This window comes from Vipera ursinii (assembly GCF_947247035.1).
Source record: "Vipera ursinii genome assembly, chromosome: 1".
Lineage (NCBI taxonomy): Eukaryota > Metazoa > Chordata > Lepidosauria > Squamata > Viperidae > Vipera > Vipera ursinii.
The window spans coordinates 120,715,733-120,787,483 of NC_139512.1; the positions used below are offsets into that span (position 1 = coordinate 120,715,733).

Sequence of the window (71,751 nt, forward strand, 5' to 3'; positions counted from 1 at the left end):
TGAGATTTAGTAAATGTGTTTTTTTTTATTATTGTCCATGGATGTAATCCAAAAATTGGCCATTGGACAGTGACAACAGCACCAGTAAAGAAAGAATATATCCAGGTAATGGTATTCCGTACCCCACCATCCAGTCAGAGCTGAAGAAGCTTCTTGGATGAGAAGCGAAACATCTTCAAAGAAAAACAAGAAAGTCCAGTTGCCTCCTGAAAAAGTACCTTTTCAACAGCTAATGGGATTATTTCTACTTAATCAACAGTTGAAATGGGAAGACATAATTATACTAATTTAAAATGCCCTGTTTGTTTGTTTGTTTTTTTCTGGGCTTGAAAATTAAGCTTGAATCTGGTTAGCATTTGGATGAAAATCTCAGAGTTGCTGCCTACTACAGTGAGGAACTGAAAAATCTAGAGGACAGCAAGAACAAACCTCTTCTGTGCTCTGGCAATGAAAGCTGCATGATTATCTTTGTCGTAGCTTCTGATTTTTCTCCAAGCAATTCAGTGTCCTGCACATAATCCTAGAGAGGCTCCCTTTATCTTCTCAATCTCCACAGGAAGGAAGTTAGGTTGAGAGCCAGGGTACCTGGCCCACAGTGACCTAGGGAATTTTATGGTCATGTGGACAGTTGAACCTGGCACTTATTTATTTATTTATTTATTAATGGGATTTATATCCCGCCCTATCTCCCGAAGGACTCAGGGTGGCTAACAACAAAACATATAATAAGTACAGAAATTAAGATAAAAAATAAAATTAAAATCATCTGTGCAGTAAATTAAAATTAAAAACTAAAAATAAATTAAAAATTGTAAATATAATTAATTAAAATGCCTGTCAGTCCAAGTCAGCCTGGTGGAATAGGAGTGTTTTGAGGCCGCGGCGAAAGGATTGGAGATTTTGGGCCATCCGAAGCTCAGGGGGGAGCTGATTCCATAGGACTGGCACTCCCACAGAGAAGGCCCTCCCCCTGGGGGTCGCCAGCCGACATTGCCTAGCTGACGGTACCCTGAGGAGGCCTTCTCTGTGTGAGCGTACTGGGCGATGGGAATTCGTTCCCGGCTTTCTTATACATGCCACATTTTAATTTATTAAGGATAATGGCCATGGGATTTGAGGTTCTCTTTTAAATATACATTTTAATTGCATCAAGTCCATTACAAATGTGTGAATAGACTGAAACGATGTATTTACAAGGCTGTGCTGAAAGCGACATAAGTGGCTGATTACCTAGAAGAGAAGTTTGTGGCATTTATCCAATTCATACGTGATGTCTCTACATTCTCATGGATTATTCTAAATCCTGCAAGTTGCTGGACTCTTAGGTAAGATGCTGCTGTCTGGCATTTTTGCCTGTGTGCATAGAATCAATATAAGTATATCCAAAGCTCATGGAAATGCATCACTTAGCTTTGAAACAGGCACTCTGGAGGGGAATTTGAAGCTGACAGGAGAAGGTAGAGGTGAAAATCAGAGAATAACAGTAAAGGATGACAAAATCCATGGATCTTACACCTGTTTTACTCTAATTCTTTACAACAGTATTTGTGTGTGTGTGTATGCAAATATATAACATTTATTATTATTTTTCTTATACTCTTCTCTCTCTAGAGTGTCCCTAAAGCTGGAATCAGTATGGATAACTGTCTTTATCCAGAACTGCCTCCATTTATCCTACCCTGGGATATCCTTTTGCACCATTAAAGATTAAACACTGTTACTCTCTAGGGACCTACATTTTACCTCAAATAGGCTGTGCTTGTTATATTAGACTAGCCATTCCAGAGACCTGGATAATAGCCCTTGCCCCAGAGATTTTCTGTATTTTTGGTTTAGTAGGGGGGACCTTTACAGAAAGACACAGGGAGACATTTAAAAATATGGCATTTATTTTTTTAAAAAAAATGATGTTTTGTGCATTTCTTTAAAGCTTCTCATTATATCCCTTTCCTCCTATTAGCACCTTACTCCCCTGAGGTCCTCAAAATCTTCCCTTTTTCCTGCAATATCACTTTCCACTTACACAGCCAGGTGTCACAGGCAAATGTGCCCAGAAAGACAAACTAGGCTTCTAACAAATGTGGGGATTGGAGATGCCTCTTTCTATTCCATCTCCCCTGCCCTAAAACAATCATTTGTTTGCTTTATTGCTTCCTTTGCTATGGAGTAAGATGAACCCCACCCTGCCTCCAGTCTGCAGTAGTTAATTGTAATAGGGCGGGAACTTCATTAGGAATTCCTTTCTGAAAATTGTGAATAAAGCATGCACCACATGGCTGGGGGAGCGCCTGCTTTCTGATTGGCTGGATTTTGCTGCAGTCTATTCCAAGCTGTCATTTACTGACTGAAACATGCATCATACTCGGTGCCTCGGCTGAGTCAAAGACTAATGGATAATGGAAAAGAGCCACTGCCACATGTTAACTATGGGCTACTGCTACTGAGAAAAACATATGCATTATTGTATATGTGTACAGAAGTAAACTAGTGTCCACATATTTGTTCAAAGCTGTGCTTATTCAGCCTAACAATGATTAGGATTCTTTAACTAAAGCATTCTTGGTTCCTATGGTAACATCACCATGGTATCATTTCCCAGCATCACTGTTTAATTGGGTATCTCCTTGGCTTCTATCACTGAAATGCACGAGTGTCTCCTGGGTGCTTCTAATACAAACAGACCATACAGTTCAGTTGTTCCACATACCCAAGAAGCAAAAACTAACTAGCTTGTAGGTATTCTGAGAGCTGCAGTTCATGTGTATTTAGGGTGAAAAGATGGGCATTACAAGATAGATTTCATATCCAGTTCTGAGAAATCTTCTCTTTGTAGGCAGTCTTGTTCTCAAAAATAATCTAAGTAGTTATTTCTAGAATGACAAAACAAAAGACACAATTCTAGTGCTCAGGTTTATAATTCTAAACGCTAGACCAGGGGTAGGCAACCTTGGCTCTTTTATGACTTGTGGACTTCAATACCCAGGATTCCTGAACCAGACGTGTTGACATAGGAATTCTGGGATTTGAAGTCTACCAGTCATAAAAGAGCCAAGGTTGCCTACCCCTGCACTAGACACTCACAGATAAAGGCTCTTAAATGGGCAGATAATTTTATTCATGCAGTGAATGCTTTTCCTGGTTCATGGTTTACATATGCAGGGGCTTAACAGACCTAATAAAACACCAAGTACCTTTGTACCCTCTGCCTGATACTAAAGAGAAAAGACTTTTAGCAGAGTCTGTCTCTGCTTCTTCCAGTTGTCCAGATGACCCTTTTTTACCCTACTACATCCTCTTTACTCTGAGAACTGGCAGACACCAGCTGAGGGAGTGTCATTCAGTCTTGGATAAAGGCACATGTGCAGGCCACGTGGACACACGGATAAGATTTTCAGGAGCTGCAATCTAAACAAGCTTCTGTCCATGGTGCTGACGTCCCGTGTGACCCATATCACTTAAGCTCTGGACATATTTCCATCACGAAAGCATTTCCTCCCTGGCCAAAAACACCCACAGAAGAATTGCTGGCGTCTTTTTAAAAACAGTTGAAATGGGTAAAAGAAATAAAATGATGCTTATATTGAAATGCTAATCTGTATCAGACACACCCTAAGCCTGTCTCAGACTGCTTAAAATGGTTTTAAAAGAGCTGAGAGGTTTGGTTTATTTTTAAGGGATTGTGCTCAAAATGTTTTATTATCATCTTCAGAATTTTCTGATTTCTACAGAGCTTCACCTCTGACCTAACTGATGCTCTCAATATGTTTTATTGTTGATTTAATGGTTTGGAATTATTTTATTTTTATGCTTTTAGGCTGTTCTTGCTTTTGAATCAATATATATTGGTTTGATCTCTCTTTGAATTAAGGGATTACAATGTCACAAAAGGGGAGTTTTTATGGTTTCTTAACATACCTATGTCATTAGCTTTTTTTTAAAAAAAATAAAGATAATAAATCACGATCCTGTTTTTATGAATTATATTAACTACTTCAGGCTCTCAATTTATAAACATCTCAGGGGGGGAGTGTACATTTAAATGTGTTATTAGCAATAATAATCAAACCCCAGCAAAACAGCTCAGACACAACTTATGTAGATTGTCCAGAATAAAAATTCAGGAAGCAATTGCTTCTTTCTTTTTAATGTTGAGAAACTCATCCAGACCTGGTTCCTGAAACTCTGAATGAATGTGGTTTGACAAGACATCCCCAGACTCAAACTGTAGAGTGCCAGATACCTTCAGGAGTCACCCCATTTGCATCAAACGTATGTTCCCTCATAGCAAAGACAAGGGTCAAGATTATGCCAAGAAGAAATAGGGCAGCCAAACAGGAAGCCCAGGTTAGAGGGCTGCCCCTTTTAGCTTTTTTCATTCTTCAAGAACAAAGCAGAACTTGGAGCATGTAATCCATTCCTCCACCACCCCCACCCCCATCTTTACTATTGTTCAGGGGTTGTGGTTGTTGTTTGCAAAAACATACCAGTCTGGAGCTATCTAAAGCCCCAGGAACTTTATGCTGCCAGTTCCAGATACCTGGGAAACCTTGAGCATGCCTGCTTATGATTAGGATAGTGAAGGCAGGAAGGAGATGAGTTTCAACCGAGTATTGCAGAATGTTAGATTGTTTAGCAGAGGCCAAATCATGCTGTGATTTCTAAAAACCTAGTTCCACTTTAATAGTTCTCCCCCTCCAACCCACAACCACACCTTTTAGCAAACAGAGGACTTTAGCGATAGCTTTCACAGTGTTACTTGATTTCTCCTATCAGAGAAGGACACAATCAAATCTCAAAGAAAACAAACCTATTGAAGTTAAAGAAAAACATTTATTGACTTTAGAGAAATCAAAAAAGAATCTGTCTGTCAGTAAACCTCCCAGCATTCTGTGTCATCACACTATCTTATGAGAAATGCATTTCCTTCATCGATTACTCAGGACTGTGTTTGGATTTTTCACATGCAATTGCAACATATTCAAGTTGCTCTGGTTCTTCACTGGTTTTCCTAAATATAAGCTCAGTAATCTGAAAAGAAAATAATATATAACGAAAATATACACAGTAGGGTAACAAAAGATAGAAAATACTGTATAAATTAGTAATTAAAATGATCTGATTTTGTTTTCCATTTCATTGAATAGGAGTTGTTGGGGGGGGAGTACTGTTGCAATTGTTTGACTATAACTCCCATCAAAAATAGTATTTTCTTCATGCTGAATGGGAAGGCTGGAATTAGAATTTTGAAGATCTAGACTGCCAGATTTTCTTCACTTCTTCGTTAGAAAATTTATTCTAGTTTTACTTTCATTTTTTTCCCTTTAGGAATAAAGGGGAGAGTCTGCCCTGCAGATTATGTAAAAGAGAGAAGACACTGGGAAGCTCTTTATGTTCAGGGTCATATATGTTAATAATTAGCAATATACATGTAGCACCAAAATTGGAATTTGCTTCCCCCTAAAGGAGAGAGTGATCTGCAATGCATCCCCACTTCCTGATTCAAGTACATGCACCGTCTGTTTGAAAAACATCATGAACTGGATTGTGTTGCTATAAAAACAAAAAAATGTGCTGGAAAATAAATTGAAATGTGCTGGGTAGTTTGCAAAAGCCAAAAGGCAGCAGATAGCTAAAAGATTTTAAGGGTGGTAGAACATTTGAATGGGGTAAATAAGGTGAATGAAATAAGGTAAATAAGGTAGGACAGGATCTGGTTCCTGTCCAGATTTTAACACCAAGCTAAAACACCAAGATCCTGAAAGGAAAAAAAGGGAGAGGGGAGGAGGGGGGAGAAATAGGAGGAGGAGGAGGAACCATATATGTATGTCAATTTCAATTGTTAGTGCTATTAGGGATGATAAGTAAAGAGAAAAATATTCAATAATAGGATTATATCAACCCGAGGCAAAATTACCAATCAAAAAGCTGTTGAAAATAAGGGTGTGATACAGGAGAAGATGGTGGACTGACTGACTGATTTATTTATTTATTTGTTTGTTTGTTTATGCTAAACAGTCTTTGTGCTTCCCTTAATAATGACTGAGCCATAAATAAAGTTTTTATGGAAATGATGAATGGTTGGAGTTATGTAAGGGAGCTACTGCGTATTACAAATCACCAGTGCCAGTTGCTAAGTGATGGAGATTGTTCCCTATGTGCCATGTATGCACTCAGAGGAAATAGAAAAAAATAGGCCATTCTCCTGGCTAAACGCTGTCGAATTAGCCAAATGGAGAGGTTATAAAGAGCCTTGGTGGAGCAGTGGGCTAATGCCTCCTTAAGTAACACCAGCTGCCTGCAATTAGTGCAGGTTCGAGTCCCACCAGGCTCAAGGTTGACTCAGCCTTCCATCCTTCCAAGGTAGGTAAAATGAGGACCCAGATTGTTGGGGGCAATAAGCTGACTTTGTAATAATGCCGCTTGGGGGGGGGGCAAAAGCCCTAATAAGCAGGCATATACACAGAATGAAGGCTATTGCTAAGCACATTTGATTTGTGCTTAGATTGTAAGCCGCCCTGAGTCTTTGGAGAAGGGCAGGATATAAATGGGATTAAAATAAATAAATAAATAAAATTTTTTATCACTCACGGTAGTATCAGTAAAACTCCAGTCTGTCTGGGAGCCCAAGAAGATCTTACTGGAAATTAAGAACTGTGTTCTCTCTCCTGGTAAAATATAATTATTGATGACACACCAAGCTGCAAAAGACTTCAGCTAAAAGGGGTGTGTGTGGTTTATTGCCTAAGTTATATACCTGTGTACTATGTAATCTGTTAGGTAATATTTATTCACTGGTTTCAGATTATTCAGAATGCCTCCAGATGTTGCCAAACCTATTGTTACTGGCTTAATTGGGAATGGGAAGGGTCTATGGAGGATATTATGGACTTCATGGGCATTTAGAAGTTGTGAATATTGCTATCTGACCACATGGCACATGCACACACCAATTACATATTAAATCTAGTCCCACTGCTAAATAAATAAAGACTCTAGCTAATTGGCTGCCCTCCAATATGTACACTCTGCTAACACAGCCAGTTGTTCTACAGCCATTATGTTCACATTAACAAATCAGGCCAAAAGTGACCAAACTGTATGATAATTCTGCACCAAATTCCAGATTAGTAAGAAAGAATAAGCAACCAGATATTTAATTGTTATATTTTCCACCTTGAGAGCCCTGGTTCACACAATGCAGGAAAGCTGAAGGAAAGATCATAAGCACAACCATGTTTTCACTCATATATTTTCAAGTTTAGCTGCTTCGTTTAATAACTGAGTTATTGAGATTGCTAAATGAGGACCCCAAGTGTCTCCAAGTAGTAAGATAACCAAATAGAAATATTAAAACAAAACAAAAGAACACCATAAATTAATAATGGTATAAGCACCATTTATTAGAATAAATATAAATATTAGATAGAATATTAGTATAAATACAGGTATTAGATAGAAAGGTGGCAAGGGGGAAAAGTCGTAAATTTCAGGGTAGGCCTGGGTAAAGGAATTCACTTCAGAAAAGGAATATCTTCTAAAAGCTGCCTAAAAAAAAGTCAGTGAGCTTTCAGAAACAGAGAAGCCTCAATGCTGGTTAGAACTCAGGTCCCATGTCAGATTTCATTCAAGAAACTGGTTTATGAGCACTCTGTCCTGATTTCTTTGTCTTAGATCCAGTTTCTAAGGGATCAATAAATTTTAAGATCTACCAGTTCATGCCAAAGTTGGAGAGACAGCAAGGAGTGCTTGACCAGCTTAGCAGATAGCACATCTGTCCCCGAGTAATGGCAGGCTTGATGCGCTGATGGTCTCGTGATTCTGGGTATTATTATTTATCACATTTAGAGACTACTTATCTAACTCACAGAACAACTCTGGGTGGTGTACAGTCAAATATTACATCTCAGTAAAAGAAAACAGTTTACTAATGAGAGGATAATTAAAGTTAAAAAAGGCAGGCGGAAGGCCTTCCAGATGTAACCAACTCCAAGGTTGCAGGCTCCTCTACTAACCCCAGGCAAGTCAGCAGAGTCAGGTCTTCAAACTTCTGAAAAACCGGAGGGTGGGGTGCCTCACATTGGTGGGGCAGGCAAAGGTATTTTAAAAAGTGAAGGTGATGGCAGACAAGGCTGAACTCTGCCAGTTGAAATTCTTTAATTGACAGTGTCCATAACATTCCTCCTGTGCCTGGCCAGTACAGGCCAATGTAATGGGGAGAAGACAGTTTTGCAGGTAACCTGGCCCATGCCATGATGGACATTAAAGGTCATAGCGTGAATTGGAGCCAGAAGCAAACCAATATCCAATGCAGCTCACACAGCACAGATGTGACATGCGCCATATTTGGAGCATCCAAATTTGCTCATGCAACTGCAGTCTGTACCAGCTGAAGCTTCCTGATATTTTTCATGGGTAGCCCCACACAGAGCGCATTGCAGTACTCCAGCCATGAAGGATAGCCAATGCTTGTCTCTGGTAAGGGAGTACAACCAACTGGCTCTTTGGGAGGCTGTTCCAATTGTTGCATTCCGGTTCTAAGTAAAGGGACAGCAATAAGCTGACTTTGTAATAATGCCGCTGGGGGGGGGGCTGAAAGCCCTAATAAAGCAGGCATATACATAGAATGAAGGCTATTGCTAAGCACATTGGTTTGTGCTTAAATTGTAAGCCGCCTTGAGTCTTCGGAGAAGGGCGGGATATAAATGGGATTAAAAAAAAATGTCTCCGCTCTTTCTCTCTCTTGCAGAATGATCTGAGCAACCAGCAGCTTTTGGCTGAAAGCCCTAGGGAGTCAATGCATCTGGCAGGGGGCCAATTACCAAAGTCACACGAGAAATTATGTCAGCTCCGAGAAATCTAGGGAGGAGCTCCATGTCATGATCCAGGCAACAAGCTAGAGTGGACCCAGGGAAGAGGAAAGACAGTGACTTTTGCTCAGGGAGGATCTAGGAAGAACAGAAAATGCAAACTCTGAGCCCTGAAAAAGGCTGGCTTGCATTTGCCTCCCATTTATTTGCCAATGTGTACAGCTGAATTCTATCACAATTAATGATACTCTATTGCAGGATCCAATCTGGGTCAGCCACTGGGATCAGGGTTTGTTTTTTTCCTTCAGAGCTTTTGGACTCATGCTGGAGCCCGTCCTCAGGGAACTTCTCTCTAGCAGAGTGTGGGCTGTTCCGTGTGTGGTATTTGTTTATTGTTGGATGAGCAGGCACAAAAACAGCCAGGGAAGTGATTGAAGCCTGAGAAACAGGCCCCTCCTCAGTCAACAAGAGTGCTGATTTACCACCAGCCTATCAAGTACTTAAAAGCCAGCCATCACCCACCCCAATCAACATCTAAAAAGCCACATACAACAGGCACCATAAATACCACACACAGACCAGCCCATGTTCTGCTAGAGAGAAGTTCCCTGAAGAAGGGCTTCCTCCCACAAGCTCAGAAGATAAAACCTTTGGTCCTTGTGATTGATCCAGATTGGATCCTGCAACATTATCCTGGGACACATGCAGTATATTGGCCTTCATTTTGTAAAGAATTAGTCACTTACGAGTCAGTCCGTGTATGCTTCTTCTGGCATCAGAAAATGCATGTTTGACAACGATATCAAGTTTTACCCACTTGTGGTCTTCCACTTATCTATTTTGATGGCTGAAACTGGCAGATTTACAAAAGAAGAAAACTGAAAGGCATTTGCAGGAGTGATTTTAACAGAGGCCTGAGATGCTAAAGCAGAGGATTGAAGTAAAGACTCACAGCCTTCTATGATACAAAATGGGGTCAGGAAACTAAAGAAAAGATGGGAAAGCAGGCTCTGTGGAAACACGCCAGGCAATTTGGTGAAACTGAAAGGTAGAGTTTCAAAGCAGAATGGGATAAATGGCATAGTCTGCACTTAGACAGATAGAAAACAGAATGAGACGAGGTGAATTCCCTCATACCCAGACGCTATTACGTTATGAGAGTGTGGGAGCACAGATTGAATGCACAGGCCCTATTGTTTGGTTTCGCCCTCATCAATAACAAATCCTTTCTGAATTTATGATGCTCTGATAGTGGGACATCGTGTGGTAAGATCTTGTATCACACCTGCATCACTCAGAGGATATTATAGCCACAGCTGGGAGGCAATTTCTGATCAAGATATGTTGTGTCTCATGTGAAGAGAAGTGCTGCTTCCTTGCCTTTGCTGCTGTTTTGACTGAAATGTTTTCTGTTTTACCACATTCATTCTACTTGCACGGTTATTAAAAAGTGCCCCATTGTTTCCATTCATAACAGCAACAGAGAGAAATTAAAATATAAAACATGAGAAAAGATTGTAGCAGCCTGCCTCTCTGTACATATTTACCTTAGAGTTCTTCAGTCTCAGAAAGCTCTACATCAAAATAGAGATCACAAGTGGTAGAGACTGTTCAGTCTCCATTCCAGGAAAACTTGATCAATGCAATGGTCCAGAAATGGAAAGTGCCTTGCTGTATTTATCATTTTTGTGTGTGTGTGGAATTAGCCTTCTTTGAGGCTGGTTAGCGATTGGATGCTTCTTGGGCTGTTACCCCAAGATTACTGTTCAAAGAACTTTGAAATATGTAATTTGAAACTCATGTTGGTAATGTGCATTGTGTGTTGTTAATCTGTACTTCACAATATGCCACTCCCTTATAAATTGTAAATGATAATTTTCCTCAGTTTAGTTTAAACGAGTTGCGTTAATTTGTGAGGTAGTTGGATTTTATATGTACAGCACCACTTTTAATCCTTATGGAATGTCAGAAAAAAGCAATACACTGTTGTTGTTTTCCCCCTAATTAGACAAAGCTTTTATAGGGTAATGCTCTACTTAAAACAGAGAATTTTGTGTGGAACTCAGAGAATAGGGCATCCCAGGAATGTCATTTTTTATTTCTAATTCTGATTCAACACATACCTACAGGGAAAAAATCATTTAGGACTAAAACTAGAGTCATCTTTGGATAGTATTATAGCAGCCATCCATCTGTAGGCCCATAGAATCATACTATAATGGTTTATTATGAGAATAAGCTGGAGGAAGAGGAAGAACAGAATTTATTTATTTGATTGATTGATTGATTTCTATTTGAGAGAGCATCTCAGACCTGACCATCCATAGTTCTCTTTAGGATAGAGGCAGGGAGAGGTGAGGCACATTCAGACTTGCAAGAGTGACGTCAACTCTTTGATGCAGACCAGAGTTGGACATCAAAATCATGAGTACTAAAACTACATTTATTACAGGATTACAGTATCAGAATCTTGCAACTATGGATGTACCCCTCCCCTCCCTGCCTGGGTCCCAAAGAGAACCAGGAAGGGTCAACTCTGAGATGCTTCCTCAAATGCCATTCTTCCTCTCCCAGCCCATTACGCGCACTCAGATTGGATCGTTTTAATCTTTAAATAGTCTTCATTCCTGCTGACCCACCAGGTTTATATTTATTGATAGATTCGCATTCTTTAACTTTTTTTTTAGATGATGCAGAGATGCTACTGTCTGGAATTTGTCAGAATTTAATAATATCTTGGTTGGGGTGGGGGGGAAGAAAGCGAGGAGGATAGCAATGTGGCATTACTGCTCCCTGCTGGAGAATCGAAATGTTTGGCAATACACAAGCCATTCTGAACCCAAGTAGACCTACCGTACCTAAGCAGATGCATGACAAACTTCAACAAACATTTAAAAATAGAGGGGAAGCAGTTTAAGGTGTTGGTGGTGGCAAGCTAAAGAAGGAGCAGGTGAAATACATGGTTTAATTGTTCTTGCTTCCAAGCATGCGTAAACCCGCCCCAACATTGCTTCCCTAGAAGAATGCCTTCTGGTTGAGAGCAACTGGAACCTGTATGAAAACATTAAAAAAAAACAACGGTCCAGGCTGCTTGCCAGTTTTGAACCCAAAAATTCTGAGTTAGATGGGTTTCTGCATTGCCTTCCAGGGATTGACAGAAAGGAAGGAGATTCCAAGTCCCAATCCCCAGTGTGACTGTGGAAAAGTGTCCACGGGAGAAGTTATCAAACATGCTGGAAGCCACGGCGTGGTAAGTGAAGAGAGAATACCATGGTAAATCCAAGGCACCATCACTACGGAGTCGCATCTGGGGAATCCTCCAGAGGAGATGATGGGCAAACAAGGAGCAGCAAGGAAGGGTCAGACAAGTTGCAAGGGATCCAAATGGGTCCAAGCGAGGTTAGGTAAGCAGTAGATGAATCCCACCATATGGTATGAAACAAGGCTCATTCAAAGGGTTGTGAAATTGACTCTGGCACTTGATTATTTACCAATAATCAGGAGACATGGTATCCTATATTTTGGATAGGCATGTAGAAGAGAATGGCAAGCTACCTAAGCCTGCAGGAATGTCTTCTTTTAATCTACTTAACCATTAAAGTTCTAAGAACACCATCTTCTTTCAAAAACAGGGCTTCTTACTCTGGGACTTCGGAAGGAAATTCCTTCTTGGGAATGGAGACAGAAGTCAGATTCTGACACCCTTGAAAGGCACCCCTGACTCTGCCTGAGCTGAAAAGCCTAGGAAGGAGCTCTTAACTTGCTAATGGTAATGAGAAAAGCGCTCAAGAGTACAAGCTAACTGGTAATGCAGTTAAGAGATGCTGTTGAGCCTGTGGAGGGAATCATTTCAGCTGTGAAAAAGATGAAAGCCTCTACCATGTGCTTTGGAGGCCAGTAAGCAGGGTTTGACATTGTCTAGTAATCAAGGGACGCGGTGGCTCAGTGGGTTAGGATGCTGAGCTTGTCGATTAGAAGGTCGGCAGTTTGGCGGGTCGAATCCCGAGTGCCATGTAACAGAGTGAGCGCCTGTTACTCGACCCAGCTTCTGCCAACCTAGCAGTTCGAAAGCACGTAAAAATGCAAGTAGAAAAATAGCGACCACTACGGTGGGAAGGTAACAGCGTTCCGTGCGCCTTTGGCATCTAGTCATGCCGGCCACATAACCACGGAGACGTCCTCGGTCAAGCGCTAGCTCTTCGGCTTTGAAACAGAGATGAGCACCCGCCCCTAGAGTCGGAAACGACTAGCACGCATGTGCGGGGGAACCTTTACCTTAGTAATCAACAAGGGCCAGCGTTAATTCCCAAAGGCTCCTGGTCCCAGTTTCCTTTCTCCTTTCAGCCCATTCCCTGGCCTGCTATAAAAAGCAAGAGGACTCTTCCTTGGCTTTCTTAGCATATGCCCAATGACCTCAAAGGGAAGCCCCATGGCAGAAGTAAGGAAGTAGCCCTTTGAAGGCACTTGCCCAGCTGCTTCTCTGTCCTGATCCTGCAGGTGGCACAGTAGGATCAAGCAAAACCAAAGCAGAAATAAATGTAATTTCATTCATGGGAGTGGGACTTACATCCCGTACTATTTTGCCCTGGGGAATGGTGGGTGGGGGCAGGCATTCACAAAGAGAATTCTTCTGTTCTCTTGACCTGCATTTAATATCACACTGGTGTTATTTATATATACTGTATAAAAAATAATCACTAGCGTTCTGCCTGTTTAGAATTGAGTGGTGTGTTTTTTTAAAGGAATGACAGGTACTGTGTAAATTCATGGGTATGGTTGCAATTTAATCTCCAAATGATTCAGAGTAGATCTTTTAATGTAATTTCTCCTCAACCATCCAACACATAAATATATATATATACACACACAGAGAGAGAAACCTGGAACAGTGTTTTTATCTTACATCAACAGTGTGAATATGTAAATGCCCATCAAACTAAGAATGGAAGCAGTGGAGATGGTGTTATGAAGGGGAAGGTCATAATCCAAAGCCAGAAGGCAAAAAAGCAACAGCAAGATCACAGTTTGAATAATAATGTCCAAGGAACCGGATCAATTTAGGGGGGGGGGAAATCATATCTCTAGCGTTTTTTAAAAAATGAACATGTGATGAACCGGGAGCCTTAATTTGACTTTTTGGGATCTGATAGGAAATTGCCAACCACCAACCTTTCCATACTTGAAGCTGTCTAACCCTTTCAAATTTCTGACTGAGATTCATTTAGGACAAAAAGCAAAGGCAAGATGTTTATAATGCAAATGGACATTCTTGCCAATGTAGGAGTATTTTTTTTATTAAATAAACTCCCATGAAGTCCCACGTGGGAAAGCACCCTGTTTAATAGGACAACTTTTGTTTGTTTGTTGAGCAGGAAGGTAGATCATTCTAGTTATAACCACGTAGGGCACAGGTGTCAAAACTCGCCACATCACATGATGTGTCACAACATATCGCGACGTTTTTTGCATTGCCGGAGCTGGGGTGGGCACGGCCTCTGCATGATGCAACCGGCAGTTTGGCACCCCTGATGTAGGGCATGTTCTTCCATTCTACACAGCTGCAGGCCCTAGAGAACCGGTTAATGTTTAGAATTTGAGCTGGGTTGAGAAAATCAAAAAAATTCATCTAATTTGAATTTTGTAAGAAGATCTTGACCTCCAGACCGATGTTTGGTAGATCTCTTGCTCTGATTCAGTTGAAAGCCATGTTATGGTATATGCTCGACTGAGAGTAAGTACTGTGTATTATCTGTGTGGATTATAGCATGTTAAGAGATAGCTTTGCCCATTTTACCCAGGCTAAATAGATATCACTGTCACCAACCTGTCTCAGAGTAAAGTACCTTGCTGGTACTAATGCTTCTCCATCAGTCTCTTAGGATGTGTGATCACATGTATGTAACAAGGAGGGAGGGGCTGTACAAATTTTCACAGTTCCAAAAGTTCCAAGTACAAGACAGTTTCAGAATCATTCCAATGTATTGTGGGTTTTAGTAAATGGAAAAAATAGGGAAATTACTTAAATGTTCCCTGGAAAATATGGATTCATTTGGGGTGAGACTCCATTCCAAAATGGCTCTGGATGGACCCAGTTCCTGTGCTAAGATCCAGCCTGTCTCAATAAAGTTTCTCTTTCCACTTTACAAAATAGCTAGATCCAGCCCTCCGCCTAACCCATGGCCTGTTTCGCTGTAGTTATTGACTGGGTTGGAGTGGCTGGATTGATACACTGTGCTATGGCACAAACCATAACTAGCTGGTTTCATGTATTACATGAAACCAAAATCAGACAAACCACCTTGTGTTTTAGCACAGTGGGTAGAACCTGATAAATATTCCTTTCTCTGCACTGCAAATATCTTAGGCTGAAATTTAGGGGTCAAACTTTATTCTCCCAGTTCCTCACCATACCCCATGCAACCACATGAAGTCTAGTGGTAATGGCTGTTCATATTGTTGATGTGAGATGTTGCCATGGTGCTGAAGGGCGTTGAAGCCTGCAAACCATGGCTGGGGTACAGGGCAGGGGCAGAGCCTGGCCAGTAAGAGAAACTGGCTGGGGTCACTCCTGAAGCCATGAAGTTGAGTTTGGAGATGCCAGAGAAGGGAAGGGGTGCCTGGAATTTGTACAAGGTGTGGTCAGGTGTGGCTGGCTGGCAGACCTGGGCCAAGCCTTGGAAGTCAAACTTGTAGGCGTAGCGCTTGCCATGAACCTTGGTCATGATGTTCTTGTCGTAATAGTAGCGCAGGGCCCTGCTCAACTTGTCATAGTTCATGTTAGGTTTGCTCTTGCGCTCGCCCCAGCGCCGAGCCACCTCATCAGGATCAAGCAGTTTGAATTCGCCGTTGGTGCCCTCCCAGGCAATGCAGTTGAGGTTGGCCCGGTCCGAAAGCAGCTCCAGGAGGAATTGCCATAGCTGGATTTGCCCACTGCCTGTAAAGCCAACAGAGGAGAGGGTTAGAGAAGCTCCAACTCCCCCTTTGCCCTTCCCACACTCCCCAATGAATACAAGAACCAAATAGAGTCTGACCACTTTGCTGCACGTCTGGCTTATCGAGGTTGACAGCCAGAACAAGACATGGGGGCACTTACTGGCGAAAGCAACAAATTCTAGAACCCATCTCCATTTGTGGTGTCCTCATGGGTGCAAAAGCTCAGGGCGAACCTGTCAGCACCTTTTCTGACCTACAAGTTCCATGAAAAGGCATCAGCTTTCCTGAGCTGCAGTTGCTCATGTAAACTTTGCTACCATACTTTGCTAACCTGGTTCTCCTCCTACAGTGTCTGTTCATTTATGCATTTTATTTATTGCCTATCTATGGCTGCCCTCTCAGACAAGCGACTCTGGACAGTGAACCATCAGAAAATCAACTTAAACTAAATACAAACACACTACACCACCACCACCCCTCAAAAAGCAAACTGGGAAACAAGGCCAGTGGTGGGATTCGGCCAGTTCACACCAGTTTGGGAAAACCGGTAGCTAATTTTTTGTTGCCCAAGGCCAGAATGGACTTCCGGAAGCGGCATCCATGCAGAGAACTGGTTGTTCATATATTTGAATCCCACCACTGAACAAGGCTATTAATATACTCAGGATCCCATGCCTGGGTACATAACCAGGTCTTCAGGGCCTTATGGATGGCCATCAGGGTGACAACCAATTAATCTCAGGAGGAAGGATATTCCAAGGGGAAGAAGCAATAGCAGGAAGGGCATAACTCCAGTTCCTTGCCAGCTGACCTTCCTTGGCTGATAGGATCCAAGCATGCCCATCCTAGTGGACCAGACTGGATGAAAAGAAACCTGGGAGACGATAATATCTCAGATAACTCAGTTCCAAGTCACAAAGGGCTTTAAAGGTGACAACCAACATTTAAATTGCACTCAGAAACACACTGACAACCAATGCAGCTCATGAAGCAGTGGTGTTACATGTGTGGAACAACAGACACCATTTACTACCTGTGCTATTCTGCACCAGTTGAAGTTCCCAAATATTCTTCAAGGGCAACCCCATGTAGAGTGCATTGCAGTAATCTAGATGGGGGGGGGCATAAGTGACTGTGAGCAGGCCAGGAATGAGTGCAACTGATGCACGATACAAAGGTGCACAAAGGATACCCTAGCCACAACTCCCACCTGCTAATACAGGGGTCCCCAAAGTGTTGGCCACAGCACATCCCCACTCACTGTAGTGCCACAATTGTGGCACGCAAAAACAGGCTGCCACCACACTGCGGGGTGCAAAAATAGGATGCCGTTGCACCTGGAGGGGGAGAGAAATGGGATGCTGCCACTGCGCTGCGGGCCCAAAAATGGGACACTGCCTTGCCACGGGACACTGCCATGCTGGAGGGCATGAAAATGGGACACTGCTGCATTTCGGGAGGAACAGGACACCGACACCATGCTAGGGGCGCAAAAATGGACAGCGCTGTGGCAGGCAAGAACAGGACCGAGCTAGTGAGTATCAAGCAAGTGCTAGCCCCACCCCGTTTGCATCACGTGCATGCTCGTGGCCCTGTATGCACATATAAACTGCTTCCCTTTCCTTCCGGTCCACCAACCGAGAAAGGTTGATGACCTCTGTGCTAATATATATGTTTGCATGTGTAAACTTCTACTCTCCCTTTGGATTCCCAAAATCAGGTTTCCCCATTATAGCTTTGAGATTATTTTAATATGGGAATTAAGTATCTGATTTTCATTCAGCACACTCACATATTACACCAACCTCTGCACACTGCACTTTTATTACATACAATACTGTACTGCAATACTACAATACTGTGCTAATACATAAGACTCCTGGCAGACCTCTGTCTGAAAACCAACAGATAGCACAGACTTCTCCCAACAATGTTGAGATTTGAACCTGAGACTTTCTGTATGCAAAGCACGTGATTTCTGCTGAACTGCACTAAATTAATTTAAAATAATTTATTCTAATTTCAGTGGGCATTGTAGGATTAAGGCAGTGCTATGTTCCAACAGGCTACGATGATTAAACATCTAACTAGGATTTAATTTGATTATTCTAATTTCTACCTCACATTTTGAATAGGATTATTCCATTTGTTTATAATTTTTATTTTTGATGTCTTGAAATGGCACCCAACTTTTTACAAAGCATTAACAGTTTCACAGAAGGAATTATGCTATAATTTATTATTTAACAGTTTAATTTATATCCTTTCTTACTATTTTGGCAAATTTTTAAGGCAGCTAATAGTAGCTTTAAAAGATTTTAATATTAGGACATAGATTGCAATTATCATGAAATTAGATACGCCAGTCATTTCACAGTGAAGAGCAGGTGAAAGAGATGCAACGCGACTAACAGGAGGGTGGGGAGATGCCAGCAAATTCACTCCAGAGCTAAAAGCAATGAAACACATGGCCCTCTATGGAGGCATTGTTTTTTAAAAGCTTCCCTGAGAGTTCTTATCATTGGATGCATTCTGCCGGTTTCAGTAAACCCATTGTTCAGAGTTTTTCTTCCTTGTAATGATTTTTTTTTAAATCCCATTTATATCCCGCCCTTCTCCGAAGACTCAGGGCGGCTTACAATCTAAGAAGCACAAGTCAATGGGCTTAGCAATAGCCTTCATTCTAAGTATATGCCTGCTTATTAGGGCTTTCGCCCCCCCCCAAGCGGCATTATTACAAAGTCAGCTTATTGCCCCCAACAATCTGGGTCCTCATTTTACCTACCTCGGAAGGATGGAAGGCTGAGTCAACCTTGAGCCTGGTGGGATGCGAACCTGCACTAATTGCAGGCAGCTGGTGTTACTTAAGGAGGCATTAGCCCACTGCTCCACCAAGGCTCATTTGCTGCAATAAACATGGTTTCTCATCCTCACATGGGTTTTGCTCTGTTCTTCTGGATTTTCCACAACAGTTATTCCAAAACTCAAGTGGAGAGTGACTCTCTATTCTAGTTCGGCTGCTGACATTTTATTAACATAAGACGGAACTATACGAGGGCCAGAACCGCATTACCAGGGAAGATGATTATTCTTGTAGCCTTCAGCTCTGCTATCCTGATTAGCAGCAATAGTACAAGGGGTTCATATCCTGCACTCTTTTTCATGCAGTCCATGCAACCTAGAGGAGTTCTCCACTGGAATTGGGAATTCCCTCTCCCCTTTTCCTATTGGAACATCTACTTTTTAAAAAGGCGTGCAGCCTCACCACACATGGAAGATGTGGAGAAGGTTAAGTTGATTAGTAACAGTCTGGTTTTGAAACCTGGGTCTGTCTAACATTTTTCTGGTTTTGCTACAATCACATGTTTTTTTTCTTCTCAGAAGAAGCATCACTTCAGAAGCGTTCCTTAATGGCGAGAGAAACGGCTGACACAAAATGTACAAAGGTACTGACAAAATGTACAAAGCTACTGACACAAAATGTACAAAGGTACATTTTGTTGTACCTTTTGAGGGTGGAAATAATCACCAAGTAGTTTGCTATTACTATGTGGGGTTTCTGGGGAGTTTTCTTCCTAATCTACCTTCCAGCATTGAGTCTTGATAGGATTGATCCTGCTTAGCTTTACATGAGATAACTAGGGACTGAACATGGTGACATATGATGTGAATATATATTTATGGTCTGTCTGTCTGTCTATCTCTATATATCTCTATCCATCTATCTATCTATCTATCTATCTATCTATCTATCTATCTATCTATCTATCTATCTATCTATCTATCCATCCATCCATCCATCCATCCATCCATCCATCCATCCATCCATCTATCTATCTATCTATCTATCTATCTATCTATCTATCTATCTATCTATCTATCTATCTATCTACAATAAGAACATGGTTTACAATTATCTGCTTCCAGGATTTTTCTTTCTCTAACTTATAGGCCCAGTCCCATTTAGCTGTGATATTCAGCAAGTAGGAGGTGACCTGCTCAAATAATGGGAATTACAATATTTTTTGGATGCAATCTCCAAACATTAAGACCCATTTGTAGGTGGGAGGCACTGACAATTGTAAGCATTTGCAAAATAAAAACCAGAGTAGGTTCTGTTCTTCTCCTTCATGTTGGATACTTGAGGGGATGCCAGTTCTTAGCAAAATTATTCAGTTAGAAATTGTTTGATAAAGTTCTGTTTTCTTTCTAGGACTGGAATACTAATAATTTGTATTACGGTCACAAACCAGCATTTCTAGGATTAGAATATTTGCTGTAAGAGGTCAAAGGAGAATAGGAGTTTACAACAATACCAGGGAGCCTTATCATGCTGTTCCTAAAATGAACTGTGCCAGTCTGTGAGATCTCTCTCTCTCTCTCTCTCTCTCTCTCTCTCTCTCTCTCTCTCTCTCTCTCTCTCTGTGTGTGTGTGTGTGTGTCTGTCTGTCTGTCTATATATATGCAACAAGCTGAATTCTTGATAATGCAGCATTATGCCATTACCTTGCCTATCTAGGAAATATTTTTTTTACCTAAATATATAAAACTGTTCTATAGTTAGAAATAGCCTAGTAATTTATTATTGCTGCCCTATACACTTTTATTCAAAACAGTGTCTACTTATTTTCAGATAAATTAATGTTCCAAATAACTAAGAAGTAAAACCAGTGTCTCACTAGCACTGCTCAGAAGCACGTTCCATTGAGTTCCTTCTGAAGAAATATATGAGAATATTAGATGTAAGTCATTAATACAAATAACTAATAACATTCATTGTTAAATGAGAAATGTTAAGGCTTATCCCGAGTAAGGATAAAAACAAAAATCCCATCAAATCAAGCCAAAATCTTGTTAACCAAACTAAATAATCAATATTTTTTTTTACCCCAGCCATGGAAGAAAAGGAGTTTAGGTACCAAGGGAAAGAAAATGAAAGAGCTCACTGCCAAGAGGCATTGGGGAAGCTAAGTATTTATAAATGTGATTAATCCAATCCTGCTGGTGTCTAAGTATGGAAGTTGGATTGCCTTTTGGCTTAATTTTTCTAGGGCTGGATTACAGATCACTTGAAACTTCATTGCCACAGCTTATAGGAGTAAGGGGTGATGGTGGGTTAACTCACCCTTTAAACCAGCAATTTTCACCAGGAGTGTTTTGAAATGGTGTGAATTTTAATGGAGGGCATTTATTTATTTATTTATTTATTTATTTATTTATTTATTTATTTATTTATTTATTTTCTATACCGCCCTTCTCCCAAAGGACTTACGGTTTCCATTCTTAATTCAAATCTAAACAAGGATGTTTGGGGCCTGAGGCTTGATGTGAGGAGATGGGATTTCACAGTGGATGGTAAAAGAGACAATGGCCTTTACCATCTGAGGGGATGGGCATCTTTTAAACTTCCTTGTACCAATAACAATAATGGAAGTACTACATCAGGATGAGCCACCTTTTCACTTCTGATCTGTGGGTTAGTTGCATACAACTCTTCGCCATAAATAAATAAAAGAGAGGAATGTTGGATGGGACCTCTGCTGCAAACCCCTCATTTGCTTGTGCAAACCAACCCTAAGATGTAGGAAGGAAAGAGCTGCCCTTTCAGAATGACTACCTCTCCTCTACTTTTGAAGAACAACCAGCTCTCTTGAGGAACCAATGCAGTCACCAGACTTTTTCCAAGCCGGGGTCTCCCTGATGCATTGGACTACAAATCCCATCCTTCTCATGTAGTGGGCCATTGCTTTCTTTGGCTTGTTGGGACAAGGGGCCTTCAGTGTGGCTTATCTCAAAGTGCCACTGGCTAGGAAAAGATCCCTCCGGAGCCTTCCCCATTTAAAGTTGGTTAAGTGAAAGTTGGGGTGGAAAAGGCTGGGCCCAACACCTTGTTCTGTTCAGGGAGGGAGGCAGCCTGCATCTTCGGGACAGCCGCAGTTGTCATTGTCACAGCCCTTTGGGGAAAATGCTGGTGTGGAACAGTTGCAGCAGCTCCATCTGCAGCCCCCAAGTCTGCTGGAAGAAGCCTTGGAAAGACCTCCTTCTCTTGAAGCTGGCTGAAATCTTAGCTTGTTCTGGGCTAAGTCACTATTTCAATGAATTTAAACAAGTCCTACCATTTTATCTATATAAAAAGCGTTGCACCTCTTCTGCTTTCCATTACTTGTAGGTAGGCATTGTTCCTATTTAGAGGCGACATAATCTTCAGCTTTGACTTTGCTTCAAAAATACAGTAAAGTAACAGACAGGTCCCACAGGAGTCTTCTCAAAAGCCAGCTGGCTGCATTCCAGGGACTTAAACCTTAAGAGAGGTTCAGGTGTTGAAATACTTGGGCTGGTTTCCTTAGCCCAGGGGTCTGCAACCTTGACAACTTTAAGACTTCTGGACGACGGGTGACATGATAGCAGTCTTCCAATACCTCAGGGGTGGCCACAAAGAAGAGGGAGTTGAACTAAGGAGAAATTTCCTGACAGTTAGAGCAATTAATCAGTGGAACATCCTGCCTCCAGAAGAGACTGGACAGCCACTTGTCTGAAATGGTATAGAGTTTCCTGCCTGAGCAGGGGGTTGGACTGGATGACCTCCAAGGTCCCTTCCATCATCATCATCATCATCATCATCATCATCATTATTATTATTATTATTATTATTATTATTATTATTATTATTATTATTATTATTATTATTATTATTATTATTGCTACTGCTACTGCTACTACAAGTCTTAAAGTTGTCAAGGTTGCAGACCCCTGCCTTAGCCAAGCGTGTGTTTGTTAGTCCACTCAAGGGTGCTGTGTGCTTCCTCTTTCCTCACTTAAAAGAGAGAAAGAAAAAAACCCAGATCTAGCCAAAGGAGTCCTGAGCCTCGAATCAGCCCAGATCCAGGCGCCCCTTGATGAACAAAGCAACCTGCCCGTTCACGGGTTCGGACATCAACTAGATCAGGGGTAGGCAACCTCGGCTCTTTTATGACTCATGGACTTCAACTCCCAGAATTCCTGAGCCAGCTGGCTCAGGAATTCTGGGAGTTGAAGTCCATGAGTCATAAAAGAGCCGAGGTTGCCTACCCTTGAGCTAGATCAAGAAGGAAAAAGACGGCAGCGCGTCGCGAGCCCAAGCGCATTATTCAGAGCGTAGGTCTCTTTTCCACCCTGTTGTGAGCTTCTGTCGGGATATTGGCGGTAGTTCTAGCGGGGCTGTCCGTTTCCTCTCTTCCAGGTCTTCGGACTCGAAGGATTCCTGAGGGTCAGCCAGGTGTTAGCTTGGAGGAGGCCTTGTCCCTGGAGGAGCCAGTAAAACAAAAGCAAATTTCAACTTTCTCCCAGCAGTCGCCTGGCACTTTCCGGGTGTCGCCTCCTCCCCACTTCCCGAGGCCAAAAAAAAAAAAAAAAATTCCCAGGCTAGCTGGATGCGTGGGAATCCGTCCCGCTGGAAGCTGCGGGGCCTTCTTCCTCGGCGAGAGAGGGGCTGGCCCGTTCACACGAAGCTTTTTCCTCGGCATCACGAGCCGACCAGCCTTGGCGCCACTAAATCTTCCTCTTTTTTTATTTTAATTCCATTTATATCCCGCCCTTCTCCGAAGACTCAGGGCGGCTTACAAGCTTAGCAGTAGCCTTCATTCTATGTATATGCCTGCTTATTAGGGCTTTCACACACACCCCAAGCGGCATTATTACAAAGTCAGCTTAATTGCCCCCAACAATCTGGGTCCTCATTTTACCTCCCTCGGAAGGATGGAAGGCTGAGTCAACCTTGAGCCTGGTGGGATGCGAACCTGCACTAATTGCTTTCGCGGTTAGGGGGAAATCGTTTCGGCCGATTTTGGGAATGTGTATAAAACATCTACAAACGGAAAAAGTCGCGTTCGATGCAGGACACCCCCCCCCCCCCGCGAAAGGAACTTGCTTGCTGCTTCTTCGGATGCAAAAGACGCATGGTTGCCGGCGGCTCGGGGGAGCTATTTCGGTCAGGGATGAGTAAAGGCAGGGAGCAAAGCCATCCAAGCGGGGATGCTGGCTGGGGCTGGTCTGGTTCCTGCGCCAGCGCTTGACCCGGGTGCATTTGCTCCGCGATTCGGTAGGAAACCCGCGAAACGAAGGGGAGGAGTTTTCGACGCCCTTTCATACTTTTGCGGGGCCGTCGCTTGCGATCTGGCCTCGTCGGCAGCTCACGAAGGAAACCCGGGATAGCCTTAGAGAGTCTTGGGGCACTTTAAAATTCAGCCCATGTATCTTTGCAGGAGCGCTCGAGGTTCACAGCGCAAGGAAGTAAAGATCCTCGCCCATTCCAAATACAGACCCCGGTTTCCTATCTTCTGTCCAGTTTAGCAGTTCAATGGCTGGGTCACGCCCAGTGGCGGATGACTCTCTCAGCAATCCTTTCCCCATTATTCTCCTCTTCCTGTCCATCCCTCACCCCATCCCCCATGCGTAATATTGTCCTCTCCGAAATGTATTCCCCTGATGAGAAAGGTGAGCAAGAGCACGAGATGTCTTTGAGAAGCCACAAGAATCTTCGCTGGGTACATAGCCCACCCACTCTTAGGCAGACAAGTTAAAAAGGCATTTAGTCCCCCAGAGGGGGGGGGGGAGGGAGGCGTTCCAAGAGAAGCTGATTTTTCTCAACCCCCTTAAGGGAATTTATATTTCCAAGTGAATACTGTAGTCTGTTGTAAGCGCTAATGCGAAGCACCGGACCCGTTGAATCAGAGACTCCCGTTAAGGAACCTCATCAAAGCAGAAGACGTGGTTTTGGGAACCCCGAGCGTTTTTATTTATTTATTTGTAAGCAATCCGATCTCCCCCAAACTGGCATTATTTTCAGAGAGAGAGATGTTCCCCCCTCTAGCAAGAAAATAGCCTTTCGAAAAGTCACCAGAGTTACTGTGGTGCAAATTTCCAAGGACTACATTAAAAATAAAACGAAAGCTGAAAGTACATCAGCATTAAGTGCTCTGGCTCGATTAGATGAGATTGTTCCTTTGCTTTGCGTCAAGGTGGGAGTAATGCAGGTAAATGTATGGGTGTGGGCACGCCAGCGCAGAAAACGATAGGGACACAAATAAAGTCAAGTTAGTTTGGTGTTCCGCTGGATACAATCTCTCTTCAAAGGAACGGCCATGTCCGTATTGCTGTGACTTTTTGAAATAGTCATCCTTGCATTGCAATATTCAAAACTATTTTTAAAAAAACCATTTCTCCTAATTCCAGATTGCGTTCGTATTTCAGTCCCAGGCGGCTTTCATAATTCATTGAACTGCATATTATTATGTCTAGGACTATTTAAAATTCAGCCCTAATTTCATCCAATCAGAATGGGTTAGAAATATTTTCCACCTTGGCTGTATCTACCAGTTCAGGTAAAGGATATGGGTGGGTGTCCTACACCCTTCCATAATTAGGGTAGGGGAAGAAGCCTCCAAATATAATGTAGGAAGGGAGGGGAAGGGAGGAAAGACGTGCTCCTATAAAGAAGGGGGGGCATCTTTTGTTCTTGGAAAATAAATTAACCAGTCGGCCAACGCAACCCCATCCCCAGTCAAATTTGTCCAAACACCTTTGCACCACTTGCAAAGAAGATTACGGACCTGCGAACCTCGTGTGGGGGGACAGGTTTGCAAAGCGCCCCTAAAGTTTGGAGCTTAAGGGAAAAGGGAGACAAAAGCCCCCTTGCAAGCATTCACCGGCCTGGCACCATCTCTTTTAGGCTTCAGCTGTGCTGTTCTGTTTCACGTCCTACCCAAAGGCATAAGATGAGCGGGCGGGTTTTCTCTCTGGAGGACGCTTCCTTGCTTGCCCCTGCGAGCGCAGCAGCAGAGGCTTCAGGACAGGGTGGACGATGAATGTGCTTTTCTGCATCCAAAACAAAGAGTTAGAGAAGCGAAGGATACCAAGTAGTGAACTTCTGAGCAAAGTGGAAGCAGTTTCCCTTCAAACAGAGGCAGCTTCTCTCCAAAGCAGCTCTTTGGAGCGAAAACCTGGGTGCGGTCTTTATAGTATTAGAGGAGGAGGACAATGGGCACTTTATGCATAAAAACGTCGGCAATCCAAAGTACGGCTCAGAATTTAAGGCAATCCGATAGATGGATACTCTCACTTAAAACGGTAAAATTAATCAGCTAACAAAAGAACCCCAAGACTTCGTCCACAAGCCTGGTTTGCTTCTTAGTTCCATTTATTGGATCATTGACTCCACCGACAAACTATATATCTCTCATGCAGCGATAAGGGGTGGTTCAGAGGAATCACATCCTCTTTCAAAGGCGAGGGGTGACCGAAAAAAAGCCTATCAGGTTCAAGCATCAGCATCTAAAGGGAGGATTAAGACAGACTCTGCCAGTCCGCCTGCAGATGGGTTCTCACAATACACTTTACCCGACGGGTTAGAGACTTCGCGGCTGCAGGAAGAAGAACGCTGAGCTTGATCAGTGTTGGACCTGGTTTGTTTGTTTTGGGAGAACAGGCTATTGAAAGTAGGTTAATTCAATAACTCGAGTATTCAACATAGGGGTTAGATGGCTCAAATCTGTAACGGAGTCGGAGGCGCTTTCGGAGCCGGGCTTAGGTTAAAACAAATAAACGCCAGCCTTGCGAGCAGGGAGGGCGTTAGAAGTCAGATAGTTCCAACTCATTGGGGTTTCGCGTCGGGAATAGTTAACCGCGGACGTGGAACTCGTTGTAGCTCCAACGCGTCTCTTGTTAAGAATCAGACCTTCTCTCTCCCGGATCAGACTTCGCCATTGGCGCGTTTTGGCTTAGCTGCCCTTCGCGACCGGTGCAGCTGACCCCTTTCGCATCTCCATGCCCCTTCCGATGACCACCGAAAGCGAAATAAACTGCCTCCGCGGACCAAGGGAGAAAGCTGCCCGATGCGCCTCTTTCACCCCTGAGAAGCGCTGCTCCCTCACAACCCCGCAAAGTGGGACTCCGGCCAACGGGGACAACCGAGACCTATCGTTTAGAGCGGGCATCTACCCTTAAAACGAAGCCCTTGGGGATCAGCCAGTTCTTAAAGCCCGATTTCCGCCCTGCTCCGGGTCACCCGGGCTTACCTTTCTGAACTCCTGGCCCCAGCGAGCCCCACGTCTGGTTTTTGCCTTCTTTGAACAAAGTTTCCCCAACCGGATCTGCAGGAAAAGAGGAAGAGGTCGGGGAGAGGCGAGGAGCGCAAAACCCCAAATCGGAGCCGATTCCCCCGCCCGCAGCTTCGGCACAGCTCACCCTTTTGTCGGGAGAGAAAAAAAACAAAAACACGCCGTTCCCCGAAGGAGCCTCGCCTTCTTCCTCGTCCCCCCCGCCGCCCGCCTCTGCCGCTCCCCCGCCTCCTCGCCTAGCCGCTCGGAAGCCAGGAAACGCGTCCAGGAAAAAGGAAATCCGACTTCCGACGGCAGCCGTCGGGGCCGCTTTAAAGAGGGAAGGCAGCGCCTCCCGGGTAGCAAAGAGACAATCTGGGGCAGGGGGAAGAGAAAAGGGGTCCGATTCCCTCGGCAGCAAAGCAGCCAAGCCAGGCCCGGGAAGAGGTTGGAGCGGCTGGGCGGCCGAGCCCGCGTCTGCCCTACCTGGCAGGTACATGTTGAGCAGCAGGGTCCGGGCCGCGCCGCGTCTCATGGCAGCTCTGCGCGCACCCCGCGCCCGAGGGGGGTATTATGGCCTTCGGCCGGCAAGAGGGTGGCTGCGGCTGCGGTTGTTATTATTATGGATTGCCGTCGCCGCCACCCGCGGAGGCCGAGCGCAGGTTCGGGAGGGGGGGGAGAGGAGAGGAGGGGCCAGATGGGGCGGTGGGGGGGGGGTGGAAGCGGTAGCCTGGCAACGCGCGAGGGGCGCGCGCCTGCAATTTCCTCTGCGCTTTAATTAAAAGGCGCGGCGCGGGCGCTTATCGGCCCATCAGACTTTAATAAAGTTTTCCTCCCCCCCCCCCCCCCCGTTAAAGATCGCCGTTTCTATGGAGAGAGGCAGCCGCGGCCGCCGCGTTTTCCGCCTCCTTAACTCTTTGCAAACAGGCCGCGCCTGCCTGCCTGCCTGCCTGCCTGACCTGGCGAGGCCCGCTCGGCTCCGGCGGTGCTTCTGCTCCAGCGCCTCTCAGCCAACAAGCGCGCTAATCTCGGCTGAGGGACTGGGATCCGGCGGCTCCACGCGGGCCGAGAGAAGAGATGCAGCTTGGGCGGTCGTGGAGAGGGCGGCAAGGGGGCGGGATGGTGGTGGTGGTTGGTGGTGGTGGAAACCAGGCCGAAGACTCCAACAGTGGCACCAGCCGGCTGGAGAATCGAGCCTCTCGGCCTGAACTTTTTCATTCAACAATTTTTCTACATTTTGCCTTGTAAACCGCCCTGAGTCCTTTGGGAGTAGGGCGGTATATAAACCAACCAACCAACAAACCAACCAACCAACCAACCAAATAAATAAATAAATAAATAACCAAATAACCAAATAACCAAATAAATAAATAAATAAATAAATAAATAAATAAATAACCAAATAACCAAATAAATAAATAAATAAATAAATAAATAAATAAATAAATAACCAAATAAATAAATAAATAAATAACCAAATAAATAAATAAATAACCAAATAAATAAATAAATAAATAAATAAGGTTCTAAAACGGTGTAATTGTCATTCAAAGCCTAGTGAGAAATGGCAATAATAAGAGTAGCTCAGCTGAGCACTGTAGAGATTTTTCTTCTTCTTCGGCTCCAGGCTATCTGGAGAAGCCTCTGCAGTTTTCTTAACAAGGTTTTTCAGAAGCGGTTTGCCAACTGTAGCATAGCATTGTTCCTGACTCATAATAGTGGGTTACTGTGAGTTCCATTTGATGTCCTACTGGAAACAGATGTAGAAGGATAGCATTGTGTTAATTTGCACAGTGTTTTTTCAGAACATTTTTATGAAAAAGAAGCTTTTTGAAATGCAAGGATTATTTTATAAACTAAGCCTGTGTTATTCTGTGATCTCGCCCATACTTACAATAAACTGCAATTTTTGCCAATGATGCAATAGCATTTATTTAGATCCACAAACTGATTCCATAGGTTTCACCTAATCCCTGTGTTAAAACACAGACAAGAGAGTGGATTTAAAAAAATATTTAAAAATATATTATTAAAACTTTATCCTACCTCCCACCCCCCCTAGGTGCTTGGATCACCTCATCTTGTTCACCAAACTTTGATTATTTTAAATTTGCATCTCTACACAGCAGAGACATCTAGTGGCTGCTTGTGGGAAAAGTGAGGTACATTTTGTGATCAAGAGAGCAGGTGGCAGCAGTAGAAAAGGATGGGTTTCGGGAGGGGAGGGGAGGGGAAGGAGGGGAGCAGAGGGGAGCGGAGGGGAGTGGCACTTCAGGGGTGGCCAAAAATCTGATGCTTTCCTCTTCTCCCCTTATCCCTGTGGGTTGTGTTTATGACACCTGGTAAATAAGATGACTGCATGATTTACAGTAATTATGGATGCACTTCCTTTACTGATAATATGGATCAATGGCTTTGTTCAGCTGGGTGCTCACACAGGCTTCCAAATCCTGCAACATAGACTGCTGATAAGAGGGATTCAAGGGATTTCTCTTCCCTGTAAATATGCAGAAAATGCTTTATGTATGTATGTATGTATGTATGTATGTATGTATTTATTACATTCATATGGCCACCCATTTCATATGATATGACTCTGGATGCATATAAACAAACCAAAAACCAATTTTAAAAACATTCAGGAAATACAAAAATTAATATTACTATAAAAAGCTAAGAGAGCTTTAGATTACAGTACAAACAATGTGGACACCCCATAAGATACCCCATCTCTCTCTCTCTCTCCCTCCCTCCCTCCCCCCCTCTCTCTCAAAAACACACACACATACAAATACCAATCCTCAGAATTGGTCCAGAAGAATATCATGATTGATGGTATCAAAGGCCAATGAGAGGTCAAACAGAGCTAGGATGAATACACTATCTCCATTGTGCTCTTGCCAATACCGATAAGAAGCACAACCAATACTGATTCTATCCATCACCCAAGCCTGAAACTTGAGTGAAAGGGGTCCAAATAATCTACTTCATCCTGGCACCTCTGAAGCTATTGCACAATCACCTTTTCTACCATCTTGTCTAAAAAGGGGAGGTTAAATACTTCATGAAAATTGTCCAGTCTGGTGGGCCCAGTGATGTTTTCTTGAGGAAAGTGCAAACCAACACTTCTTTGAGAGGCAAAGGAATGGCCCCCTCACCCAAGGCAGAATTTACCACTGCTAGAACCAACTCACATGACATCCCTTGCTTCCCATACAACTTTAATTAGCCAGGAGGGGCATGAATCTAAAGAGCACCCTGACCACTTCCTTAGGCCCAACAGGTTCATTCCCCCATAACAGGGCAAGACTCTACCCTGGGAACTACAACATGGCCAGCATCCAACAGTGAATGAATTGTAGCCATTTTGATCAACAAATGCATAGCAAATTCTTCTGCATGAGTCTCCAGAGGGGTCTCTGAGGTACCTCTACCCAAGAGGGCACAGATTATTTAAAACAGGGTGGTGAAATAACTATCTACGGATGCAATAAGGGTGGAGAAGTATTGTGACTTCACTGCCCTCACTGCCATGCGGTAGCGTCTCTAACCCGTGTTTAATTGAGTTTGTTCTACACTGAACCGCAGCAACATTCTAGATGTCTCTTCCCCTGTTTCATCTCCCTCAGTGCTTCAGTAAATCAAGAAGAGTGATGGGATCCACGAGAGGGGGGAGGTCACATAGGCGCGATCCAATCCAAAGCCTCGTCAAGATCCCAAATGGAGTGTACAGCAGAGTGAACAGTCCCCAATTCCCTCTGAAACCCATCAGAGAAGATGATCTAATAGGTCCAGCCTTCCTGTGGTGGAAAGTGGTGCTAGAGAATCCAGGGTAATCAGGACATGATCTGACCAGGATTAGGAGGACACAAGACATTTCTCAATTCCAGATCACACTGTCAGTGCTTTGCCAGGAAAACAGATCAGGTGTGTGATCACGGTTTCGTGTTGAGCTCTGGATAACCTGGCTAGGCTCCTGGCTGTCGTGGTAGTCATGAACTCCTGAGCTTCATCTGACCCAATTCCCAGAGAAGGCAGATTGACATCTTCCAGAACCATAATCTGGAGAGCTAATGCAGCAATGCAGACAAGCAGCTCAGGCAGGGAGGTTGCTGTGCAGTAGGGAAGCTGCTACAAGAGTAAAAAGCTGACCAGTCCATAGAGCCGAACTTAATGAACAGAGTCTCACACCTAGCAATCTGTGGAGCAGTACCTCTGAAAACCTTAAGGGACTTTTGGTTGACAATCACACCTCCATGCCTGGCCTGGAGCCTCATCTGATGCCACACCAGAAACCCAGCTGGGCACATTTAAGAAAAGGCCATCCCTTTTTTCTGGACACAGCCAGGTAGTAGTAATACATGCCAGGCTGGTCCATTCACCTGTGACTGAATCACAAATGAAGGAGACATTATAGGCTGGCTTGGCATTTAGCAATAGCAGCCAAAAGCCAGAGACACTGAAGATCAGCTGACCAGCACTGAGTTGAGTTCAGGGAGTTGGACCTGGAATGGGACACTGGGCCTGCATCTTGAGAACAGCCTGTTCCCCCCATTCCTTCCTTATGGTTCTTCCTTCTTAAAAATAGCAAGAAAGAACAAAGCGAGACTAGAGACTGGATTTCCAGGAGAAAGGGCCCTCAACCTTGGCAACTTTAAGACTGGTGGACTTCAACTCCCAGAATTCCTCAGCCAGCTTTGAAGTCCACCAGTCTTAAAGTTGCCAAGGTTGGAGACCCCTGTTCTAAGGTAAATAAATAAATAGGCTGTACTTTTCTTGCAAACACAGTTTACAGTGAGCTTTAGTAGAAAAATAAACACTTGGGAGCGTCTGGGGTTAAGTGTTGAAACCCAGTTGGTTTTCATATCATTAGTGCCCTTGCTGTATCACTCAGCCTTTGGCACTTTGCCTCTGGCACTTTCTAAATATCAAGATTAGGACTGATGGGGGGATGGTTTGGAAGAGAAGCTCTCTGCTTCCTGAACTCTTTCTTTTTTTAACCATCTTACAAAACCAAACTGGCTATTTCCTTTCAGCCTTGAAAGGAAGACTTGCCTGAGGCAGTACCTACTAAATAATAATAATAATAATAATAATAATAATAATAATAATAATAATAATAATAATAATAATAATAATAATAATTTTATTTATATACCGCCCTTCTCCCGAGGGACTCAGGGCGGTGAACAGGGCAAATATAAAAAATACAAAAATACAAAAGTTAAAAGAAAATTAAACATATGCCCGACTAAAAACAGTAAATACAAATATTAAAAATGACCGTAAAACCCAACCCATCCCCCATCAGGCCAGGCCGGCTTGTTCAAATAAGAATGTCTTCAGATCGCGACGGAAGGAGCGAAGGTCGGGCACCATCCGGAGCTCAACCGGCAGCCGATTCCATAGCTCCGGGGCGCCCACAGAGAAGGACCTCCCCCTGGGGGCCACCAATCGACATTCTCTGACCGGTGGCACCCTGAGGAGGCCCTCTCTGTGGGAACGCACAGGGCGGAGGGAAGTTGATGCCGGCAGCAGGTGATCCCTAAGGTACTCCGGACCCCTGCCATGTAGGGCCTTAAACACCATTAACCAAACTCCCAAAAGCTGAAGGAAATGGGATAACTCCCGAAGTCCAGTATAAGAAGTGGGAACATTTACTGAAGAAATGTCGAATATCCTTTTTTTTTTGCGGCTGTCACTATTGCAGAGTGCTTCTGATCTGTCCCAGCGTTTGGAAGGCTTCTCCTTATACTTAACAAGTGGCAGGTGCACTTCTGCTGATTCACCTTTCATGCCCCGGACTTGCTTTAGCTGCCTGGGTTCTAGTAGCCAGCCGCAGGCAACTGAAAACAAGCCCAGCACAGGCAGGCCTACGGCACAGAGCAGTCGTGATCAGAAAGAGCTTTTGCTCCCCGAAGCTTCCTGTGTGGTCTCTGGAGAAACGCTGTCCTGAGCCAGCAGTGGAAATACGGAGTGGCTATCAAAGGGCTTCTCTGTCTGGGAGAGCTGTTTAATTTGCAGAACAGGCAGCCAATGCATCGTCAAGATCCGCGCGTGAAGCCCAGGAGGTCTCAGCTGCTCCCTGAGAGAGGTGCAGAATCCTAGATCCAGCCAGTGTGGCTGATACAAGGAATGCTGACAGCAACATCTGGAAGATCACAGATTCCCCTTCTTTGCACTTAGTTCAGAGGCAGATACTTTGAAGGGTGAAGAACCACCCGCTCTTTCTGCACCCTTGAAATGCACAGGAAATGGAGGGGTAATATAGAGATTTGGAACAAACCATTTTCATTGATCGGAGTAGGCAGGGTGGGCAAAGAAGAAGTTAGGAAAAAGATACTTACCACCACCTTCTTAAAACCATGCAGCCTTATGAATAAAGCAGCGTATAGTCAAGGCTGTGGTCTTCCCAGTTGCAATGTATGGCAGTGAAAGCTGGACCATAAGAAAGGCTGAGCGCCAAAGAATTGAAGCCTTTGAACTATGGTGCTGGAGAAGACTCCTGCGAGTCCCTTGGACTGCAAGGCGATCAAACCGGTCAGTCCTAGAGGAGATCAACCCTGACTGCTTTTTAGAAGGCCAGATCCTGAAGCTAAAACTCAAATACTTTGACCACCTAATGAGAAGGAAGGACTCACTGGAGAAGAGCCTAATGCTGGGAAAGATTGAGGGCAAGAGAAGAAGGGGACGACAGAGAATGAGGTGGCTGGATGGAGTCACTGAAGCAGTAGGCGTGAGCTTAAATGGACTCCAGAAGATGGTAGAGGACAGGAAGGCCTGGAGGAACATTGTCCATAGGGTCGCAATGGGTCGGACACGACTTCGCAACTAACAACAACAACAACAACATCAAGATAAAGTCTTAAGCCCCCGAAGCCAAATCAAATGCATGTTATTTTTAACAATTGGATTTTGCTTCTGCAGACTTAAGGAGTCTCTTTAACATGGGAATTCTGCTTTTGTGCTCCACTTCACTTCTGATATATTTGGCCCTAAACCACGTGCTGGAAAAACCTGGAAATGAAACTGAACTATAGAAAGAGCCCTGGGATATGTCAGTCTTTGTAGTAAAAAAAAAACTTTCTAAAATCTTAACATGGGGGGGGCACTTTGTTTTGACCCAAACCCCCATTAGGCTGGAGATTAGGATTACAGCTGGGAGTGATGTGGAGATTTGGGGATGGGGGGGCAAATGAGGTAGAGAGGCAAGATAAATTCCAGCTTCCAGAAATGAGGCACTGGAAGACAGGAAGGTGAATTTAGTCCACCCAGAGATAAGCAAGATAAATTGCACAGCTTATGAACTTTTTTCTGTTCAGATCAATAAAGCCATAATCTATTACTCTCCGATATAATTAGAAATGGAACTAGCGCTTCACCTCTATGTACCCATCAAAAATGAAAGATTAAACCACTTTGGCTGTAAGTATAGCTCCCCTTAGCTGAAAGAGTTTTCGCTATCAGCTGACCAGCCCTTTCTCACCAGAATAAAGCAATCTGGTACACCTGCGCTACTCTTGAAGCAAGAAATACTTTTGAAAACTCTCTTCCCTTCTCTGATGCATCAGGCATTGGAGCATATGCCCATAGCACAATCCACCACATATCTTGTTTCTGCTTACCTGTAGGACTGCTGAGGACAGAAGCTGACGTGGCCCTGGCTGAGAGAGTTGCAGTTTTGCTACCTGTTTGGAAAGGGAAGGGAGGGTAGACCTCAGAGCTCTGGTTAGGAGGCTGGAGGTGTGGAGGAATGTTTGTGCAAAGGGAGAGGCCTGCAGCCAGCACTTCCTCATTGGAGACTGGAAAGGAACAGCCTCAAAGTAGACTGTGGCAAACAATACAGAGGAGGAGGAGGAGGAGGCAGCCATCTGTTTGGGTTTCAGAGGCTGGGTGACAAACAAAAAGAGACTAGCTGAGCCAGACCCCAAATATCACATTGCCAGGAAGCTAGGTAAACTACTTTGGTGGGTCACTGCTAAGGGCAGGGAGGCTTCTCAGAAGTGTTATTCGATAATATTTTCCTTTAAAAAGTGCACTGCCCCTACAGTGTTTCTGTAGTCTTGTGCCATTTACCGGATGCCAGAACTGACCACCACTTTGCACAATAATCATTTTGCATACAGCAAGATAAATCCATGCATTAAAGAATTTAGGATCTTCACAAACGTAGTGATTGTCTTTGGAATGGTGGTGGTGACAAATGAAGAAAGCAGAATGTAGCCGGCATTAAGCAACTGTAAATTACTTTACAATATTGTACATATTGCTAATCAAAGGTCTCAGATCATTTGGGTTGTTTGACGGTGCTTTCGAGGTGGGATAGCTCAAACTCTTTACTTGTTTTGGATGTCTGTGTTTATACTGAATTTGTAACTTGAAGGATATCCCCTCGGAGTATCAAATAATAAGAAAAGCTGTCACCTTCTGTCACCCTGCTTTTAACGATGGACTTTCATACCAGTCATGGCTCTGAGGTTGTCAGGAGTTGCTTCTGTGTCCTCACATTATGTCTATTGTGCAAAATGCAGGCACGTGGCTCCACCTTTTTACAGTAGACATGAGGTTTGCCTTGGAAGCATCCTCTGTATTCAGGTCCCATTGGAATTAGCTCACTCTATACAAGTGTTATACTCTGCCAGGAGTCACTTGCATGTGAGATAACTAGTTGTACAACTATGACTGATAAGTTAAATAAATAACTAAATAAATACCATCCACCAAGATGAATTGTGCAGAGCTAGCAACAAAGCCTGCTCTTATTCAGACAACGTTCTACTGGCACTTTAAAAAAATAAAACCTGCCACTTAAAAAACAACAACAATCTCAGATAGGTATTTGGCAGGAATATTATTGTTTGTAAGATGGATCATGGCAATAAAACTTAAGCAGAGGGAAGAATTTTTGTTACAAAGTTGGTCCATTGTTTGAAAATTGAACTATTCAGTTGCAGGGGCTGCCTACATGTTCTGTATGGTGTGTGTGTGTGTGTGTGTGTGTGTGTGCGCACGCATGTGCTCCGGGCTCCCTCCCACGGTGTATGTTCTTCCTCTATTCAGGGTGGAGTGGCACTTTACAAATCAAAGGATGCCCAATCCCGGATATCTGGGCGGATGTGAACATATAGCTGAACCTGAGAGGTGGAGCCAAGCAAGGCTATTGCTGGGAAGGGTGTGCTTCTGTGTGCAGGACTCATTTATGTAGTTTGCCAAGCCACACAGAAAGAGGAATGATTGTGAACACACAAATGCTGCCAGCCTTTCCTAGTGAAAGCAAGGCTTTCCCATTGGTGTCCAAGCCTGAACTACTATTCTTTCACCCTGTTGAAAATCATTCTCCAAGCTCTGTGAGCTGGCACACATGAAATGTTGTAGGAAGCAGCCTGCATGAACCATTGCCTCGAAATCAAACAGCACGCCAGCATGAGCTGTGACCAAAAAGAAAAAAAAGACTTTTTTCTTTCAACAGTTGCCATTTAAGGCAAATCATTGAGTGGCAAATGATTCAGTCTTGAGAGAAATGAACAATGAAGAGACTGCCTCTGAGCCTCTACAAAGTATGTTTTTTGTATTATAGTGCAGACTTGTTATTATTGCGGATATGGGAATAGCACTAAGTTCTTCTAACTGGGAAAAAGACTATGACTGGTCTACATTTGCTTCACACATTTTCCAGTAGCCACACTTCCTCCCACCCCAGGAAGCCCACTGCGGAGCTCCAGTGAGCCTGGTTCAGCAGAGATCTTGCATCTTTCTAGTTAGCTACTGATGCTCAGTGACCCATGTATGAGTAAGTGAGCCTGGTTTTCATTATAGTCTTAAACTCTCCAGAAGGATACTGTTTTTACAACTGATCCAGTATTTTTAGAAGTGAAAAACTTTACCTGCTGGTCCTGCACATCTAACAGCTGTTAAACCTAGTAGGTTTAGGACACATTTGTGCCTGCTGTTTAGTTTTAAAGTTGGTAACCTTGCCCCAAATTGGATAAGTCCACCTTTGATCATTTTAACAGTTGGGAAGAAGGCTACTAACAATATTATAGCTGAAGGATGAGGTTTTTGATCAAACTTTATGCAATAATAAACCAATCTTTGAGTTGCAAAAAAAAATCTTTGTTTTCGAGTTTGTATTTGCAACAAAATATTTACATGATTAACCCTCTTGGAAGTAATTGCTTTCATTTCAGCTTCTTGCTAAATGTTGTTTGTTCATTTGTGGCCCTGAACATGGGCCAATCTCAAAATAATGTGCTAGCATGTACTGATTTTTCCCCCTTTTTGTAGGAGAGGAAAAGCAAGTAGAGTCCATTTTACCAAAAAAAACCCACTTATTCTGGCATCTTCTTTCTATTGCAAAGGGCTTCCTTAACCAATCCTTCCTGGATTGGATAATCAAATGGGATTCTCATTTATTTTTTTCAACTTCCCACAGTACCTGGACCCTCATCGGCAGTCTGAGATACAAACTCTAGCAATTCCTAAGAAACACGGTGCAAAGTTTCCATTGACAGATGGACAAAAAGAAAGAGGAGTTTGGTAAATGCCTTTATTAGCTACTGGGTGCAGGTCTACTACTTGGCCAAAGTGAGGGTGGGGGTTGCACAGGAAATATACTACTACTGCTGCTTCTGCTGCTAAGACCTGGTTCAATGTTGGACACGGCGGATGGACTGGATCTGGCTGCTATGGGCTTGGCTGCTATAGTCAGTGTACTTCCGAAATTCACCATTCTGTCTGTCCCGTTCCAGGATATATTGGTAGCCTCGGTAGCCTGGATATTGATATGCCACCCACCTAGGGGGATAAAACAGAACATAGGAATGATAGGCAATCAGACACATGTTCCTTCATTGGAAAAGGAATAGCACATCCTTCCCTAAGCTGGTATATTAGGGCTTTACAGAAAATACCAGAATTCTAGGGCAGATGGTCTTATTAAATCGAGACAATTACTCAAGAGATGCTCTTGGATACTTATTATCTTGAAGAAAAAATTGCACCAAGAGAAACAGATGGCATCACTTACGCTCCAGAGAGAACTCTGATGGAGGATACTTCCTTGCTGCTCCATCCCATGGCTTGCAATGATGGATAGTCATCGGTCAGCTCAAACTTGTATCCCTGGAAGTTCTCTGACTCATATAGGGTCACTCTGCTGTCATTATGATTCTGCAACATAGCATAAAGTGGAAGATGTCTCAGGGTAAGACAAAATGCAAGCAAAAGAGATCACAATGGCTTTTCCAAGTCTCGGGCTTCCTTTCTCCATCTTGTACTTTTTACATATTTTTGGAATGCCTCTCCAATGAGATATGCATGTTGGTAGCTCCCAGATCTCTTACCATCTTTCCTTGAGATTAATTCTTTAAAGATAGGGCAACATGGTTCAAGCTTATTGCTTTGACTTGTCCTGGCCTTCCCCTTCCTAATATGTCCTGTTGGGATCTCAACTCTCAGACTTCCCAATCAGAAGCCTCGACAGCCATACTGGCTGACAGTCACTATCCTAGAACACCTCCGGAGGCAGCAGGGTTGGAGAAGAGCCGTATCTTTACTTTGAGACTTGTCTCTGTTTTAAAGCTTTCTGCCTCCTATGTCCAAACAGCACACTATGAATTGTTTTGCTGGGTCAGAACCAGGGCTTTTTTTTCTCATAGAACACTCAGAATGGAGTTCCGGCACCTTTTTTGGATGGAAACTTGTAGGGTAGGCAAGGGAGGTTGTATGACATGTGTGAGTTCCGGCAACTTTTTTGGATGGAAACTTGTAGGGTAGGCAAGGTGGTTTGTATGACATGTGTGAGTGCCGGCACCTTTTTCTTTTACAAAAAAAGCACTGGTCAGAACCAATTGGGAGGCTTATCTCATCTGCCAGTCCAATAACAGGTGCTTTCAGGTGTTCATAACTTAAGTGGATGGCAGTAATTGTTGGTGGTGATTGCTATTCTCATTGCTCGACATTTAAAACTAAAACCAAGCTAAAACCAAATAAATCACATTATGGTTTAGCGGGATTATAACCACTGTCAATATGCATGTGTGGGGTGGGGAATAAAGTTCCTTGGAGATAAAAAATGGCATCAGCTGCCCCATGACTCTCATCACTCTTTCTTTTCATGTTCATTTCCCCCCTCTTCTTCTATTAACCCTCTTCTATTTTCTCCATCTATTTCAGTGACCCTCTAAGAGCTAGATATTGCAGAATTGATGAAAAGGAAGATAAGGGCCTTTGTGAATTTTTAGTTTAGACTGTGTATTCATAATGTGCTATGCACAAGATGTGAATCCACAGCAAATTAGCTCATAGTTTATTTACTATATTTATGCATAATTTTATTAATCTTCTGGACTTACACGGTTCATTGTTCCCTAAATGATCCACAGAGACCAGGTTCAGACAACATTCTAGACTAAAATTGGCTAATGTATGGGACGCGGTGGCTCAGTGGGTTAGGACGCTGAGCTTGTTGATCAGAAGGTCGGCGGTCTGGCGGGTCAAATCCCGAGTGCCGCGTAACAGAGTGAGCGCCTGTTACTCGTCCCAGCTTCTGCCAACCTAGCAGTTCGAAAGCACGTAAAAATGCAAGTAGAAAAATAGGGACCACTGCGGTGGGAAGGTAACAGCGTTCCGTGCGCCTTTGGCGTCTAGTCATGCCGGCCACATGACCACGGAGACGTCCTCGGACAAGCGCTGGCTCTTCGGCTTTGAATCGGAGATGAGCACCGGCCCCTAGAGTCGGAAACGACTAGCATGCATGTGCGTGGGAACCTTTACCTTTACCTTTTTATGGGAACTATTCATTTTTGCCTTCTAAAATAAGGTCACCGACTCTTGTGTAGCTTGACTCTACAGCTTCCTTGGCTATCAGCTTGTGTTTTATAACCAGATAGTCCTTAACTTACAACCATTCGCTTAGCAACCATTCGAAGTTACAACAGCACTGAAAAAAGTGACTTATGACCATCATAGCATCCCCACCCTCTCATGTTCAAAATTTCAGCACTTGGCAATCAGCATGTATATACAGCAGCTGCAGCATCCCAGGGTCATGGGACACAGTGAACTTGCCACCTTCCCAGCCAGTTTCTTGAGAGATGTGAAGCTGAATTCGCTTAACCACACGATTCACTTAACAACTGCAGTGATTTGCTTAACAAACATGGCAAAAAGGCTCGTAAAATGGGGGTGCAACTCACTTAATAACAGCCTTGCTTAGGCACGGAAATTCTGATCCCAATAAGACGAGGACAACCTGTATTCTCTCCAAGCAGCTCTTGTGAATTTCCGTGAATTATTGTGAGTGTATATGCATGGAAACATCTGATAACACGCTTCCCAGAAAAAGCAAAAGAAATTGAAGCCCCGGATATTATATAAAGAAAAAGCCTGCCAACATTTCAAGGCTTTAGGATTTGTAGGTTCCCCGGATCCCATGGATCGAAGGGGTTAAGCTGGCATCATTTCACCTCCCTCTCTTCCTTCCATTGCACATCCCTGCAGCCTCCACTCCGCCAAGGGATCCTGCCAGCCAAGAAGGAGATGCTATCTTACAGTCCTTTATTAAAGTGCGGACATAATCTGACTGGTTCTTATTAAAGCCCACAGATGGAGACGTGCAGAGATTTTAAAGCCCAGTTCAGAACCGAAGCAGCTGCTTTTGAGATGGAATGATAAGTGCTGGCTATAGCTTTGTGGCAATGGGTGTTATACCTTCTCTCTCTCTCTCTCTCTCTCTCTCACACACACACACACACACACACACACACACACACACATCACACACACACACACCCCTCTCCATTATCCCCCTTTTAAAACCCTGACAGATAGCACTACTGCCCATACTGGTTATTTGCTTCTGGTAGCTTTGTAATATATGGCTGGTCTTTTAAAAATCTTTCGTCTAAAAATCAAAGGGCCTAACTTACTTATCTGTCTTCGGTCCAAGACTAGGCTATTAAGAATGCATTAAAAAAAAATTCCCACAAAGGTGACCTTAGCCCCACCCAGTCATCTTTTGGATGGGCAAATTTGGACAGGATTGACACGACACTAGGAAAAAATCTGATTGGTTAGTTTGGGCTAAATGTAAGTCCTCAGGCTGTTAAAGTAACAATGGGAGAACTTACTTTCAGACTTGCAGGATTCTTTAAATGTGGCTTTACAGTAAAGTAGAATTAGTTAATCTGGTCTTATTTCCTGCCTGATCTACCCAGACAGGCTGACATCAATCTTGCTACTCTGGTACAAAGAGGAATTTCAGGAATGGCCTCCTGTCCTCAAGAACTTGGCTATCCGCCAAGCACCTGGCAGCGGCTTTGTTGCAACACCAGCAGAAATGGATGCAGAAACGATCAATTTGCAGAATGCCATGATACAACTAATGCAAGAGCTGGGACAGAATTTGCCTCACGCCACTACAGCACCACAGATGGCAGCCCAGCCAATGCTCATGCGTTCCCATGGGAGCTTGCCGGAGAAATTCAGAGGCAACCAGGATCAATTCTGGATATTCACTGTCAATGTGAAATGTTTATGACAGGCAGGTCGGTGGAGTTTCCCACTGATTGCACCAAAGTGACTTTGGTGCTGAGCTTGCTGAAGAAAGCCGCAGCTAAGTGGGCAATGCTGTTCACTGAAGGGAACAAACTGGTGCAGGACAACTTATTAGGATTTCATGCATAAACTCCAAGGACACTTTGGGGATCCCATACAGAGGATCATTGCTAGGAGAGAGATGTGGAAGCTCAAGCAGGGACAGAGGAGAGTAAGGTCATATATTTTGGACTTTAAATTACTTGCTGGCAATGTAGGGTGGAATGACTTAGCCCTGATTGACCTGGGGCTGGCTGAGGACCTAAGAGATGAGCTGATGAGGCAAGGCACCCCAATTACCCTGGAAGAGCTATATTAGCATGGTGTACTAATGGACTGCTGACCAGAGGAGTTAAGGCAGGGAAGGAACAGTAAGGGGAAAAGAACCTGCAGCCTGTCTCCCTACCAAAGGCCTCCTCAGAGAAGGAGAACCCATGCCAATCAGGGCAGCCAAGAGATCCCTGTCATCAGAAGAGAAGCAAAGAAGAAAGGATCAAGGACTATGCTTTTAGTGTGGGACCCTGGGACACATAGCCAAATAATGCCCGGTGAAAACATCAATGAAGTTTCATCAAACACAGCAGTGAGATACAGAACTACAAAGCATGTAGCCAGCAAGTGCCCAGGTCGCTCTGAAGCAACATTTCAAGGAAACTTCGCCAGCCCCCGCCTCCCAGCAATTCTGAAGGAGGATGCTCCACCACCATAGTTCAGATAGCCAACAGAAGACAAGCATATTTAAATACTCCTGTTGTTGTTACTTTAAATTCCAAGCAGAGGGTGGAATGTTGTTGTAGAACACAGGTGTCAAACTCGTCGTGTTGCAACCGTATCACAACTTTTTTTTTGCATTCTCAGAGCTGGGGTGGGTGAGGGCCCCCGCATGATGCCACCCCTGTTGTACAATCTGTTGACACCCCTGTTGTACAATCTGGAGCAACCATTGACTTCATAGATATAGAAATAGTGTAGAAATTAAAGTTGCACACTCAAACTATAGAAAGCCCCATAATAGGTGATTGATGGACAACCACTAAGAGCAGGGCTAATTCTGCAGCTCCTAGCTCCTTTGCGGTTTCCAGTCAAACACCACACAGAGTTCATAATGCTCTGTGCAACTGCCTCCTTCAAGTGCCCACCATATTGGGGCCAGAGTGACTTCAGCTGCATGATCCACAAGTGGACACAAGTGACACTCTCATTCCACTCCTCTAAATGCCCACAACATTGCTTGCAGGCAATGAAAGTTTACCGCCACCACCATCTCACTCCAATGTGGAATAAGCCAGGAAAATATGCAGACTTTGCAGATGTATTTGGAGAGGAAGAGACAACTCTGCTAGCCCCCAACCACCCAATCAGTTTGAAGCCCAAAGCCCAGCAAAGACAGTGTTCCATTTCTACCTGAAAATTAGCTATTTTTAAGGAATAAATTAACATTCAATACCCTTTCGTGCAGTTATTTTCCTAAAAGATCAATTCAGTGCAGCATTTGCCCCCATCCCCTCCATGTTTTGGACTTTATCTGGTGGCCCTGTTTTTAAACAAAAAAGATCCTTTCACCCATGGGAGAAAATCAGGATGGCTGCTTTTTGAGTATTTTAAAAAGAACTCACAGCACATCTGACAGTCCGGAAGGAGAGTAGATGGTCAGTTCTATAAGCGCTGTTTCCACTCCAGGCCTCCCAGTGAGGATAGTCTCCTTTCTCCAAAATAAACTGTTGTCCTTGATATTCAGGATACTCAAAACCTATCCAGCTATGGGTCAAGAAAAAAGAGAGAAAAAAGTTTGAGACACGTTGTTTCATATTGTAAAAATCAAACTCAAATTCAGCTCAAATCTTAATTAGCATCACCAAAAAAATGGAAAAAGAGTGAGCAAAGACATTTCCCCCAATTTTTCTTCCACAGTAATGCACTTTTTTTTTGGTTTTGCAGATGTTATTTGGTGAAGCAAGTACTTGCTGTGCTTCTCTTAACATAACTATCCTGGTAAAAAATATACACGTTCTTTAAGAGTTAAAAAGAATGGGACACCCTACTACCTACCTATGTGATCATCTTCTCTGCAGCACTGTGATTGCTGTAAATATTCTTTGATGTTTGGGGTGAACATCAAAGACATTGCTTTGCAATCAATCAAACTATTGTCCTTTCAAACCTACGTGGATTCTGATTGCCAGCAGTGTTTCAAGAATTCAAGCATAGTTATTTCAAATTAATGACATCTCACCCCAAATGCAAAGTATTAATGACATCTCACCCCAAATGTGGCCCCTGCATGTAAAGCAGGTGCTCTACTACAGAATTATGCTTTCCCTCACTTCATGTAACTCTTTGATGGGGTTTATCTGCTATTTCTTTCCTTTTTAAATAGCTTGCTTATGGAAATAATGCAGAGTAAGGTAAAGGTAAAGGTAAAGGTTCCCCCGCACATGCGTGCTAGTCGTTTCCGACTCTAGGGGCCGGTGCTCATCTCCGTTTCAAAGCCGAAGAGCCAGCGCTTGTCCGAGGACGTCTCCGTGGTCATGTGGCCGGCATGACTAGACGCCAAAGGCGCATGGAACGCTGTTACCTTCCCACCGTAGTGGTCCCTATTTTTCTACTTGCATTTTTACGTGCTTTCGAACTGCTAGGTGGGCAGAAGCTGGGACGAGTAACAGGCGCTCACTCTGCTATGCGGCACTCGGGATTTGATCCACCAAACTGCTGACCTTCTGATTGACAAGCTCAGTGTCCTAACCCACTGAGCCACCGCGTCCCTTCAGAGTACTGAAGCAAAATTAAACTGGAAAGATAATTCATATTTTGATTTTGCTATCTACAGATAGTTCATTAAAACTGTTAAAGAATTAGTATTTTTTCAAAACACACTGTATCCTATTATCCTGTAAATGGCTCAGTACTTTCCAATGATTGAATACTTCAGAGCAATTATGCAATGTATAAATGATTCATATGTGATATTTAAATAAATCAACCTCTATAACTCAACCAAAAATTTTTTAAAGTGTTGATGCAGAGTAAGATACCTAGGAATTTAGTAAGCAAAAACACATTGTTAGAATTTGTAGCAATGCTATCTTTTATGTTTGATTTTAGTAAACTAGCTAAGCTTTCCTTCCATCAAGGAAATCGCTCAATTAAAACTTTCATTACTTGGTCAGCTTTAAAAATGACAGCTTCTTTGCAAGGCATTTTTTTATTTATCCATACTCCATGTGAAAGTGCACAGGTCCTCAGAATCAACTGAGAAGACTATAAAGGTGATGTAGCTGGCGGAGATGGCAAAATTGACTGTTCTAATTAAAGAAAAGAATCTATCGAGTTTTGTTTTCATTTGGAAACCACTTCTGGATTTTGTACTCGAAACGGAAAAAAATGAATCTTTGATTTTAGATTTTGATGACTAGAATGACTTGGCTGTTGTAGAAATGGCTTGAAACCTTTAGAAATGTAAAGCAAAAGGTTGAGATTGTAACCATTTTTGCATTCTGCTGCACAGAAAAAGTTGGAACTAATTACTTACTTTTTTTCTTCTTTCTTTTTTCACTTCTTTCGTCTTTAATTTTCCTAACTTGTGTTTTGGCTTGTACTTTATTTTATAATAAACTTTAATTATTATTTTTTTTTAAAAAAAAACCAGCTGAAAAGACCAGAAGCTGCTGTGGGTTTCCTAATGTACCCTGTGAGCTGCAAAAAAAAAAAAAAAACCCACTTACGGGCCATTTTCCACTTTGATGGAGCGAATCTTGCGGAAACCACGTTCCATGGCATTGGGGCATTCCATCAGGAATTCGGACCGCTTCCCCTGGAAATTCTCTTCTTCCCAGACAATGATCTTGAATTGCCCTATGCTCTCCATGTGGCTGGTCATGGGCAGATCTTTGGCTGTAGAGGTGGAAGAAGAGGGTTAAGAATCCACTTATAGAGCAACTGGAGATTGTATGTGTAGAAGGGGAGAGATGCATATGTGCGAGTCATAACTGTCCTTTCTGGCTTCCTTGCCTGATAAAGGCCCTCAATTATGGACCAAGATGTCAAGAGGGAAGAGTGGCCAGCATTATACAAGACTGCCAAATAGAGAAGAGGAAGACTTAGGGAACAGAACAGGATTGCATGGCTACTAGGTGGGTTGCAAGTTGAGGGATATTTTGCTTTCTTCCCGACTAATCTACACAATGAGCACTATTTTCTACTTGCCATCCAGAGACTGAAGTCACACAGACGGTAATTAAGAGTATGACACCAAAGAAGAAAGGGCTTAATAGACTCATTAACTGGATGGCACGGGCATCTCATCTGTTACACATTCTGTAGTCTTGCGTGCAAGACATTTTTCGTGCTCTAGACTAAACCATGATTTACTGATTATCCCACCATTGGCTGGATTCAAATGTAATGATTAGCGATAAACAGAGAGTTAGCGTAAGTGGGGTTATACAACACACTACCACAGAATCAAACTACGTAACTATATCACAGCTTACTGTGATGCTATGGCTCAGCCATAAAGACATACGCATGCTAACAGCAAATATATTAGTCAGGAAGGAGTGTCTTACCCTGAGGAGCATGTTAAAGAGTATTATTCAAGAGCAACATAGTATTATTTATTAGTATTATTAAAATTGCCAGCATTCACTCAATACCATTAGCTAGATCTGCCAAAGAATTAATAGTTATATTCACACAGCATGCTTTAATCTTGTTTAAGGTTTACTTTAAAGATAGCTTGAACATGCCTTGGTGGAGCAGTGGGCTAATGCCTCCTTAAGTAACACCAGCTGCCTGCAATCAGTGCAGGTTCGCATCCCACCAGGCTCAAGGTTGACTCAGCCTCCCATCCTTCCGAGGTAGGTAAAATGAGGACCCAGATTGTTGGAGGCAATTAAGCTGACTTTGTAATAATGCCGCTTGGGGTGTGTGTGAAAGCCCTAATAAGCAGGTATATACATAGAATGAAGGCTACTGCTAAGCTTGTAAGCCGCCCTGAGTCTTCGGAGAAGGGCGGGATATAAATGGAATTAAAATAAAAAATTAAAAAAAAACATACAATACAGCACAATATTTGGGAAGGGGCATTTTAATTTTCTGAACTGGGCACCAAACGCCTTCAGCACTCACTAATCCTTCGTTTAATTCATAAATCCCTGATCCGGAGGATTCTGGAATAGAAGGAGCCTGGCCAAAGGCAACTCCCAAATCCAAGGGACTTTCTCCTGCCTCCCAACTGCGTAAGGCGAGCCAAAACCGGAAAGCCTTTCCTTTAAGGCTGCCTCGTTAGCTACACTGGCGTCAATTTTGCACCCGCGGAATTCTGCGCGCGCCTCCCAATCCTAACGTGTAGTACACACTCGTGCACGCGCCGATCGCGTAGGCATGACGCGCACACACACCTGCAGACCTCGGCGCTCCGCTTCTCCTTTCTCTCTCTGTCGACATAGTCTAATGGCCCTGCTGAGAATATGCGAGACGCGAAGAATTAGAAAGGAAGGGGAAACCAAAATGCCACCAGACCCCCGTCGGCCTCGAGGTCGAGCCGTCCAACGTTGCGAAAGAGGTTCCCCCTGCATTCCGACCGGAGCCTCCGGCCACAAGCCAGCGAAGAACAGGAACAGGCAGCCATCCAGCGCCAGCACCTCCAAAGGGCTCCTTAAGGCAATCCAGGCCAAGGAAGCGCCACATCTGGGCGCAGCGCGCTGATCCTCCGCCTTCAGCCCTCCGCTGACCGACCAACTGCAGACTTAACGTCCCATAAAAGCCGCCGCCGCCATCACCACCACCCCTCACCCCCACTGCCAGCCCTTCTCCAAGCCCAGGGAAGGCGGGCGAGTGCCGGGATACCCCCCAAAGCATCGCGCAGGGAACTTACCGTTGGCGGAGCAGAGAAGGGCAAAGATTGGAGATTAGGGGGCTTGGAGGTCCCGGCCGCATTATATAGCCTGGCCTGGCCAAGTGACAAGGGGGAGAGCACAACAGGTTGCGCTGAGTCAGCAAGGGCAACTCATGGGAGGGCCGGTCAGCCCGGGCCTGTCCATTCCTCTTGCCCATCCTGGCGAGATGCCTCGCCTCCCCGAGGCCCATCAAGGGACGAAGCGGGCGTGTTAGCTTAGCAGTTGAAGAGCGAAAGAGAAAGGCCCTGACGCGCCCGTTCCCTTTCACCACGGAACAAAAGCCCAGCTCAGCTGCAGGATTAAGCTCGCCGCCCTTTCCCAGGCCGTGGCGAGGGAGGGACCGGCCGGCTTTCCAAAGCGCAGGGAGAAAGCGCCCGTGGCGCCGCCGTCGCGAGGCGAGATTAACGCGAGGCCTCCCTCGAAATGCCCGGGCCTTTCCCTGTCTGTCCCTCCTCAGAAAGAGTCGCGCTTAGCGGGTACTTCGAGGACACACACACACACACACGTATCATCTGGGTTAACTAGCAGAGGGGGAACCAAGCCGGCCTACTTCGACGGTTGCTTTCCCCCCCATCTTTATCATAGCCGTTTCTCAGAGCGCTTTTACGCGCGTTTTGTTTTGTTTTTTTAACTCATCGGAGAATTTCCCTTCGTTTCACAGCAGCAGCTAGAGACTTGCCCAAAATCAGCAAACCTCACCTTGTAATTTTTTTTAATCCCATTTATATCCCGCCCTTCTCCGAAGACTCCGGGCGGCTTACAATCTAAAGCACAAATCAATGTGCTTAGCAATAGCCTTCATTCTATGTATATGCCTGCTTATTAGGGCTTTTGCCCCCCCCAACAGTGGCGTAGCGTGGGGGGTGCAGGGGGGGGGTCAGCCGCACCAGGCGTAACATCTGTGGGGGGTGTGCTCGCACTTGCAGCTCTCTGCCCCTACCTGGTTCACTCACTCTCTCTCACTGCAGTGCTGGCTGTGTGAATCCGATCCGAGCCGCCGGGTCACCACCCGCTGTGGAGGGGGTGTGTGCCAGGCGTGCGGTGGGTGCGGAGAGAGCGAGGGACTATCTGGGGGAGGGACAGTGCAGACTCGAGTGTTAAAATCCACGGGTTAGGGGGCACAAATTACTTGCCTTGCCCCGGGTGCTGACAACCCACGTTACGCCACTGCCCCCCAAGCAGCATTATCACAAAGTCAGCTTATTGCCCCCAACAAAATTGTCGGGAGGCAGCAGCAGCAGCCAACGGGGTCGGGAAATAAATGCATAAATATCAATCTTTTCCCCTTCCATCTGCAAAGTTCATAGTTGGCTGGAAAGTGAGCACACGGCTCGACCCTTTTGCCTTTCCAGAGCATCCTTATGGGAGCCACAGACCCAGCCCGGTTCCACTTAGATTATTCAATCTCTGTAGGACCCACTAGAGGGCATAAGAGGGCAGGGATTGAACAAGGAACTGCCAACAGAAGCAATTGGTTGGCAGTTAATTTCCTAAGAAATAATTAAAACTTCATTTTCTCTCTTTTGGAGTTCTCCCTAATGATAATTCCCAAATACATGTATATTAAGGTGGGTTTTTCCCTACTATTGTTTATTTCTATTCTGGCAGCCTTCCAGTTCTTCTTTCAGATGTTTTGAAAAAAATGTGTGCATATGGGCCAGATCTTGTGCTTTGGATATTTTTTTGCAGCATTTCAAGGCATTTTAGGTGTTTTATAAATTACAAGGGCTCTGAAATTTGATCTGACCAAAATAAACCTGAAATAAGTTCAAGAAGTTATCAAGTTAATCAAGTTTTTGCCCAGGGGAATAAAGTAATATCTTTTTTTAAAAAAAAACTTATTTATTTTGCTATTGAAATATATTTATATATTATATCAGGTAGTGCTTTTAGTGATTAAGCTAGAAGGGGGTGCATTTTTTTTAATTGTCCAAACTCAGTGAGCTTTATGCATGGAAATGGCATTTCAAACAATTTTGAGTTCATTGTAAGAGACCTGTGTTAATCAACTTTAGTGAGAGAGACTAGTAGCAGCTTTTGCAAGCTTAATTTTAATAAATTTGTTCATTGGAAAAACTGCTACCAGAAGCCCCTTGATTTTTGTTTTAGTACATAAATTTGAGTACATAAATTTATAACAGCTGTTTTTTTAAAAAAGAAAGAGTTTAAGCTGTGTATTTGTTTAACTTCTTTAGTGGGATGAAAAGGTGAAAAAATCCAATTCCAGAACAGTTCATGCCCCTGGGATACAGCTTATACAATGAACAAAAATAAAGGTTTCCCCAAGGTGAGGCACAAAGCGTGGCAGATAAAGAGAAGCACTATACAATGTAACTCACACTGCTTTTTTCTTTTTTCTGGGATTTCCTGCCTAATTGTTTAGGACTGCAGTTGTGTATTTTATTTGGGGCCTCTTGCATGTTCTCTTTGTGTCATTCTGTGCTTTACCTTGACCCTAGGCTATTCACAGGCTGTCAATCACTTTGTTGCTTGCCTTACTCTAAGAGGAATATGGATTTGTTGCGAATTATGCTTCCACCCAATAAAAAGCCAACATCAAATGGAAAAGTGGACTTGAATCATAGTGAGATTGTGAATTTGTTTATTATCAAGAAAAAGGTGAAATGAAAAAAAATACATGTTCTCTAGCATCTTTGCCTGATTCAGCATCTGAAGATGTTGGAACATCTAGAGATGTTTTACTCCATAATTCTTAGAACTTTTAGCAAACCTAATTTCTGCTGGAAATTATGGGAGCTGTCATTCTACATCTGAAAATTCTATATTTTACAGATTGTGAAAAGCTGCTTGGAGAACAATTGCTCCATTGTGGCTCATTAATGTTATCTCCAAGATAATCTGAATAGTCATCTAGCCTTGCACCTGCAAATCTTATAATAATAATAATAATAATAATAATAATAATAATAAGAAGAAGAAGAAGAAGAAGAAGAAGAAGAAGAAGAAGAAGAAGAAGAAGAAGAAGAAGAAGAAGAAGAAGAAGAAGAAGAAGAAGAAGAAGAAGAAGTTGGAAGGGACCTTGGAGGTCATCTAGTCCAACCCCCTGCTCAGGCAGGAAACCCTATACCATTTCAGACAAGTGGCTGGCCAGTCTCTTCTTAAAAACTTCCAGTGTTGGAGCATTCACCACCTCTGGAGGCAGGTTGTTCCACTGGTTAATTGTTCTAACTGTCAGGAAGTTTCTCCTTAGTTCTAGGTTGCTTCTCTCCTTGACTAGTTTCCATCCATTGCTTCTTGTCCTGCTTTCAGGTGCTTTGGAGAATAGCTTGACTCCCTCTTCTTTGTGGCAGCCCCTGAGATATTGGAACACTGCTATCATGTCACCCCTCACCCTTCTCTTCATTAGACTACACATACCCAATTCCAGCAACCGTTCCCTATATGTTTTAGCCTCCAGTCCCCCAATCATCTTTGTTGCTCTTCTCTGTACTCTTTCTAGAGTCTCAACATCTTTTTTACATCGTGGTGACCAAAACTAGATGCAGTATTCCAATTATGGCCTTACCAAGGCCTTGTAAAGCGGTATTAATACTTCACATGATCTTGATTCTATCCCTCTGTTAATGCAGCCTAGCACTGTGTTGCCTTTTTTGGCAGCTGCAGCACACTGCTGGCTCATATTGAAGTGATTGTCCACTAGGACTCCGAGATCCCTCTCACAGTTACTACTATCGAGCAAGGTACCACCTATACTATACCTGTGCATTTGATTTTTCCTGCCTAAATGCAGAACCTTACTTTTTTCACAATTGAATTTCATTCTGTTAGATAGTGCCCAGTGTTCGAGTCCACGACCGCCCAAGCTGCATCTCTTCTCTCGGCCCGCGTGGAGCCGCTGGACCCCAGTCCCTCAGCCGAGATTAGCGCGCTTGTTGGCTGAGAGGCGCTGGAGCAGAAGCACCGCCGGAGCCGAGCGGGCCTCGCCAGGTCAGGCAGGCAGGCAGGCAGGCAGGCGCGGCCTGTTTGCAAAGAGTTAAGGAGGTGGAAAACGCAGCGGCCGCGGCTGCCTCTCTCCATAGAAACGGCGATCTTTAACGGGGGGGAGGAAAACTTTATTAAAGTCTGATGGGCCGATAAGCGCCCGCGCCGCGCCTTTTAATTAAAGCGCAGAGGTCTTTGTACTCTTTCTAAAGTTTCGACATCTTTTTTACATCGTGGTGACCAAAACTGGATGCAGTATTCCAGGTGTGGCCTTACCAAGGCCTTGTAAAGTGGTATTAACTCTTCACGCGATCTTGATTCTATCCCTCTGTTAATGCAGCCTAGCACTGTGTTGGCTTTTTTGGCAGCTGCAGCACACTGCTGGCTCTTTCTGATAAAGTTTTCACTCCCCTTGATTATGTCAGAGATCATCATTTCTTCTTCCAGAGATGGAAGTCTCTCAATTGCTGGAGAACCTAAACAGGCTGGGTGGCTATCTGTCACAGATGGACAGTAGTGGACTCTTGCAATGGAGGTTGGACTAAATGTCCTCTGAGCTTACTACCTACTTTTACATTCTTTGGTTCTGCTGTGTGAGTCAGTTGGATTAGTCCAACTCATTCTAGATGCGGGAAAACAGAATGTTGTACTCGGCAGAAATAGTTTAAATTTAGGTAGACCTTGTTTAGTGACCACAATTAGGACTGGCAACTCGGTTGTTGTGAACTTGTTGCTAAGTGAAACTACAAGTGTGGTTATTATCTTACTTCAGCTTTCCTTTGCTTTACAGACATACAAAGGTCATAAATGTGAGGATTGGTCGTAAAGTTACTGTTTCATCACTGTCGTAACTGAATAGATGCTAAGCAACCTCATTCCCCCCTAAAAACAAGATAATTTGGGTTTACATGTTGAAGAACAGCCAATTTAATGTACTGGTTAAGGCACCAGGTTAGAAACCAGAAGACAGTAGCTCTAATCTCACCTTAGGCACAAACTCACTTGGGTGATTTTGGGCCAGGCACTCCCTCAGATCCCTAGGAAGGACCCAATGGCAAGCCACTTCTGAAATCTTGCCAGGAAAACTGCAGGCATTTGTCCAGGCAGTCCCAAAAGTCAACACTGACTTGAAGGCACACATTTCCACCCCCCCAAAAAAAAACTGTATTAAAGGGCTGAACTACTTATATGACCTCTATTTTGGCCTTCCTTTTCACTGTCCTTTATGCTCACTGACTTGGCATGACTGAATAAAAGACTTGAGTTCACTCGTTGTGTTAAACTATTGTGTATTTTGTTCATTAGTTTAGCATCATGTATCCGTTATGGCTTAGCATTTTATGCAAAACAAGGCAATACGGCTTGTTGAAGAAACTCTCACTTAAAAATCCTGGATTAATCTTTTTTTTTTTTTTAAAATGAAGATTTGCTTTGATTTAATTTATAGGAAGCCATGGATCAAATTACCACAAAGGCTAATTTCACATCGCCAATGTTTTAAGCTGTCTTTTTCCCCCAGATCTTGATATTCCCTAGAAGCAGTGAAGCAGCACCTGTCTGCATCTGATCCATTTTACCATTATTGATGGAAATGTTCGGCAGACGAAATACCTGTTTTGAATCTAACATGAGTTTAAAATAATAGTTGGAGATTTTAACTGATATAGTTTGTATATGGAATTTGTTTCATTTAGTAAACCTCTAGGGGATCTACAAAGAATAAAATATTATTTACTTTGATTTATTTTGTTTTATGACAGGCTGACGTATATGTCATTGGTTAATCATTTCATTTGCTGAGCTGGGTAATAAAGACCGAATCTTTTATTTCATTAAAAGTGACCCAACCAATGAAACAACTTCTTCCATATCTTGTGACTGTTCCCACGTAGACATTTACATTGCACTTATAAATTAGATACACTTTCAATAAGGAAGTGAGGCAATAAATGCTAAATGAGGTAAGGATGATCCTCGTACAGATTTTCATGGCCCAAGGAAAATACATTATGAAAAAGAGTGCTAAGTTCTACAACAAATATTTTCAGCCCTTCGGGGCAATGTAGGTTGTTTCCCACTTTCTTCCAAGGGGAGCAATTTTTTTTGAGCCCCATCTCTCCCCTCCCTCCTTGCCCGGAGCAGATGGAAGTAGCGCCAATCCCTGTTTATTTTGCCACCGGTTGCCCGGTGCAATGTTTGCTCCAAAAGTTGTTTCCTGCTGCAGGCAGAGGCACAGCTGGGTTTATTTGCCAGGCCTGGTTGATTAGATCAGGAATCCCTCCTGCTGCTGCCGCCCTTCGCGCTCTCTCCTTTCCCATCTCCTTCGCCATCACTCTGCACCCAAAGGAAGCAAATGCAGAGAAGAAAGGGATGTGATTTCTCCTCTATCATGTCAATTGGAAGAGCAGCAGTGGAAGAAATGCTGCCTTCTCTTAGGCCTGAGATAGCTAAGGCAGACATTCAGACTGTGTTTGAATAACCTGCTTGTCCATGGTTAATGTAGCCATAACTTCTTCAATTACCCCAATTGTCTCAAGTGGGCCTAACACACTGAACTGGGGTTGCCTAGCCCCAGTGCTTTCATATGTGCGTCTAGTTCTCAAGCTTCGTTGCGACCTGGATAGTTAGAGCCTGGCCTCTTTACCGGTTTGAGCTGCCTGACTTATTTTCCCAGCACAGCAGTTTCCAAAATTCTCCTGTCTCAGCTAACTAGTCTTTCCTACCAGTGTGAATGTTTGGAAGAAAATTTAGACCAGGACTGCCTTCATAGCCTTTGTTTCCATTGGCACCATGGGCTTGGATAAATGGGTGGATTCATAATGCTCTAGCACTCTAGTAGGGAAAAGATCTCTTATTTTGATCTTTGCTCGGACCAATTTGTGGGTTGTCCAATGCAACAAGGTTGATGATGATGTTATCCATCCAGTCATGTCCAACTGGGAATTTTATGGACAGGGTCTCTCCCAAACTTTCTATTTTTCTGTCTTTTTATGCTCTGACTGGTGTCACCTTTAATGGTTACGGTAGCTCAAATAATAGAGCTGGAAGGGACCTTGGAGGTCTTCTAGTCCAGCCCCCTGGATTCTGGGAGTTGAAGTCCACAAGTCATAAAAGAGCCAAGGTTGCCTACCCCTCACCTATACCATTTCAGACAAGTGACTGTCTAGTCCAGTGATGGCGAACCTTTTAGAGACCGAGTGCCCAAACTGCAACCCAAAACCCACTTATGTATCGTTGGGTGCTGGGTGGGCATGGCCCATGGGGTGGGTGTGGCTGCGGTGGTAACGGCAGACTGGGTGGGACTAAAAATTTCAATCCATCAATTCCAACTTTGCAAGATCTTTTTTTTCCCCGCGAGAAGTTGACATTGATTGTTTGAAATGGGTTGATTGACTGAACCTTTTTTTTTGCACATGGCGGCGGAAAGGTTTTATAAAACCCAGCTGAAGGCCTAGGACTGGGGCGACGGCGCGTGTGCCCACAGAGAGGGCTTTGCATGCCACCTCTGGCATGCGTGCTGTAGGTTCACCACCACGGGTCTAGTCTCTTCTTTAAAATCTACAGTGATGGAGCACTCACGATTTCTGAATGCAAGTTGTTCCACTGGTTAATTGTCCTCACTGTTAGAAAGTTTCTCCTTTAATTCCAGGTTGCTTTTCTCTTTGATCAGTTTCCAACCATTGTTTCTCGTCCTTCCCTCTGGTGCTTTGGAGAATAGCTTGACTTCCTCTTCTTTGTGGCAGCCCCTCAAATACTAGAATACTACTATCATGTCTCCCCTATTTCTTCTTTTCTTTAGACGAGCCAAACCCAAGTCCTGCAGCCGTTCTTTGTATGTTTTAGTCTCCAGGCCCTTGATCATCTTAGTTGCTCTTCTCTGAATTTTTCCCAAGGTCTCAACATCTTTTTGGTGACATGGTGACCAAAATTGGCTGCAGTATTCCAGGTGTGGTCTTACTAGGGTTTTATAAAGTGGTACTAGTACTTTGCATGACCTTGATTCTATGCTTCTGTTTATACAAACCAGGATTGTATTAGCTTTTTTGGCGGCTGCTGCATGAGAGGAATTTTGCTAATTACTCCCTTATTATGAGCCAAGAGAAGCCATATTTTCTACTATAGGCAGCCACTATATATATTGCCGCTTCTGATAGCCTATCCGTCTGATGGCAACATATAAGTCTTTCCTGTCCTTAATAAGTACTTTATGCCTATCATTTCTTTAGGCTCCAGCTTCCCTTCAGCTCCCAAAACTTGAAGCTAAGTTTGCTACCTCTGTTTTTCTACCTTTTCTTAGTCGATTGCCATTAAGAAGTGATAACAAGTGAATGAGTTCATTTCATGAAGCTATGGTTGATTTTACACTGGTTTATTGAATAAATCACCACTGGCTGAACTGACACACCATAACTTAAAAACTTCAGTTACCGGGTTCATACAGCTTGCTAAGTCAACACCAAGTATTCCTCTCTAATGTGAATTGAGCCATTTAGGGGTGGCATTGATTCTATGAACTAAATATAAGAAATGAAGTTATCTCTGCAGCTTGCCTGGCTTTCTTAACCTTTACCTACGTATAAGTTGCAGTGCTAATTTTCGGGTGTATTAAAATGCAAATACTATGTTTGCCAACAAGATTGTTCTCTGAGAAGAGAGAACACATATGGCAAGGAGAGCTGCCTTCGAGAAGATATAGAGTCCTCGATTTACAACAGTTTGTTTAGTGACCGGTCAAAATTACAATGACACTGAAAAAGTGACTTATGACCATTTTTCACACTTATGACCTTTGTAGCATCCTCATGGTCATGTGATCAAAATTCAGAGGCTTAGCAGCCAGTTTATATTTACGACGGTTGCGGCGTCCTGGGGTCATGTGATCAGCTTCTTTTGTGACCTGACAGGCAAAGTCAGTGGGGAAGCAGATTCATTTAACAACCAGGTTACTAACTTAACAACTGCAATGATTCATTTAACAGCTGTGGCAAGAAAGGCCGTAAAATGGGGCAAAACTTTCTTAACAAATTTCTCACTTAGCAACTTAAATGTTGGTCCCAATTGTTGTCATAAGTTGAGGACCACCTGTAGTACAAAGAACCATTACATGAAAAAAGAAATGAAATGGGGAATTTGGAGAAGATCTTGCATAGATTCCAGGGGAATGTTCTTTATTGTATATCTGTTTCTTGACCTGGCCTACCTCAAAGGGCTGACATTCTGTCCACTTTCCACACTGGCACCCTTTGCAGCTCTCTCAGTTCTTCTTTGTGCTTCTGTAGACACACTATCATTTCTGTGAGGCAACTAAGCCAATTTATTTCTGACTCGGCAGCAGCAGCACATCAGAAATTGCCTCATGTCTGATGATGCATTGGCAGCGTCAGAGAAACAAGCTACTTTCCCATCAGCAGAAGCCTCCATGCCATATTTCACTGGCCTTATGGTGCCTGTCTTTTAAATTGAGCAGGGGCATGGTGCCATGGCAGCTTTGCAGTTCCCCACCTCTTACCCATGGCAACAATTTTAATTTTTATGCATCATCCAAAGAATTAATACGACATGGAATCAGACAGGGTGCTGGGTTCTTCTTTTGGTCAGCTACTTAGCTTGCGTGAAGTTCTTGGTGTTTCAGGGTCAGCTGAGAAGACAAAAGGAAATAACATCTATTCTAAACTATTTTAAACTGGGGGGAGGAAAGTAACAGTGAAATAGAAGAGATGCTCAACTTTTTCAGCATCTTAATGCCAAAGGGCATGCTTAATATTTGTGGGAGGTGGGGGCTGTAAAACAGATGTGGTCACACCAAATATGCAATAATTTCTGTTCAGTTTTTAGTTGTGATTTGCCTATTCTACAGCTTATATTATTTTGTTCTGTTTCCCACATCAAAATGTTGAGAAACTGAGTTGTCAGTCACAGTCCTAGGGAGCTCTGAGGGCTGTGGAAAGGGCACTGAGTGGCTATAACTAGCCCAGTCCTGATCTAAGTGAATCATGGTTTAAACAATGTTTACAGAGCTCTTGACCAGAGGAACACATTACATATACATCAGATTAATTGTCACAATCTTTTCCTGCGAGGCTGGCCAGGGATTGCAGATCAGGAAGAAAGGGGAGACAGCAGTTCAACTAAGGGCGTTCACTGAAATCTGTCTAAGTAAAAGCTGGATCTGCTGTTTCACAGCTTACCTTCTTGATTGCTTCTTGGGTTCTAACAAGTGGGAGCTTTCATAGGAAGTGTTCTTTGAAGAGCCACCTAAAAGGAGTGTTAGTTTACTGTTGGTCTGTATTTGGATGCTGAAAAACATATTACTCTGCCCTTGGATGTCTGAAAAGAAACAGAGCTGCAGCCATCCTGAGTACAGCACACACACACACACACAGACCCCAACATCAGGTTACCTATCTGGCCTCTCTGATTGCTATGGGGACTAATCCACCTAGAAGGCCACAAAGGACCAGCCAGCTGTTCCCACGCAGATGATGACGTCTCACATTGCCTGGCTATTGGAACTGAAGCAAGGGTATCTAATTGATGCCACGCCACAGTTAAAGCTGTTGAGCTTCATAGAATTGCATCAATAAATGCACTGAATTTCAAAGAATAATGCTTATTTTTATTATTATTGAGTTTTCTTTGGTGCTTCTTTCTCCAGGAAAAAAAAATAAGTGTCACCATAAGGATTCAGCCCTAGCTGCTGCTTCTTTTTTTTAACAGGCTCACTGGTGAAGTTTTTGACAGACAGAAGTGATTATCTTCAAATGTCTGCAGTTCACACTGATATTCATGGCCCAGAATAAATTGGTAAAGAAGTTGGCAACCCCAGGGCAGAAGATGCCACTTACTATTATTATCAGAGGCTTTGTGATTTCAGCAGCTGCACGAAATCAGCAGCCGTAGCCAAGAAAGCGTTTTAACTAATAATTTCTAGCTCTTCCTAATAAATAAAATGGCAGTCTTGAAGTGAGGGAAAGAGAGGCTGCTTTGATGAAAGAATCAAACAGATTAGATAATACGGGGAGCAGAACAAAAACAGATATCATCAGCAATAAAACCTGCCCGCAATGTCTCATGAATGAAACTCTGCTAGGTAAATCTGTTTCTCCCATCCAGGAAAACACACAGGGAAAATGCTGTGAGAACAGAACATTCTCGTGCCTGAGGGCTCCCAGCCTGGCAACTGGGCTTGGAACACAGGGCTGACACAGAGTTCCTGGCTATTTTGTCCTTCCTCCTTCATTCACCTTCTCGGTTCATGGCCAAGATGCGAGATTAGAACCAGCAGCAGTTTCAAGTGTGTCTCCGGTTCCTGAAGTGTGTGTAGTTTACCTTTCCATTCATTTGAATTCATGGGCCTTTCTTTTTTTTTCCATTTTCTATTGGAAATTCAATGGCATCCTAAACATGGTTTGGGAACTAATTTGTGAATGTTATAAAGGTTTCTCAAATCGAAAGGGTGGGAAAAAGAGAGGAATGCAGATACGCTAACACAATTCCATTTTCATTCACCATTTTATCCTAAAACAAAACGTTGCTCTTTTAAAAATGCCCCCGACAAAGGTCTGTTCATATGAGTCACTCATGCCATTGTCAAAATGGATTCAGTGATCTGCTCACTGATAAGTATTTAGTTTGGGTGACCCCAACATGGCCCAGGACTAAAACCACTCCCCATCTCGCAGCCAGAACATTGTCTGAAGGAGCCTTAGAAAGGTAGTGCCAGGTACTAGCCAAGTAGGGTTAGCGTGACCTGTTAGGCATATAGTAATGATCAATCATTTGTGGAAAGCTACTCACACAGTGTTTTTTCCCCCACAAATACTACTTCTTGTTCTAACAAGGTAGAAGATCTACAACTGCAAGAACGTTCTGGATCCCTAAAATGTGGGCCTATGCTAAAAGTTGGAATAATACACCCGCCCTAGGTGGCTTTCAAAGGAAATAACAACTTGAAGCCATAGCTATTACTTCCTCACACTCCAATATTTCACTAGTAAGTTTTCTCAACGCCAGCTGAAATTATTCTTCAGTGAGCTGATAGTAGAGGTGATAAGAAGTGAAGTATTTCTATTGCGTTATGAAAGATACATAGGGCTGGCCTTACCATTGAAAAGAACATAGTGGCTATGTTTGGAGGCAATGCCAAGAGGCTGGAAGACAGGGCTGTATGTGTTTATACCTATCATTTCCCTGGTTTGCCAGCTGTCTGCCATGTGGTAAAAAAATACAGGCTCTTTGCCAACATTCAAGTAAGCTACTCCTGCTGGTCTGGCCAGCATTATGTGTTCATTGGAGGTAATGCCCCCTTGTTCTTCACCTCAGGCAGTAGGACGTTCAGTGCAAGCCCTGGGAATAATGCTTAGATATTTTTGTGCCTGGTTAATTTGCTTTCCTTCCTTATTGCGTGTTAAAAGATTGAGGGGAATTGCTCGCTTTGTCAAATCAGACAGCAGAAACGGAGTTAACTGAGTCTGCCTATGGACATGTGCACTTCACATTTGATCTTATAAAACTATAACTTTTAATAAAATTTGTTAGTGCCACCAGACTGACTTTTGAATGCCATAAACTGACATGGATGTCCTTCTAAAATGACTGGACAGAAATTCCATCTTTTAAATCAATAATCAATAGGCACGCATTCAGAAAGTGTAGGTAGACTGTTCTTTATGCAACACTCAAAATACAGCCACCCCACCCCCCACCCCCAAAGTGTTGTATTAACATGAAAGTGTGCTTTGAGGATTGTAGGAAAATGCATGCTTGTAATATAGCAGTATAAAATGTATTTGGTAGCAGTTCTATGTCTTTAATGGCTATATAGCTCCAATATCATAACAAAAGCCCCCCCCCTCCCCAGTTATCCTCTGCATTAAGATGAGATTTTGAATTATTGGCTGCTGTAGACAACATAGAAATGTCATTCAATATAACTACTTAAAATATGTATTTTTATCATGGTTTGGTATTTACTCTATATGGTTGGTCTATTTAGTGCTCTTGTGAATCCAAGTTATTCCAAATTTTACTGGTTGTGGGACATGACAAGAGAGCTGTTTTCTACCTCCTCCCAAAGGGTAATAAATCAGAGATTAGGGTGGGTAGGAGCATGAGGAGAAAACTAATCATCATTTCTGCTTGATAAGGCACATCTACCAAGCCTTTTTCCCCCTCCCTTCTTCGGTCAAGGAACAGGAGCTCCGTTTTCTTTTGCATCGTGCCGCCCTGTGAAATCCTATTTTGCCTACATTTGCATTCCTGCTTTGTATTTGCTTGCCTAATAAGATGTCAAACAGTCTAGAAATCGCTGCAGGATTACCACATCCTGGTGGCTCACCCTACCAACTGGAAACTTATTTTTGCTATTATTATTATTATTATCATTATCATTATTATTATTATTATTATTATTATTATTATTATTATTATTATTATTATTATTATTATTATTATTATTATTATTATTATTACTATTCCCCCTGAGTGGAAGGGTTTAAAAACCTGACCAAAGATGCCAGTTCAAAAATATAAAAACGAAACCCAGCTCTTTGGGAGAGAGGTGCAAAGTTCAGGTTCTAAAAGAACTCCTTGTTTTAGGCCAGCTTTTATCGTCAGAGAGAGGGCAGATGCAACGGACAGTAAGGTGGGATCAGGTGGCAGCAGTTGTCTATCTCTCAGACAGGACACTCTTTGCATGCCAGATGGGTGCCTCTAAAACTAGCTTGTCTTCAGACGTGACGGAGGATCGGATTCTTGACCAACCTTGAAGAAAAAGTCAGCTACCAGCATGCTCCACTCAGCAGTGCATGTAAAATCGAGGCGGGGGGGGGAGGGAGAGAAAATAATCTTGAGGGTCTTCTCATCTGAAAAAATATCTGGTTTGGCCTTATTTTTGCAACTGTAAGAGTTGCACTGAAAAGTGAAATGACTTGGTGTTCTTTCCTATCAAAATCCTGTAGTGATGAGAGAATATACATTAACGGTGCCCCCCCACCCTAAATGTTAATTTTTACACATATAGGAACTCTTACAAGATTAGAGGAACCTATGAAAAACGGGACCTTTTTTATATTTTATATTGAAGCCTTGCTATAGTCTGTTGTGTGAAAACAGTCCAAGATAATAATTGCGGTTTCTGTCTCTCAGTTATCTCTCTTTGGGCTTTGTCCTTCACTGATGACAGATTCGCTTGGAAGAATTGAGTTGATGGGGAGATGATGGTTATCGCCTGGCTATTTATCACTCTGATTCAAAGGGACTATTTTGAAGAGCTTTCTAATTTAGCAAACATACAAATATTATGGTCTATTGAATATATTTCTTTTTGTTTCATGAAATATAATAACATTGTTCTTCATAACCACTTACTGGGGTTTTGTCCAAAGAAGCTGAATGATGGGAGATGTAGGAAACACCAAACAATTATTTGCACAATGACTGGCTAAACCAGGGTAGGTGATCTAAGACCCTTTGGTGATGACTACTATTTTCAGCATCTTTGACAGAAGGGGGAAAACCCTGATCCATCTATAAAGACAGTGTGAGTGTTCAATAGCTATTCTGTGTTACTTTTGGAACCAGGGCAAATTGCTGAAGAACCACCACAGCAAGCAAGACGAGGATTCTTCTACCTGTTTGTTTCCTTCCTGGGGAGGGCCATAGTGGGAAACAGAAGGCTGGATTAAATAGGCAGAGTTCATCACATGGTCTTACAATAAAGTTAAGATTTGCTATCCTTTCACAGAAGCAGCTTGTCTTTTTAATGAGTGGGGTAAAACTTCCTAAAGATCATCTACATTTATGGCTATAATCTTTAGATTATGTTTTAGATCCAGGGAGCATCGCAAACATATAAACCAGCATTTTCTGGAGAATTCTGGAGTCCTACATGGGTGGAATACACTATGTTGAGGGAAACTGCAATTATTTTTGAATAAATCGGCCATTTCTCTAACAATAATTTTCTTCACTATTTCTCTCTCTCTCTCTCTCTCTCTCTCTCTCTCTCTCTCTCTCTCTCCCTCTCCCTCTCCCTCTCCCTCTCCCTCTCCCCCCCCCCTCTCTCTCTCTCTCTCACACACACACACACACACACACACACACACAAAGAGGGAGAGGGAGAACTGTTTTGTTTTTTGAGAGAAAACTAGTTTCTGCTAAGCACAACACAATAATCAAAGAAATAATATGTGAAGGAACAAAGGCATTTATACAATGAAATGCCATCTCCAGACCACAACTCTATATTATGAACCTTTGGATTTGGATTCTGACAAGTGAACCAAGTTTAATAGCTGATCAACTTGATTTTGTATGGACACCAAGGCACCAGGTGCTCCTGCTTGAATAACCTATATTGAATCTCTGAATCTTTAGGGAAAGACCACAGAAGGCAGAGGCTGATCACCAGAAGGATAAGAAATGTCTTGATCACATTGATGCCTGTAACATCCACTTGAGGCAAGAAATCAGCAGATAAAAATCTTTACAACATGGAGATCAGCATCCTCACCTCCTAATATCTGCACATCACACACTTCGAACCGCAGCTACAATGTCTGCTTGAAAAGTAAGAATATTTACTAGTTGTTGTGCAGAAGCCCCATTTAATTGCATCTGAAGAATGATTTAGAAGTTTTCTGCTGTTTTTATGAGACTTGGGCCAAGGTTTCAGGAAGAGGGGTGGCATTCATTATTTGTTTTGTATAGTTATTTTTCCCTAGCCATGCTTGAAAGATCATCATATTTTTGTATATCTGTTTGTCATTGGTTTAAAAGTAGAACAATCCTGCCAAGAACAGGGCTACTAATGAGCTCTGACAAAATTAAGAAATTCATATTGAAGTTGGGCCCTCACTTGCTATGTATGAGTAGTGAATCTGAAACTATTTGTCTTCTGAAAATACAGGGATTGGGATCAAGGGAGCTTTTGTATGCACAATAATGTATATATGATCATGCACTAAAATATTATGCCATCTGATAGATTCCTAATGTACGCCATTTGTTCCAGGTCTCTAATTTATTCGTAGGTGGATTATAAGTAGAAATTGATATGGAAGTCTGTAAGATCTAAAAGAGAAAATGTCAATTTTTTTGTGACAAGAAAGAATTGACTACAATAGAAATATTGCATGGAATTACTGACATGCTAGAGTTCAAGAAAGCTCTGTGCATGTCATTTATTGAAATGTCAAGGAGGTATATAACAGGCATTTTTAAACTGAGATCATATGAATATGTATCTGAAACAATGGTACCAAGGAGATATACATAAAGAATTAGTCTGTTAATCAGATAGCTTAGTTCAATAAGACCCATGTAATATATCTCAGCCCTAAAATCTTTATCTAGTTGTGCTGAAGGAAGTCGCTACCTTTTCTTCCTAACTACAGCGGTAGCAAACATTGCTCTGTGTAAAGAATTTTACTGACATTGAATTGTCGCCCTCTGTGGATGTGTATTTTCTTGCACATGTTAGTAAGTCTATCCCTGTACTCTGGCTATTCCCAAAATAGCTCACGGTCAGGTAGGTAGTTTTTATTCAAAACTGGAGCTGGCTGCACTAATCCTTCCAGATGCAAATGACCCCTCTGGTTTCTCTCAGAGAGAACAGAGACTTTATGTGAAAGAGAAGATCCTTGGACCCTTTTGCCTACTTGAGGCACTCTAGGAACCTCCTAGAAGGCTGGGCCAATGGGGTTGAGGGGCGAATGGTGGTGGTGGTGTCTCAGGCTCACATATACAGCCCTTCTATAGCAGCCTCTTACTAGAAATTCCATTCCCACTAGTCTTCCATCCCATCCAGATCCCTTGGTTCCTAATCTAATTTTGTGTCTGAGCAGAAGGGACTGGTGACCCTTTTTTGAACCTCTCAAACACAGCCAGTCTCTCAGTGGCATCTTGTAGCGGGCAAACCATTGAGAGGAAAAGAAAGAACTCTCTCTCTCTCTTGTCACAGCCCCAGAGGGAAGGTCATCTTTTCTGTCTAAAAAGAATAAGCGAAGTGGGGAGAAAGACTCCGAATTTCTGACAGTGTGAATACCCGCCAGGAAAGCTAAACTCCCAAAAACTGGAGATAAGACTGCATGGAAGGATTTGATGGGATCTGAGAGCCAAATGCATTCACTTTCCTTCTTTGAAATGAACCCCAAAGCCCTTGGGCTTGGTGGGAACTGAGAAATTAGTGACAGGGACAGAATTTGGGATGGTTAAAGGAAGTTAGTAGATGTTGCAAATGGAGAACAAAATTGGCAGCACCCAAACATCCCTTGTAAAGTTGTGCTGGCTTTTGAAAGGAGTTCCTGAAGGGGCTTGTAGCCTCCAGAATGTCTTTGTCTAAGCCTGGCTGCCACGGGAAAAAAACGGAGATCAGATCTCAAAACATCCCACTGCAGATGGACTTGCATTGGACAGGCAAGCAATTTTATCAGACAATTTTATTCTACATTCCTCAGTAGGGTTCGGTGCCAAATGGAGATTTCTTGAGGCATAAGTTGCTGGAGATAAGTGTGCGATTTTATACACGCTTCGCATTCTGAATCACGCACATAGACACGAATGCTATATACGTGCCACATTTTCATCACACATGTATGCCATGTAAGAGGCGCATCTGTTTGCAGACAGGCTGGACCTGCCTAACGCGAGCCGAACGAACAAAACATTCACGTCAGGTCTTGTGCGTGGGGCTCGACGCCAGGCAAGCCCAGCTAGTGCCCAGGATGAGGAAGGGGTCCTGCTCTGCCAGGCCCATCAGCCACTGCATATGCCCCCTGCAGTCTCATGGCCCTCTTGCAAGATGGCATCTGTGAAGGACAAAGCATACATAGATAAAGCGGGGAAGAGGGGAAATAGAATAAATGGTGCAATCAGTGAAAAATAAGAGAAGAAAGGGACACTTAAAATGAACTAATAAAAGAAGCGGAGGTGCAATAGCCATAACTGGCAGGCAAGAAACCTTTAGAGTAGGATCCAGCAGCTTTAGTTTTACTCTTAGAAGTAGAACAGATGATTGAGGCTTAAGTTTCAATTTCACCCAAGTAATTAATTTCTAAGTTGTTGTAGGTTGAATAATAGTAACACCGATGTCAGATGGAAGGATTTTGGCAAATGTAATTATTCCCACCATGCTGGCAGGAGTTTTATTGACTTAAGATTCTCTCTTGAAAAGCCACTGGAAGCCGAGCAGTACGGCGCTAAGGCGATCGACCCCTGCAGCTCTTATTCTGAGAAGAAGTCTTCTTATTAGCCTCCCCCTCCCCAAACTTGCTTCATAGCTGAAAGGAGCCCCCCATTGCTTGGGGTGCGGAGTGCCCACTTGGAGCCTCCAGTGCCGAGCTCCTCCCAGCACCCTTCCCCCCTTAAGCCTCAGTCTGGGAACATCTCACCTGGCTCCAGTGACACGTCGGCAGCTCCAGGTGAGCGACTCACCTTCCCAGCCAAGCAAGTGGAAAATGAGGGTGATGCTGGCCTGGCAGTGCCTTTTATAGGCCCGATAAAAATAGCTCTGGCTTGGCAGGCAGCGGGGGGGGGGGCTGGGGTGTTGGGGGCTGCACGGATGACAAGCCGGAGGGCTGTGTTGTCACCGAGAGTGCCGTCTCCCCTGCACACCTGTCATGGGCTCTGCATTTACTCAGGGCAAATATTGACACAGCAGGGCAGGAAGGCAAGCCGGGCATGCAGGGGGAGGGGGCATTGGGAGCCCCCCAGAGTAGCACCAGAGCCTTTGCTAATGGGGTTGATTAGAGCCAGCAGCCCCGGCAACTCGCTCCACAAAGAGCAGAGGGGGAGGGAAGGGAAGAGATGCTCATTAAACCTTCCCTGGAACAACACCAGCTGTCGCTTTCCACCCACCTGCCTCTCTCTCTTTGCTGCCCCAGGGCTGGCAGAGTGGCGAGGGAGCAGAGGCCAGGGCAGCTGTGGGGTGCTGTTGGGAATGGGGAAGGAGTGGATGGCCAGGGGCAGGCAGAGGCAGGGCAGAGGGGAGGAGGAAGGGAGGGAAGGGGAAAACGTCCACATCCTGGTTTGAGCAGAGGGCAGGGGAGGACTGGCAGGTGCTGGGAGGGAGTAGGGTTCGGGAGAGCGATCAAGAGAGAAGAGAGTCTAGTCCCCTTGGCCTTGCACGCCTGGGAGAGAGCAGGACTGCAGGTTGTGGGGCAGGAAGGCGGGCGGTCTGCTCCTTCATGCGGGGAGAGGCTGAGGTGTTCAAATCCTGCTGAAGGAGGAACAGCGCTCTGGTGCTTTGGCTCGGCAGCCTAGGGATGGGCTGGAGAGATTAGCGAGTGTCACAGGCTGGCTGGGACTCAGCAAGCTAACAACCCAGTGCAAATAAATGCACGCCACTAGGAAAACTTTGCAAGACTTATGGAAAGTTGTTATGCTGGTCTACCCAGTAGAAAACAAGGGCCATTCTTCATGTTAATTATTTTCTTAGCCTCTTGAATGCTTTTCACCATTCGCCTCAGTCAGCCGCTGTACAATCTGCCCATTGTACAGGCAGAACCCTGAGGCTGAGAGGAATGTGCTTTTCCTCTGGGATTCCCCTCAGTGAATACCAAGATGGGACTTAAACTCCAGGGGTACATCTGTAAGAATGTGCCACAGATAACATCTCCCTTTGCTTTGGCTGAGAATATGGGTTGATAAAGTTGGGGTAAATTAAATAATGGCCAGGGGGAATTGGGAGGAAGGAGCTCCTAGACTAGCTAACTTTGGCTTCTGTTCTTACCAACTAATCTTCCTTAGATTCTCTCTCTTTTTTGGCATTGTTGTGGTCCCATTCACTCTAAAAAAAAAACAACAAACCACAACTGTGTGGACACCAAAATAAAAATAAAAATGAAATGTCTATTATTAAAGCCAGGCATTAAGAAGATACTAAATCTGCCGGTAGAAATATTATGGGCTACTTCTAGTTTCTGGACAAAAATAATTAGGTAAAGCTATTTTCCACATGTAATAAGATATGGTTTAATTGAACAATGAATTTGTTCACTGAGTCTTAATAGATGGATTATACATAATACTAACACAAAACCAAACCAAATTTTGTGTTCAGATAGCGTGTGGATCCAGTGTGTGAGTGTAATATTATTGGATTCTCATTTTATGCAGCAAATAAAAAAATCCCAGATTGAATTAATGAAGAATGTGATTTACCAAAGCAAACTTTTAAAAAAACACAAAACAAAAACATCATAATCAGAAACTAAAAAATACCGATTTCTGTCTTTAGAGCAGGGGTGTCAAATTGCCGGGTGCGTCATGCCAAAACCGTGCCCACCCCATTGCCAGCAATGGAAAAAAAGTTGTGATACGTCGCAACACGTCACGTGACATTGCGAGTTTGATACCCCTGCTTTAGAGCATCATACAAACATCTCAATACAGAGAACTCTCACAATCAATGGCCTATCCAGGAGAAAAGGATCATCAAAAAATGAATTGCTGTCTCTGTTTTGATTCTCCCTTTTCTCAATAAAACACAGTGCAGTTTACTATGTCATGTGAACCCAGGTATTGTGACTTTAAACCATTTTTGTAGCTACCTTATGAACCTAGTTAACTCTGGCTTATTCAATAAACTGTAGTTCCTCAAATTATGATTGATGAGATTTAGGTGAATCATCTAATTGTATAAAGCCAAATTGGAGTAGGGGTTAAGACATCAGATTAGAAACTGCACATTCTAGTCCCACTTTAGACACAAAACCAGCTTGGTGACCTGGAGCCAGTTTGTCTCAGGCTAGAAAGGGGGCATTTCTGAAATCTTGCCAAGAAAGTCCAGGCAGTCACTAGGAATCAACACTGATTGGAGAGCACCAAAATAATAACGTTATATAATACAGTATATCCCGTTTTTAATTGAGCCACAAAATGGGAAAAGAAACATGGAGAGATTCATCACAAAATACTGATGTTCTTTCCTCAAATCTCACAGCATTTCATATAGTAATATTAAAACTGGAAGAAAACCTTCAGCTATCAGGTCCAACCTCTTGCTCGGTGCTTACCTTAGTACAAAATAGTTTAATAAATTGAGATGGAGAACTCAGCAACTGGCTCCATGGTCAAACTGCTCTCACATCTACTGTAGGTTATATATTTTTTGTAACAACCAATACGAAACTTTTTATAACCCCAAATAATTATTTTGTATCTTGTATACCGAATGATGGAGAAGAAGTTTTGGCTCTCTGTGAGAAATCCTTTCAGGTATCTTTGAGTCTCAAGGCTAATTATTTCTAATTTTTTCAACTACACATCACAGAAGCTAGTTTCTAATCCTCTTATCTTCAAGCTGGAGCACTCATATTTGGGAATAACTCATATTTGGGAATCTCTCAAGTTCTCATGTGTGTGTGAGTGTGTGTGTGTGTGTGTGTGTGTGTGTGTGTGTGTGTGTGTGTGTGTGTTTGAGGTCCCAAGCATCAATGAAGAGATGAATGTCCCCTGGTGTTCACAGGTCCTCTAAGTTGCTATTGCTTGAGGAATGTGATGGTCCTCAAACCCTTTCGGTGGACATTACAGTAGGCTGCATTTTATAGGGCTGTGAACACTTCAGAATCAGTTGCAAACATATCCTTTGGCGCGTGAGAGACACAAACCTAGCACCTGACCACCCCTGTGTAAAGCATCCATAGTTTTTCTAGGATCTTATGGCAGCTGCTTTGACGCATCTTTTCCAAACTATTTCCAAGGTGATGCTTACCCCGAATATTCTCTAACTGAAAACTTTACAGTTGAGAGAACAATATTTCATATGCGAAATTCCATGGACAATAATGACGACAGCTTTACCTGGATCTCATGTGCTCTCGTTTGTTCTTTTTTTAAAAAAGACATTGTTTAATTTTTTCAAAATACATTTCAAAAATACAAAAGGATCCAAGCTTGCAATACGAAAGATTACTGTAAAATAATGACAGCTCCTAGTGTTTTACCTTTTACTGCATTATTTCTATCCCACCTATATTATTTTTCCAAATGACTCAAGGCAGCGAACATATCCAAGACACCTTCCTTCTCCTAATTTCCCCACCACAACAACCCTGTGAGGTGGGTTGGGCTGAGAGAGAATGACTGGCCCAAGATCATCCAGCAGGCTTTCGTGGCCAAGGTGGGACGTGAACTCACCGTTTCCCACTTTCTGGCTGGATACTTTAAACCACTAGACCCAATTATAGGAACATTAGATTGAAATCATTGTGAATAAGAAGGCGGGGACATATTTATAACAGTTAACAGTTACGTTAACAAGCTAACAATATGATCTTAGACAACGGCACATATATTTTTCCGGAACAAGGAAGCCTTAGAAAAACATCTTAAAGTGGACATCAATATTCCTGTTGCTGAAGAGCCTTCATCTAAACCTGCAGATTTCTACCAAGTGATCCCCTCCGCTGCTTTTGTTCCTTTGCTCATTTTTTCTCTCCAGCCTGACAATGGAGGGATTCAGCAGGTGTTAAATGTTTAACAGGCCTCAGGATCACACCTGGTGTAAAGAGCCCTCTCCCTATAGGGCTGTCAGGTGGCAAGCAGCAAGAGTGGGTTCTTCTCTTGTACGTGGAAGTGAGGCAGAGGGGCTCTTCCCGAGAGCTGTGCTAGCCGAAGGTCTCCTTGTAAATGAACGTTTGGGTCTGTACCTTGGCAAGGGAAACTCCATATACATTAGGTAACAAACTGAGCAACTGATTTAGCCAAAATCTTAAAACACATCCTTCAAGGTCCAGTTATGTGAACTTGAGCTGTAATGATTGGTTGCCCCTTCCAGATGATTTCGCTTTAAGTTTAGCTAATTGAGAAAAAAAGAAATAGGTTTAGAGGCTGAAGGATAAGGAGGTAGTAAATTAGGGAAAGCCATTTCTGGACTAAGGTAAAGGTAAAGGTTCCCCCGCACATGCGTGCTAGTCGTTTCCAACTCTAGGAGCCGGTGCTCATCTCCGTTTCAAAGCCGAAGAGCCAGCGCTTGTCCGAGGATGTCTCCGTGGTTATGTGGCTGGCAGGACTAGACGCCAAAGGCACACGGAACGCTGTTACCTTCCCACCGTAGTGGTCCCTATTTTTCTACTTGCATTTTTATGTGCTTTCGAACTGCTAGGTTGGCAGAAGCTGGGACGAGTAACAGGCGCTCACTCTGTTACGCAACACTTGGGATTCGACCCGCCAAACTGCCGACCTTCTGATCTTAAGTTGACTTCAAACATAACCCTAAGCCATTTCGTGGTTTGTTTCATCTTGATTTAACATCCTGTTTTGATTTTAACCATTGTGACTTATTCAACAAATCATAAGTAACCAACCATGCTCAGAACAATATGAGATGCCTAAAATTAATTAAGGGCATCAGATCTGGCTTCCTTGTGGGTTTTTTGGGGGGGGTTTCGTTTGAGAAGGAAGAATTATCTTAGCATGGTATAAAAGTCCCCCCACCAAAAAAAAGATTTTTCAGTCTACAAATTGCCGTAGATCAGGGGTGTCAGACTTACAACGTCGCATGACGTGTCGTGACATATCGTGACTTTTTTGCCATTGCCGGCAATGGGGTGGAGACAGTTTCGCTATGATGCATCCGGCCCGTGCGCCGGGAGTTTGACACCCCTGATCTAAAGGCACATTTGTTAAATAAGAGAATATCCTAGAATCAAGACTCCCCCAAAATGATCAATATCAACCCACAAAGGTCAAAGGGACTATCCAAGGTATCCTTGCTGCTTTTATTATTCATAGTATGATTAAAATAGAATGTATTAATTTATTTTCATATAGTAAATGTTTGCGGATTGATGAACAATCTAAAACTTCACAAAAGGGTCAATGAACTGAGGAATTTGGGGATCCCTGACTTAGACAAACACTAATGTTGTGTGTGTTCCCTGCCTAAATCTTCTTAAAAGCAAGTTTTTGACTCAAAATAAATATTGCGTTTTCGGACATATTACATTATGCGATAATAAGATTGTTTAAATAGTACAGTTTAGATTATGTTGCCTATTGTTGTTACATGAAACCGCTGGGTGAGATCATTCGTGGTTTTGGAGTTGGGTATCATCAGTATGCCGATGATACCCAACTTTTCTTTTCGACCCCAAACCACCCCAGTGATGCCCTCGCTGTGATGTCCCGTTGCCTGGAGGCGGTTCGGGTCTGGATGGGGAGGAACAGACTTCAACTCAACCCTGACAAGACTGAGTGGCTGTACATTCCGGCATCCCGGGACATTCAAAATGTTCCATCTCTTTCTATGGGGGGTGAGCTCTTACCCCCCGTGGATAGGGCTCGCAACTTGGGAGTCCTCCTAGATTCACGGCTTACCCTGGAAGATCATATAGTGGCCGTGACTAGGGGGGCTTTTGCCCAGGTTCGCCTGGTGCGCCAGTTGCGGCCCTATCTGAACCGGGATGCCCTGTGTACGGTCACTCATGCGCTCGTGACCTCTCGCCTTGACTACTGTAATGCTCTCTACATGGGGCTTCCCTTGAAGACCACTCGGAGGCTCCA

General features: G+C 43.4%; 2 protein-coding genes across 4 annotated transcripts; both read right to left on the reverse strand.

Moving 5' to 3' along the window:
- Window positions 1-13,578: 13,578 nt before the first annotated feature.
- On the reverse strand, window positions 13,579-34,553 carry FEV (FEV transcription factor, ETS family member). 3 transcript variants are annotated; one of them, XR_014490662.1, is made up of 4 exons: window positions 34,438-34,553; window positions 28,707-28,785; window positions 26,792-26,866; window positions 15,579-15,741 (listed from the first exon to the last, which is right to left on the reverse strand). XR_014490662.1 is itself a non-coding variant. In XM_083348109.1 (3 exons), the coding sequence occupies exons 1-3, from the start codon at window positions 27,345-27,347 to the stop codon at window positions 15,239-15,241; spliced, it is 627 nt and encodes a 208-aa protein (XP_083204235.1). In that variant the 5' UTR covers window positions 27,348-27,370; the 3' UTR covers window positions 13,579-15,238. The 3 variants fall into 3 exon arrangements, 1 of the variants encoding a protein (XP_083204235.1); XR_014490663.1 differs by lacking the exon at window positions 15,579-15,741 and adding an exon at window positions 22,799-23,021; XM_083348109.1 differs by lacking the exons at window positions 28,707-28,785; window positions 34,438-34,553 and adding an exon at window positions 27,299-27,370 and having other exon boundaries at window positions 13,579-15,741.
- A 2,807-nt stretch (window positions 34,554-37,360) lies between these two features.
- On the reverse strand, window positions 37,361-47,363 carry CRYBA2 (crystallin beta A2). The gene is made up of 6 exons (XM_083375912.1): window positions 47,283-47,363; window positions 46,807-46,867; window positions 45,130-45,298; window positions 43,024-43,165; window positions 37,839-37,981; window positions 37,361-37,606 (listed from the first exon to the last, which is right to left on the reverse strand). Exons 2-6 carry the CDS (start codon window positions 46,850-46,852, stop codon window positions 37,459-37,461), a joined length of 648 nt encoding a protein of 215 aa, XP_083232038.1. The 5' UTR covers window positions 46,853-46,867; window positions 47,283-47,363; the 3' UTR covers window positions 37,361-37,458.
- Window positions 47,364-71,751: the final 24,388 nt, after the last annotated feature.

What these genes read in the sequence shown, in the direction of transcription:
- CRYBA2 (XM_083375912.1), bottom strand. Translation starts at nt 46,852, where the DNA reads ATGTCGACAGAGAGAGAAAGGAGAAGCGGAGCGCCGAGGTCTGCAG. An exon ending in CGGAGCGCCGAGGTCTGCAG is followed by an intron (nt 45,299 to 46,806) that starts GTGTGTGTGCGC and finishes CCACCTCTACAG; the next exon opens with CCAAAGATCTGCCCATGACC. An exon ending in TCCGGACTGTCAGATGTGCT is followed by an intron (nt 37,982 to 43,023) that starts GTGAGTTCTTTT and finishes GCTATGTTGCAG; the next exon opens with AATCATAATGACAGCAGAGT.
- FEV (XM_083348109.1), bottom strand. Translation starts at nt 27,347, where the DNA reads ATGAGACGCGGCGCGGCCCGGACCCTGCTGCTCAACATGTACCTGCCA. An exon ending in GCTCAACATGTACCTGCCAG is followed by an intron (nt 26,867 to 27,298) that starts GTAGGGCAGACG and finishes CTTTTCCTGCAG; the next exon opens with ATCCGGTTGGGGAAACTTTG. An exon ending in GGGGCCAGGAGTTCAGAAAG is followed by an intron (nt 15,742 to 26,791) that starts GTAAGCCCGGGT and finishes TTGGCTTTACAG; the next exon opens with GCAGTGGGCAAATCCAGCTA.